This window comes from Acipenser ruthenus, chromosome 2 (genome assembly GCF_902713425.1).
Source record: "Acipenser ruthenus chromosome 2, fAciRut3.2 maternal haplotype, whole genome shotgun sequence".
NCBI classification, from domain to species: domain Eukaryota; kingdom Metazoa; phylum Chordata; class Actinopteri; order Acipenseriformes; family Acipenseridae; genus Acipenser; species Acipenser ruthenus.
In genome coordinates this window covers 111,596,655-111,652,637 of record NC_081190.1, presented here as the reverse complement: position 1 = coordinate 111,652,637, position 55,983 = coordinate 111,596,655, and the positions used below count along the sequence as shown (strand labels likewise).

The following is a 55,983-nucleotide window of genomic DNA, read 5'->3' as shown; positions in this document are numbered from 1 at the left end:
TGGTGTATGATTCCAGTAGAAATGTGCACTGCTTAGCATCCAGTTGACCATTCATCATTGTGCTTTAAGAAAGTTTACAAACGAGAGGAGGCCATTCAGCCCATCAGCCCAATGCTTTATGTCCTACAAATAATGAGCACGGAATCAGCGATGGTCTCCATCACACACACGTGTACAATGTGAAGGTGTAGAAAAATGCGCAATCCCTGAACATGCCAAGTCAGTAGCACTGCCTGCCAAGCAATACATCACTAGCCAACTAATAATATGCATCAAATCGCACGAATGCACAAGCCAGGTTTTTACTATGAATTGGTAACTTTGGACAGGAGATAGCAGGTAAATTACTCCTTTGAAGAGAACGGGCACATCATCTCTTAATTTCTTCCAAATTGACAAAAAATACCCACATTAGCGATACACATAAGTGTACTATAAAACAACATTATGATTTGATTCAAGCAGACATTTATAAGGTATTACAGGAGACACAATAAATCAGTAACATTTCTTGTGGTAAATAACTTGTGTGCATCTTCCATGTCATAACCAAATACCAAATTTTTATGTGAAATCAATTTTATTGCAATTTTATACATAATACTACATGTTTATTAATATACAAACCTTGGAATATCATAAGTAGGGCTTTTTTTATTTGCCTTTATTTATATATACAATTCTCTTTCCACATACCAGTGGAAGAGAATAGTTCAAATAAGCTCAGGGCATTGCAGCAAGATAAAGTAGTCCAGGGAACAGTAAGCGCCCTTCTGCAATGGCTGCTCTGTCCCAAGCACCAGACAGCAAGGCTACAAAAAGCAGGCTATAAAAAAAAATAAAAATAAAAAAAAAAACCACAGTCTGCTCATTTTGTTTTCTTTGCTTTCCCCTTCCCTTTGCCAGAATCACTGGTTTTCGCTTCTTTTGTTGACTTGGAAGATTTAGCTTTCTTTTGCTGTGAACAAACAAGTACATGGGTTTCAAAAGTTTAGTTCAGGAGTCTTCCTTTAGATTCACATAGCATTTCCTAGGTTCCACGGCAGTAATCTGCTTTGTAGTGTAGAAAGACGTTTATAAATCCCTGGCATAAGTTCATGAGGATTCCACAGCAAGATACTAGTCCTAAAATCATCTCTATAACCCCACCCCTAGAAACAAATCAACGCCCCCCCTTACTGTAGTGAGAGGGAAAAGTCCAGCTATTAGTAACAGACACAAGGTAATAAGGATTAAATGAGCTGTAGTATCCTGGTCAAGACGATGGAACTGACGAGTGGTCACAGCCTACTGGTTAAAAAAAAAAAAAAATTCTGTTCCATTTAATCAAGAGCAAACCCCTCACCAGACACCATTCTTTCATTAAAATAAACAGAGCATCCGATAACTACCACTACTGCTAAAAAACAAAACAAAACAAAACACAATGGGTCACCTTAATCATGGCATCCGTTTCAATGGTGTCTTCAGACTCCTTTTCTTCAGGTTGGGTGTCCTCCGTGCCAAATTCATCTCCGAGATCCACGGTCGAGCCTGCTCCACGTTTTCCCTTCTTTACAGCCTGCAGTGAGTACGGGGTTAGGTGTACCTCCTTGTTGTAGGTACGGGTGAAGGCAGACTTAACCTGGAAGAGGAACACGAGACAGACTCAGTGTTACACAACCAAGAACCTCTAAATTCCATGAACCACCTCCAGTCCTTGTTCTGGCTACCTTTGGGTCCAGCTTGGAGAAGGGGTCTGGGCGGCCCCCCCAGGTGCTGATCTCCATGATGTTGTCCACGTCCTCCTTCATGAGGCAATAGTCATCCATGAGCTGCACAGCCTCTGGGACCCCCTCCGCCCCACGCCCTGCCATCGGCCTCACCAGAGAGTCCCTCAGGAATGGAAGGTACTCCATGTTCACTGCCCGCTTACTGGCCTGGGTCCTGCAGAGGAAGCAAGGGGAGTCAGGTTATGTCCCCCAATACAGAACATGCCTGGTTGATATTCCAGGTCTGCAGACACCTGCATTTATATGTCAGCTGGTTTTCAAAACAATGTGGTGGGAACGTGAGGAGTCTTTTGCTGCATTAAACAAGAGAAAGTGTACAGTGTATTGTGATTTTTGGCAGGGACAGAATTAACCCCCTCCCTGCCAAACGTAGCCCTACTTCCTCTCTGCCACATATCAATACTCCTTTCAAGATTCTTCAGTTACGGTAAGCAAAGGCTCCATAGTAGTAGTTGTGTTATAAATACCAATTGCAGACATACATGACATAAGGACAGCACAGCTGGATTTAGTTATGTAAAGAACTGCTCACCTCAGACACATGTGCATTGAAAGTTCTTGAATGATGCGGTCATGTTTGCCCGTTGCTGAAAACTTTCCTAACCAGCTGGGGAAGGTAGGGAACTGTGACATGTACCCTCTCATCAGCTCTCCGGGGAGGACGCTGGCGTAAATAGCCTAAAAACACATTTCATTGACCACCATTAAAAGTAGACCACTGTGGGAAACATTCTCAAAATGCACAGCAGGGCAGTAGAGAAAACTGTATGGTTTCCTATTGGGTGGAGGGGAGCCTGTCCAGATATACTTATTCAGACAAGACAGAACCAGGAACAGATTTCTTTATATTGAAAGCATGACTCATTTCTATTAGTAAACGTCACCGTATTATCATTTCAGTGAAAGTAATACCTGCTTGGTCTGTGTTTCACAAGTGTTTAGTAAGAGCAGATGGGATGAAAACACTCAAACATGTTAGCATGATTCTGAAGGTTAAATCTGGCACAAAAGCCAACCTATGCCAAGGGTAAAAGCATACAGCTTGAAATGCTGCTATTACAATTGTGCAGAAACAGCATTCCACAGTCTTGAGCCTATCACTGCTAAACAAGGCTTAATTTCTTACCTGTGTAGGTAACAGGGTCCACATCTGTCTAGAGCGAATCTGTCTGTCCACCAGATCTCCATCACAAATACTGTCAGCAGTTCTACTCAAGAGCATCAGGTGTTTTTTTACACTGCCACTAAAGGAAAAAAAAAAAGAAAATGAACTGATCAAAACTAGTCAGCTTTCAAATACAAAACTGGTGGCTTTCCTGACACTAGGGCCATCTTCCAATGTCTATTATTCTAAATCGAATAATATCTGTAGGGTATATTTGTACAGAGCTGTTATTTAAATAACCTGCCTCTACAGAAATGCTATCTCCCTTTCCTTGTGAAATGGCCTTCCTGTTTCAGCACCGACGCTCACTCACCCTGCTGCTGCTGGCCTGACATGGACATAGTTCTCCTGAACAAAGAGAGGTGCCAGAGAGTAGTCATGGAAGAAGAGATCGGACTTGTCTATCAGGGACATATGAGCAGCTTCGTCCCCAGCAGCAAACACCTTTCGGCAGACGTCAAAGGGGCCCTGAAAGATGTGTTGGATTAGAGTTTCTTCTTGGGAGGGGGGGATAAGTAAATAAAATGGCATCTACTGAACTACAAATCTAATACACAACTAACTGAGTATGTCATGATTAATTATCAGCTGCAGTAAGAAGCAAATTTCCATCAATAAAGAGATCCATAAGTTGTCATCGATGATGTCAACATCTTACTACTGCTAAACACAATGCCCACTTTAGGCAGCAAATTCAGACATCAGTGTAGTCCTTTCATTAAGCCACGACATGCTGAAAGATCCCTGTCTACCACTTAATGAATTCAACAGTGCTTACCATCTTAATATCCTTCCTGGCATTACTGGAATCACTTTTGGCCTGGTCGTAAGTAAACACTTTATCTCGGGCAGACCACATACTGAGATTGTGAAGCACCTGGAAAACATTTTAAACAATCATTGTTTAAGTAGGTTGTATTTACAGAAACAACTAATAAATAACCCAATGCCCTAGCTACAAGGCATTCACCTCATCTGCATACAGTGCTCTTGTTCAACACCTGGGGACAGCTCATGTTGATGAAGACAGAGAGCCGGGGATTTAACTCTGCTAGCAACAAGATTTTCACCTCCGTGTCACCAGTTTAGTGTCAGATAATGTGGACAGTCAGGTGTAAACTTGTGACAAAAAAGCTGAGGCATGTCTAACTAAACTCATAGTAAAACCAGGAGCAGTTTATCTAACTGCTATGCAACAGTCTTATTTCCATCCCTGCAGAAACAGACCTGCCTGATGTCCTGGTTAGCAGCCAATATGATTTCATTTAGAGCCGGGGGTGGGACCTTTAAACCTTCCTTGAAAGCGATCGACATCATGGCACCCTGGAAAACAACACAGTCAGAGTCACAGCTACATGCACAAAGAGGATCCAGCACTACGCACATGTTAAAATGGGTTTAAATACAATATGCCAATTTTCCCCCTATGCTATAAAAGTAAACCCCCCCCCCATCCCTGCCAATCGATCCCTACCTTAATCTGCTCCACTCGTGGCCTCTGGAAGCGGAGATCAAAGCAGTAGTTGACCAAGGCTCTGATCTTTTGATGATTCCGATCGTTACACATGCAGATAATAGGGATCTTTGTGTTTTTAATAAGACCAATGAGTTCCTGAAAATAGAAAATAAAAACACTTGTCCTGAAGCTAAAACAAATATATAGATTCTTTGTGCTAGGACTTTGTGGAGTAGTGGTTAGGGCTCTGGACTCTTGACCGGAGGGTTGTGGGTTCAATCCCCAGTGGGGGACACTGCTGTTGTACCCTTGAGCAAGGTACTTTACCTATATTGCTCCAGTAAAAAAACCCCAACTGTATAAATGGGTAATTGTATGTAAAAATAATGTGATATCTGTATAATGTGAAATAATGTATAATGTGATATGTTGTAACAATTGTAAGTCGCCCTGGATAAGGGCGTCTGCTAAGAAATAAATAATAATAATAATAATAATAATAATAATAATAATAATAATATATAGGGCGATAGATGTGATTGATGATAAAGTCTCAATAACGTGTGGTCAATAGCAGCTTACAGTGATGTGTAAAGTCAGTAAACCGTTTTCCATTAAATACCATTACAACCGTTCTGTTAAGTCTCATTCTACCTTGACATCGTCTTCCATTAAACCATTTCAGTCAGTGACTTGTATTTTGTATATATTCCAGCTTGCAGCCTGAAATCATTTTTTTTTTTTGTTGTCCAAATCAGTTGGACTCTCAGCACATATGATCTCAGTGTCACACGTGCACGTGCACAGTTCTTTGGTAATCACGCATGCACGTGCACAGTTGTTTGATAATCACACAGTTGTGTTTCTGCATGCCTGTAATGTAACATCCATAAGGCTTATTCGCATTGTGACACTACTCTCATGAAGGGAGGTACCTGGATTCCACCTCGGTCTTCATTGCCTGCCATTCCATCCACTTCATCCATGATCAGCACATGCTTGCTGCTCACCGTCTGAGAGGTGCCTGGAATGGAGAGCACAGGAAGTCTCTGAGTCAGGGGGGTCCCATAGGCAGATAATATTGTGCTTTGAAAATCATGACAAAGGGGCCATTTTAGACTAGTTTAATGTTTTTAGCAGTGTGGAGCAGTAATACAGGAAAGGTCAACATGTCAGGGTTAATGCAGATGTTATGTTAACGTTCCCCTGGGTTATTCATTGGTCACTTGTATTCCCCAGACTGTAAAGCAGCTACCTGAATAGAAGTTCTTGATGCTGGTGTTGTTCAGGGACTCTGCAATCACCACCTTCAGGCTGTTCTTACTGCGGGTGCAGCTGGCGTTTTGCTCCACGTAGCTGAATCCCAGCTCCTAAACCAGGGACAGATGACAATTAACCAAACATCCAAATAAACAGTCAACAGAATATTAGAAACCAGATTCATTCATTACTGATTTAGAAACACCACGCATCTGTTTTTGGTAACATCGTGGACAACAACTGTATAAAATATATAACACATGGATGAAGGCTACATTTGCATCCTGAGCCATACCACAGTAGTGACTTCAAAAAGTGACAATTCCTCTAGAGGGAAATATACCTGAACTTTGACATATTCGACTCTGAGACCATCACTTTCAATTCAAACACAAAACGTCTCGTTTTCACTTGACAACAACCACAGTACAAAAATGACCCTGTCCGACATCAAAAAAACGGAAAAAAACGGGTTTCTAGTCGTTTTTTCTCCGGAAAAAGCAGAGAAAACCATTCAATGGCCGAGTGGGAGCGACAGGAGCCGAGACAAGCCGAAAAAAAAAAAAGGGCGTATCTCATGAATAGTCATACTTGCCCCTGGCATCAGATAATGGCGGCCATAAGGAAACAAGCTGGCTGTTGTTGCATCAGCACTCAGAGAATATCACGGACATTTGCAGAGCTTTTTTGAGATGTTATAGTAATAAAATAATGACTTGGATCGCATTATTGAGGCGTTTGGTGATAAAACGAGTGATCAGGAGATGATTGATCGGTATGTACGACTATTATTATTATTATTTATTTCTTAGCATATGTGAAAGCTATAGCGAACGAAAGGGTGGGGCGGGGCTGGAGATGCCTAGCGAGTGCTTTGTTGACATGCAGGGCCTTATGCTAAGAAATAAATAATAATAATAATAGTCGTACATACCGATCAATCATCTCCTGATCACTCGTTTTATCACCAAACGCCTCAATAATGCAATCCAAGTAATTATTTTATTACTATAACATCTCAAAAAAGCTCTGCAAATGTCCGTGATAGTCTCTGTGCGCTGATACAGTAACAGCCAGCTTGTTTCCTTATGACCGCCCCTATGTAATGCCAGGGGCATGTATGACTGACTATTCATGAGATACGCCTTTTTTTTTTTTTTTTTTTTAAATCGGCTTGTCTCGGCTCCTGTCGCTCCCACTCAGCCACTGAATTGTTTTCCTGGCTTTTTCCGGAGAAAAAACGACTAGAAAACTGTTTCTTGCGTTTTTTAGATGATGTCGGACAGGGTCCGACAATGGACCGGATAGGAATAATTGCAATGTCGGACCAGGTCCGACAATGGACCGCAAAGTTAAACTTGTTTGACTGTGGAAAAAAAATACTTTTAAACAGCGCGTCTAAAATTAACTGCAAGTGTGAAAATAAATTGGATCCGACGCGCACTTAATAAATGCACTGCCAAGGGTTAATGATCAACAAAATGAGAATACGTAAAAAAAAAAAAATAATAATAATAATAATAATCGTATTTCAGAGAAACTGGAGAGGAACGGGAAATTAAAACAAGGTAAAGGCAATCACCCAAAAAAAGCTGAATCGCTAACTGATGACGACATAGAGCGCCTGTACAGCACTGAAATACTATGTTTAAAAAAAAAACCAACCGTACTGCTGAACCTCATCTTTAATATTAGCATCACAAGGGTATTCATGTATTATAAAAAATAATAGGTGGGCCTCTTCAGTGAGTTACAGGAAAACAATTCCATCTCAGGTTTCTGTGACAGTTTATAAACTCCACCCAACAGTCTCGTAGTTTATGACATCACATAAACCCTAGATGGAATCATTTTCCTGTAACTCACTGAAGCCCATCTAATTGTTTATATTTATCAATTAACAAAATGCAAAGTGAGTGAACAGAAGAAAAATCTACATCAAATCAATATTTGGTGTGACCACCCTTTGCCTTCAAAACAGCATCAATTCTTCTAGGTACACTTGCACAGTTTTTGAAGGAACTCGGCAGGTAGGTTGGCCCAAACATCTTGGAGAACTAACCATAGTTCTTCTGTGGATTTAGGCAGCCTCAGTTGCTTCTCTCTCTTCATGTAATCCCAGACAGACTCGATGATGTTGAGACCAGGGCTCTGTGGGGGCCATACCATCACTTCCAGGACTCCTTGTTCTTCTTTACGCTGAAGATAGTTCTTAATGACTTTCGCTGTATGTTCGGGGTCGTTGTCATGCTGCAGAATAAATTTGGGGCCAATCTGATGCCTCCCTGATGGTATTGCATGATGGATAAGTATCTGCCTGTACTTCTCAGCATTGAGGAGACCATTAATTCTGACCAAATCCCCAACCTCATTTGCAGAAATGCAGCCCCAAACTTGCAAGGAACCTCCACCATGCTTCACTGTTGCCTGCAGACACTCATTCATGTACCGCTCTCCAGCCCTTCGGCGAACAAACTGCCTTCTGCTACAGCCAAATATTTCAAATTTTGACTCATCAGTCCAGAGCACCTGCTGCCATTTTTCTGCACCCCAGTTCCTGTGTTTTTGTGCATAGTTGAGTCGCTTGGCCTTGTTTCCACGTCGAAGGTATGGCTTTTTGGCCGCAAGTCTTCCATGAAGGCCACTTCTGACCAGACTTCTCCGGACAGTAGATGGGTGTACCAGGGTCCCACTGTTTTCTGCCAATTCTGAGCTGATGGCACTGCTGGACATCTTCCGATTGCAAAGGGAAGTAAGCATGATGTGTCTTTCATCTGCTGCAGTAAGTTTCCTTGGCCGACCACTGCGTCTACGGTTCCCAACGTTGCCCGTTTCTTTGTGCTTCTTCAAAAGAGCTTGGACAGCACATCTGGAAACCCCTGTCTGCCTTGAAATTTCTGCCTGGGAGAGACCTTGCTGATGCAGTATAACTACCTTGTGTCTTGTTGCTGTGCTCAGTCTTGCCATGGTGTATGACTTTTGACAGTAAACTGTCTTCAGCAACCTCACCTTGTTAGCTGAGTTTGGCTGTTCCTCACCCAGTTTTATTCCTCCTACACAGCTGTTTCTGTTTCAGTTAATGATTGTGTTTCAACCTACATATTGAATTGATGATCATTAGCACCTCTTTGGTATAATTGTTTAATCATACACCTGACTATATGCCTACAAAATCCCTGACTTTGTGCAAGTGTACCTAGAAGAATTGATGCTGTTTTGAAGGCAAAGGGTGGTCACACCAAATATGGATTTGATTTAGATTTTTCTTCTGTTCACTCACTTTGCATTTAGTTAATTGATAAATATAATCTATTAACATGTCTATTTTTGAAAGCATTCTTACTTTACAGCATTTTTTCACACCTGCCTAAAACTTTTACACAGTACTATATATATATATATATATATATATATATATATATATATATATATATATATATATATATATATATATATATATATATATACACACACACATACATACACATACATATATTCACACACACACACTACACCGAATCTAACGTCAACAATGTTAAGATGCGTTATCTTTGTTTTAATCAAAAACATGAGCATCGGTTGGAAAATATTTTAAAGAGTGTTATTACTATTGACTATTTGCACTCACCTCACAGACCAGCGCAGCTGTGGTCGTTTTACCCACGCCAGGAGGACCCGACAGCAAGGCTGCCTTGAAGGTGGAGCCGTCGTCTTTTCCACCAAATTTACTGAATTTTGCTGTTTTAGACAAAAAGAAGAATTGACCAAGGTGTATTAACAATAAAAGCAACAGGCTTATTTTGTAAATGCAAGCTTATTTCAACTTATATCAGGAACTGAATCCACTGTAGCGCTGTGGCAGCCATCTTTGATTCCAAATGAATATTATGGTGGAAACTTGGCCAAGACTTGGTAGGCCAAGACCATCCAAAGTAACTTTATCCAGTACAAATCCAAAGTAACCCTGATCATGTATAGCCTTGTTCTATCCAAGGCTGGGGTCAATTTCAATTCCAATTCCATTTCTTTTTTAAAATCAATTCCCAATTCCAATTCCTTCCAAGGATTTACATTTTAGACATAATTAATAGTTCAACTGCTTTCATTTGAAGCCAATTTAACCGACTAAAAGTGACCATTCTTTTTAACAGAATACTGCCAATTGCAATTTTGATCAAGGATGTGTTGGAATTGATTAAAAAGGGAATGGGAACTGGAATTGGGAATGGATTTTAAAATGGAATTGGAATTGAAAAACAGGAGTTTACCCCAACTTACAGTACCTGCAGGCTTCTTGTCACTGGCAGCGTTGTGGTGCCAGTTGCGGAGCCAGCGTAGGAGCTTATTGGCACAGCTCTGGTCTCCCTGCTGTCCGATGATGTTCTTCAGGGAGGTGGGCTTGTACCTGTCCACCCAGAGCAGGCTCTCCCCTTTGCTTTCACTCGGGGCTGGAGTTTCCACCTTCTCGAGCGAGCTCTGTTGGAAGGACAGGCTTTTCTTCCCTGCCACAGTGCTGGGGGAGCTCCCTCTCTTCGGAGGCGTGGGAGTCTCTCTCTTTGCAGACCCGGCCCGCTTTGCAGGCTTCTCTGGGGTTACCAGCATGGACTTCTTATTCTGTTTTCATAAAGAGTAGAATCTTAATGACATCAAGAAGAGGACTGTGTGCTTTTAGTGTTTGCAACGCTTTTATTTTGACTGCATTATAAAATACCTTTGGCTTTTATACAATAGTACACCCACCCTCCTGTTCCCAACGTGGACAAATCGGCAGCTAGAAAACAGCAGGAGAAACAAACTCACGGTCCCACTGTTGTATTCTGTGCAATTCATTTGGCCAGTTGTTAAAACAATGTGGCACTGAAACGGTTCATTTTTAAAGTCAAAAAAATCAAAAGCAAAGAATACAGCTTTGTAGCAAACATTAGGACAATAACTCAAACTGTACTGTCTCTATACAGATGAAACTTAAAGTCACATGATCTACAGATGAAACTTAAGTCACATGATCTCAATATGGCAGTCTTATTAGATCAGTACTTACTGCCTCTAATTGTTTGAGATATGAGGCTTCAAAAACTATGGCTAACTGGCCTTTAATTATTTAATCAATAATAAATAGCACCAAACATACAACACACAGGGTTTCTGAAACAGTGATTTGTCTTAATGTGTATCTACCCTATAAAAGTGCATTTTTCTGACCCTCAGCTATCTTGCCTAGTGATCACACAGCAGTCATTGGGCAGCAGTGTGTAAGTAAGTCGCCCTGGATAAGGGCGTCTGCTAAGAAATAAAAATAATAATAATAATAATAATAATAATAATAATAATAATAATAATAATAATAATAATAATGATGTATTAAGCTTATGGGTGTGTGTACACATTATATATTACACATACATATACACAATACTGTGGCAGCTGAAATCAGAATCCATCTGGCTGAGAATATCCTTGGCACTTGAAATATTTCACATATTATGAAAGGAATTCAATTTCCTTCTGCTCTTACCTCAGCTTGAGCAGCTATCTCATACTTGGATCTCTTGCCAGGCTGTTTGCGAATCAGATCCAGCAGGCCATCTTCATCAAGAATTTTGGTCCCCAAACTTTCCGCCTAAGATTAACAGCCAGAAGAACAGGATTTGAACCCTGCAGACTGGTGCCATGGCACGGCCAGACACAGGCTCTGAACGCATGAGTAAAGACATTACACTGCTACCTTTTCTGTTTTAGACACACCACTGTCTCTGCCCAGCACCAGATAGCTGGTCTTCTTGCTGATGTTTCCGGTCACCTTCCCACCGTATCGCTCGATCAGGGACTTGGCATCATCTCGTTCCATGGACTCCAGGACCCCCGTCAGCACAAACACCAGACCCTCCAGGCAATTATCTGCACCCTGAAATACAAGGTACAGGCTTACTCTACAGGAATGCAAAACACACGCACTACATTTCCACACTGGCTTAACCATAAAAAAAAAGGAATATATATATATATATATATATATATATATATATATATATATATATATATATATATATATATATATATATATAGGGGTGTGGATTTCGAATAAAAACATATCTGAGCACTCAACCAGTACACACTGCTGCAGCCAGTGTTTAGTTGCCCTCATATCCAGTCTCACAGTAATAGTTCACAAGACAGCAGGTGTTTGTCTGCTGCTGTGATTACAGTGTAAAAAGATGCACCGATGAATACCCAGAGACGCCACATGGAAGCTGGACAACGGGATCGAGTCCTCTAACGTTTTGATTTGGGATACAATGTGTTCAGGTCAGAAATGCCATTCACAATCTTTACAGGACTCGTTTGCATCAGCAGTAAGATTGGTGCTGACTTAGGAGAGGCTACAAGCGACAACGATCTGTGAACGGTTATTTTTATTATGATTTTTTCTTGAATAGTGTTTATTATTAGGATTAGTATAAATCCGTTAACCTTTTAGCATTGGTGTTACCATGGTAACAACTCGGTTGCGGGTTTGCTTGTAAAAAACAGAGTATCGTACACATACGTTTTCAAATCTTGAATACAGTGTTTTCACTTTCTGACAAGCACTCCTAATGTCGGTATTAAACAAAGTAATTTGAGAAAAGACTATATATGTGAATATATTTCACTATTTTGTGAGTTTTGTCGAGTTCGGCAAGATTTTGATGTCTGGCCAAAATTTCTACCAGAGAGAGTTTAGGTTCTCACACTGTCCATGTAGTTCAGGATTACCAGATTTCCACAGTGAAAACGGGGAGGTTTTTCTTCTTTAATTTACTGACGCCGTAGCAACTCAGAAGCCAAAAATAACAGCATATAAAATAACACAGTAATAGTTAAAAAAAAAAAAATTAAACATCGGGTGAATTTATTGCATATGATAACTCATTTTTTTTTATATTGTCATCTTGTCAAAACATGTTAAATGTACAAAAAGCCAGATTTAAAAAATAGATCTATTACCATTTAAACATATGGTATACACAATCAGAATGGTTAAACAAATAATCCATAAGATTGTTTATTTTATTTTTGAATGGGATTTATTTTTTATTAGGGATGCACCGAATCCTAGTTTTTGAGATTCGGCCGAATACCGAATCCATCTCAAAAGATTTGTCCGAATACCAAACCGAATCTACAAGATCTGTGAAGAAAACTGAAGGAAACTGTTGAATGAAAAACAGACTGGCAGCTACTAACAAGGGACACGCACAATCTAGTTTTGAGCCTTTTAGTTCATAGTATTTTTATTACCGAATGGAAATATATCCCTGAATAAGATTTCAGTTTGAAACACACATATTTTACCGCTAACACCCTCCCCCCACAACAGAACTGTAGAGCTGCACCATTGCCATAACCCACTATTTTCTTTAATGACGTTTCAACCTGTGTCACCTGATCTGAGAGGAGGGTTGTCAACAGGCTCCCGAATTTCGGGACACTTTAAGGCAGGTCAGGTTTTGTAACTCGCCTCTCTAAACTGTAATGTATTCAGTAAAGTGAGTGTGAATTGTGCGAACTGTCACTAAATTAACAGAATTGTTTTACTTAATTGTTACCAAAAGCACACACCTGCCTGCGAGGATCGTTTCCATCAATCAGACCTATAGAGCAGCTGATTGGCTTTCTGAGTCTCTGACTGGGCGGGACTGTAGAATGAATACAGATTCATTCAAATATTAAAGAAATAGAAACTTTACCTGCTGCCACAAGGTTAAATGAAAGTGCAAGAGAGTGCAAAATTATCTATAATAATGGTGTTGCGCTATTTTGATAGATATTGTTTACTGTATAAAATAAATCAAGCAATAAGATTAATCGTTGTTACGAGGCTCTCCGGATAGAATCGCCACCACAATTAAACAATTAAATACATTTACCAAACTGCTCAAGCAATTCACACTCACTTTACACGTCGAATACATTGCAGTTTAGAGAGGGGAGTTAAAAAAAACCTGACCTGCCTTAAAGTGTCCCGAGATTCTGGAGACTGTTGACAACCCTATCTGAGAGCTATGAGGAAAAAATTACCATGATGAGTGACCTGAATCTCCCTGCGAAATAAAACCCATGTTGATTTAAATGCACCATGTGTGAAACACCTATCAAATAGGCTATGAAATAGTTTAAAAATTACACAGCAGTTCCCAAACGGTTCAACTTGTATTGGCACATTACAATGACATAACATTTTATTTACTAAAGCATATTGTTCAACAACGTCTTGCACATCTGACAGTTGTAAAGTTACAAACAATATATATTTCTGTGCACCGGTTTGTTTGTTTTTTAATCTCAGTATGATCTCTAGAACACATTGGATAGATAAAGCAACAAAGCACAAAAGTATACAACAGTTTGCCATTACTTTATATTACAGGTTCACTGCATAACTTACATACAACTCCAGTGTGATGTGAATGTGCGGTTGCATACGGGGGTATGTTTGCATTCAGCAGCTGTGTGTGTTTAGTGCATGCGCCACCAGTAATTTAGGGAGTTGAGAGCTGTGACAGAGTCCATCAAACGTGTTCTTGTTATTAAATACAACAGTTACATTCAATAACGGATTTGTGTCTTAAAGAAGAACTGCACACATTGGAGGGATGTATTAAAATGGATGTGCGTCTGGGCGGATATATTTATTTATTTTTTATTTTTATTTATTTATTTCTTAGCAGACGCCCTTATCCAGGGCGACTTACAATTGTTACAAGATATCACATTATACAGATATCACATTATATTTTACATACAATTACCCATTTATACAACTGGGTTTTTGTTGGTGCAATCTAGGTAAAGTACCTTGCTCAAGGGTACAACAGCAGTGTCCCTCACCGGGGATTGAACCCATGACCCTCCGGTCAAAAGTCCAAAGCCCTAACCACTACTCCACACTGCTGATTCGGTTCACTGAATCCTAAGTATTTGGCCAAATCAGAATCCTACTCAAAGTAGGGCCGAATCCGAAACCGAATCCTGGATTCGGTGCATCCCTATTTATTATTGGGCCAGTTAAAATTGTATCCGGGCCAGTAAAAACACTACCTCGGTGGCCCAAGTAAATGTACAGCCCTGGTTGTTGACTGAGATTTCGGTAACTAACAAATCATACACACCTATAGACAGCGACTTAAAAAAAAAGTAACCTGTGCCACTATCGTTGAATCCTGCATTGTATGACCTTATAATTTATAAGGTTACAACCACAACCGAACTGTTTTGAAAATGAAAGCTAATTCCAGCATGGTACCGCTACATTTAAAAGATTCATGCAAGGTGTTATACCAACTGGTTTGTTCATAAAGATGTATGCTCGCACTCTGCCTTTTCACTGCATTTTTAAATGCTGTACAATTTAAGAAATTAACTAAGTAGAATAAGGGATATCAACCAAGGTTTTTTTAAAAATATATATATATATATGCAAGGTTTGTTTTATTAAACAGTGACATTAGTTAGCCATGTGTGTGTGTTTATATACACTGAACTGACATATTTCAATTGAAAGCCGGTTAAACTTTTAAATCACACAATTAGGTTCTGCTGTGTGTATAATCTCCGAAGGGCTTTCAATTAAAAACAAACTGTCACAGTACTGAAACTGCTCTGCTCCGGATTGTAAATGATCTCCTGCTTGTCCTCCTTGACCTAACAGCCGCTTTTGACACCATAGATCATAGCATTCTTCTTGACCGCCTTCAGAAGTATGCTGGGATCTCTGGAACCTGTCCCTCCTGGATGTCCTCTTACCTATCTGGACGCATGCAGTGTTTTCTATGCTGGATGCAGTGATATTGCAAACCCAGTCACTTGTGGTGACCCTCAAGGGCCTGTTCTTGGGCCTCTTCTCTTCAACATCTACATGCTTCCCTTGGGTCACTTCATCTGCCAACATAGCCTCATGCTTCACTCCTATGCTGATGACACCCAGCTTTACTTAAAACTCAACCCTGGAAGTCCCTCTGCCATGGTCCGGTTCTCGGCTTGCATTCAAGACATCGAGGCCTGGATGTCTGACAATTTTCTTCAGCTAAACACTAACAAATCTGAACTCTTAGTAGGATCTAAAACTCAACATAAGCATCTCAGTATAGCTGCCCTGAACTTCGGACACTGTCTGCTGCTGCCTTCCCCCACAGCACAAAACCTTGGTGTACTTCTGGACAGCAACCTCTCCTTTGATGTCCACATCTCCTCTGTGGTCCAATCTTCCTTCTACCATCTTTGAAACATCTCCAAAGTCCGTCCCTACCTTTCTCTCCTGGATGCAGAGATACTCTGTCATGCATTTGTCTCCTCTCGACTCAACTACTGCAACTCTCTCTATGGTGGTCCCCGGCACACGCCATAAACCGACTGCAGCTAGTTCAGAATGCCGCCGTCAGGATCCTTACCAGATGTAAAAAACGTGAACACATCATCCCCCGTCTTGCCCAGCTGCACTCCTGCTCACCTACAATGCCCTTCATCACACAGGTCCTGAGTACCTCCTCAACCTGCTGACCCGCTATGTCCCTGCCTGCAAGCCGAGGTCCTCCGACTCTGGCCTGCTTTTGTTATCCCCGAGCAAAAGTGCACCACACTTGGAGAATGCTCGTTTAGCTCCATGGCTCCGACTCTCTGGAACTCTCTCCCAGCTTTGGTGTGTGATGCTCCCAACGTAGCTGACTTTACATCAACTCTCAAGATCTCTCTTACTTTCCATGCCCTTTAAGCCTATTATTAGCTATTGTGTTGTTGCTAACTTTTTTTTTTATTTTACTCATCCACAATGTTTTAGAATTTTCTTTTCGCATCCTAGCCTTGTATTATGCATTGTTTTTCACTGTATTTAATGTATTATGCATTGTTCCTCACTATCTTGTAAAGTGCTTTGTGATGGTGGTCCACTATGAAAGGTGCTATATAAAATAAAGATTCATTGATAAATTGCCTGACAATCTCTCCCACTAGGTTTCTAGCATTTGAGCAAGTCAAATTCATGACCGCATCCTGTTTTTTATTAAAGTAGATACAATTAGGTCCAAAATAGGTGTAATACTAAGATATTTACAATCTGTACTGTAACTTCGCATACCACCAATCGACGGGATATTCTTGAAATAAGAGGTTTAAGTGATAAAGGCATTTCTTACTTTGGGCATTTCTTTTGATCCAAGTGCTCTTGGGCCATCTCTGTTCAAGTAGTTCCGATAAGCCTGCACGTTGTGCCGCTTCTTTTCTGAGTCTTCAGGACTGTTAGACTGGAAAAAAAAATCAAAATCAGACAAGAGCTTCCCAGGTTAGAGTTGAATGACTCACTCATCCAAAAATCCATGATTTAACTTTTGCTTGTTTAATACGCTCAATTATGTTTTTGCAGTCTTCCATCCTAGTTATCAATAGTACATTTTGTTTAGTTTAGTTTCAGCTATCAAAAGTACGATCTGAACTGCAGAAATTAATTGTACCTCAGATTTCTTGGGCGACATTCTCTCCGTTTTGGGGGTGACCATTTCTTCTTTCTTGGGTGAAACAGTCTTCTCTTTCACAGGCGTCTCCTTTTTCAATGTTTCTTCTTTCCGTTTCATAAGCGCCAACTTGGAGCTGGCTTTACTGGGCGAGGGTTTCTTGGAAGGGGAGTCCCTTGCACTGACACTCGGCTCTTTGGTTTGAGCAACAAAAACATATATATATACATATATATATAATCTATTTATTTACTTTATTATAGTCAATGCGCACACCTTGCATCGGCACAAAGGATACATTTTCATAAAAAAAAAATTCAATATACTCTCAGAATGAAATGCGTACCTTCTTGTTTGATAGTGGCTCCATCTGGTTTGCCTGGACTTGTCTTAACAGGTAGAGATGCAGAGTCCTTTCTTGCCTGTCCAATGATAATTATAAATGAGCCCACCACATACGGCACATGACGGGTTGTAGCAGCTTGTTCTAATAAGACCTGACCTAACTGACGGGTTGCAGCAGCTTGTTCTAACAACACCTGACCTAACTGAGGGGTTGTAGCAGCTTGTTCTAACAACACCTGACCTAACTGAGGGGTTGTAGCAGCTTGTTCTAACAGCACCTGACCTAACTGAGGGGTTGTAGCAGCTTGTTCTAACAGCACCTGACCTAACTGAGGGGTTGTAGCAGCTTGTTCTAACAGCACCTGACCTAACTGAGGGGTTGTAGCAGCTTGTTCTAACAACACCTGACGTACCCGTACCTTTTTGGGTTTTGGGGGCTCATCCAGCATTGCCAGCGTCCTTGCAAAATCCTCATCTTCATGAAGTTGTCTCTCCAGCTAAACAGGTCAAAAACATCAAAATGCTGATTTTTTTTTTTAGGTCAAGTTGATTGTCATTGTGTAACTGTTCTAGGCTGCTGTTAAAGAAATCAACAACATTCTTGACTATGGAAAACAAAAACACTTCAATAACTCATTATTTAAAGCTTTAAGAAACAGGAGACCCACAGGTTTTGACTCTGCAGAAATAATCTAAAAAACAGCAATAAAAAAAAATAAACAGCACTTATACACAGCTATATGGCACAAGACCATCTTCTCACTACGTGCTCACAAGAAGACAGACTTACACTAAAAGAAACAGTAACTGTACAGTGTAAGATTACTATCAAAGATTATGGTAACTGGCTCAGAGGTGCATAATAATAATAATAATAATAATAATAATAAATAATAATAATAATGACAAGTTATATAAAAGAAAGTTGACTGGGAATTATTCTGTGTGAGTGAAAAGCATTGCAAGAAGTGGGGTTTCAAAGAAAAAACCTTGGCTCAAAAAACATCCATAAAAAGTTGAATCAAATGTGGCTATTGTGAAGACATGGCTTTCCTTAGCACAGGCAAGAACATATGAACAAGCATGCGGAGGTGATAAGCTGTGCATGTTGATTTTTGTGATAGACTGTAATACAGGTGTAGAAAACATTTAAATCCTTCAGTTAGCCACATAAAATTTGACCTCGGAAAAGAAGCAAGATCAATGCCAACGGTGATACATGTGACCTCAACGACATCAGAATTAGTAAGAGATACGGCAAGGGATGCGGAGGGGCCCTTTTTTATTTTCGGTCCGGTGCTTACCTCTGCATCCTCATCCATCTGAAGCTGGCGGGCAATAGCCTCATCTTCATTAGTGGAGTCATCCGTGCTCCCTGTGGGCTGCCAGAACACAGCATTATAGCAGGTTAGTTAAGAGCTTCAGCAAACCCAGCTTTGTTGTTAAAACAGGAAATGCCTTACATATGCATTTCCCCTTGTCATGACACCCTTTGTAAATGAGGCTTAGGTCTCAATGGGTCTGATCAACAATGTTTCAAACGTTAACAGAGCCAAAAACCAGACCAGTACAGGGCTCACATGTGCAGGACTCAAATGTACAGGGCACTCCCTTTTCCTTAGAATTTAAGCTCCTAAAATAAAAATAATAATAATTTAAGCTTCTAACCCCTCCCACCAAATGTAAGGTACAGGATGCTTCATATACAGTACATACACAATGTCATTCATATGGCAAACCCCTCCCAAGACTATGGGCATTCAAAGAAGGACTTCATGTTCTCATTATTTAGGCATGGATCGACTTACTGCTTTTCTCTTGGTGGTGGCCACTAGCTTTTTATCTGACCTCTGCACACTGCTGCCTCCAAAGTACTCAAACACTGACATAGGAGTGCATTTTGCTGGAGTCACTGCTTTAGCAGGGGGCTTCACTTCAACTGGTTTAGCAGGGGGTTTCACTTCGACTGCTCTTCCAGTGCTGCCTGGACGACTGGAAGCAGACAGGCCATTCTCTTTGCGTTTCTGAGGCTGTTTTAAAGATTCAAAGTTGTCTTCTTCATCTAAATAGAAGAAAACACAGGCACGTTTGTCTTGCATCTCAGTTGCTTTAAACAAACAACCTTTCTATGTGATGATACAAAGAAGGCCACCAGTTAGTCTCGTTTGATCATCATCTCCTAACAGAGAATGACCTCAACAGCCCACAGTGCATCTCCTAGTGCTGATTGAATGGAAGCAGGAGGCTTCTGCAGTGTTGAAGGTGATCGAGCAACTCTCATTCATCACTTGCCAGTCACAATACTGTACCTAACACACGTCTGTGGGCTCCATCTGTCACAACCCACTGTGTTCTGCAAGTGTTGCCATGTGATCTGTAATGGGGAGCTGCAAAGCCTATCTCCAGATTTTAGATAAAAGTCAAGCTTTCATTTTGTATACACTCGCTGAAAATGTATGTTCTGAAGTCCTAATGTATATTTTTGTCACTGGAAGTGGGTAGGGCTAAAATAACGCTCCATTGCCCCCATATTCTGATATAACCTGTGATAAAGAATGTCCCTTGAAAGTTTCCTAAAATTTGCGTAAGAGATTTACTAGCTATAAAGAAGAATGTAAGGGCGTCCTACGTTTGTGCTGTACGTACAGCAGGAAAAATGAACCTAGGTTTGATTGCACAATCTTCAACCTAGCCCTCAGGAGATAAACAACATAAACAAACTCATACTAGAGCTGTTAAAAGGCGGCGTGCTGCTTGCAGTTAAACTCTGGATCGGCTCTCTCTCATGTAGTTGTATTTATGACATGAACGGCAGTCCTTTAGGTCTACAGCCTTGAACTTTGGGCTGTACATTACTCGTGAATGAGAACAGGAACTTCTTTGTCAACAAGACAGTGTCTATTGTTAACTGATTTTTTTTTTCCACGCTTCTTAAATGCTTCTAAAACAGTAAGCTTCAGATTTTTTTTTTTTTTTTTTGAACATCCCAACAATGAAGTACACGTCTGACCACAAGTGTTACACATTACACAACGATTTTTTCTAATCCGCTAATACCTTGGTGACTATGGTGGGTATTTTTGTAACTTTATTGGATTGCTGCATTTAAATGTCAGTTTCATGTATTAAGAGAGCAGTATCACTTATGTGCTAATTTACAAAGACGTAAATACCAGTAATACCTTAAAGTTTAAAAGATTAGTCTGTGCGTTGCCAGAAGCTCTCGGGCAGCCATTTCTGGGTTTCTTTGGACCAACAGAAGATCAGCTTCTTCAAAAGACTTACGCAATTCAGTTTTCAGAAACTTGCGTGGCTCTCTATAAATATACCCCGAGTGTCTTTCTAGCAACAGGGACGAACATAAATAAAAAGCACTTGTCCGACAGGCAAAGTATAACAGCAAAACTTGTTGTCCCTCACACAAATCTTCTTGTCCTGGGCGTCGAGCAATACGAATTGCAAACCCTTACATACAGCATATTTTTAAATAGGTGTCCCCACTCCAAAATGTCCAAAGCATTTTAAACATCCACGGTTTGGTCTGCAGGTACCAATACTGGGGATTATGTAGGACACAAACAGGCTTCTTACCTGGTCCTTCTATGCAATGAAGAAGAATGTAAAGTCTGTCTTTACAAAATTCTTGAAACGCTCCTGTCCCTCATATGATGAGAATGTTTCACATTTAACTCAAGCTAATCTGCTGAGCATAGTAGGGTAATATTAGAATTTGTCATGTGTTCTAAGGCTGGGGCGATGCCTCATTTTTCACTATGGGTATATCGTTCTTCAAAAAACCAGATGCATCGATCATCGACGTAATAAAAGCTTAAAAAACCCCAGCTGTAATACATGTGGAGCTGTGGATTACTGTGTAACATTGCTAGTAAACCTTTAAAAAACTAGTATCCATATGTGACAGAAATATAAAGAGTTCTAGCTGTAAATCTCCCTCCCAACCTGTAAGGGCATGAAGTAGCGAAAAGGGAAGGCTTTGGACGGGCTGGCCTGACAGTTCATTTCCCGGGTCGGGAAGTCAGTCAGCCTGGAAGAAGGCGAGACTCCGTTGCAGGAACGTATTGACCCGGAAGGTAAACGAGGTAGCAACTGCATGCAATAGAGTCAGCCACAATAGTTTACCAAGGGGTCATGCATGATAGTATAAAGGGGCATCGTACCTGTTGAAATCTCAGCCAAGAATACAAGCTCACAAATCATGGTTTTAAGACCATGGATGAGGCCTGCAGGGTTTTTATTGAGAACTATTCCAACATATTCCTGCTTTCGCAAAACTTGTAGAAATTGTATCTAGTGTACCAGCAGAACGGGGTTTTTGCTGTCAGAACAGAGTGCAGACCAGCAAACGCACTTGTTTATGTAAGGATCCTCTAACATGACCATTTCAATGGAAGCTCCTGAGAATTATTAAGACTTTGATTTGGAAAGAGCACAAGTCATTTTTTGACTTGGGTGCTATAGGAAAATTTGAAGAACTTTTAAAACAGAAAAACTGTAAATAGTTATGATGTTAACAGCTACCCGCAGAGACATTGGTACATGTTCTACAACACTGATTTTTATGTCGTGATTGGGGGATTGTCAACTACGTTGATGCAATACGTAAAAGCGCAGGTGTTATGGCTGAAAACGCAGATTTTGAGATGGTATGCTTTTTACAAATGCACATTTTTAAAGGCTAGCGCGACCCCTGCACCTCATTAAATGGTCACGCAAATTAGTTGTTAGAGTATCCCAAACATTATTTTCTTTACTTTTCTTTCTTTTTGCCTTGACTGTGTTTTTGAACCACCACCAGCAACTTAATGTTGTTAAAAATAATGTGATACCTTGTAACAATTGTAAGTCGCCCTGGATAAGGGTGTCTGCTAAGAAATAAATAATAATAATAACACATCAGTAGTCTCATCTTATATTTAGAATTAAACAGACTTCTTGTGGTTTGTGTTAGCAAACAAGAAAAAAAAGGAAATCATCTTTGATTCATGCACCACTGCTAAACACAAAAACACAAAATCAAACTGAAACTTCCATTAACCCTTTGCAGTCCATTTATTAAGTGCGTGTCAGGCACGTCAGGTCCAATTCATTTTCAATTTTAGACGCGCTGTTTAAAAGTATTTTTTTCCAGTCAAACGGGTTTAAAAGGCCTTGCATATCAACAAAGCACTCACTAGGCATCTCCAGCCCCGCCCCACCCTTTCGTTCGCTATAGCTTTCACCTATGCAAGAAATAAATAATAATAATAATAATAGTCGTACATACCGATCAATCATCTCCTGATAACTCGTTTTATCACCAAACTCCTCAATAATGCGATCCAAGTCATTATTTTATTACTATAACATCTCAAAAAAGCTCTGTAAATGTCCGTGTTCTCTGTGGGCTGACGCACTATCAGCCAGCTGTTTACTTATGACCGCCCCGTTATCTGATGCCAGGGCCATGTATGACTATTCATGAGATACGCCTTTTTTTTTTTTCGACTTGTCTCGGCTCCTGTCGCTCCCACTCGGCCATTGAATGGTTTTCTCGGCTTTTTCCGGAGAAAAAACGACTAGAAACCCGTTTTTTGCGTTTCTATAATGATGTCGGACAGGGTCCGACAATGGACCTGATAGGAATAATTGCAATGTCGGACCAGGTCCGACAATGGACCGCAAAGGGTTAACCCTTAGCGGTCCATTTATTCAGCGCGTCAGGTCCGATTTATTTTCACACACAGAGTTTATTTTAGACACGCTGTTTTTGTTTTGTTTTTTTTGGCTTTTCGGCTTGGCGCCTATCGATCTCACTCAGCCACTGAATGGTTTTCGCTGCTTTTTCGGAGAAAAAACGACTAGAGACCTGTTTTTTGTTTCTTTTTGATGATGTCGGACAGGGTCCGACATTGGACCGGAAAGGTAAAATTGCAATGTTGGACCAGGTCCGACACAAAACTGCAAAGGGTTAACACCTGCTGAAGCCACTTCCTGCTCCCTGCCCCCAGCTCAAGTGTGCAGCTGCAGACATCGAAGAGCAGACAGCCTCCTTGTGCTCTGGCTCGTGCAGCAGAAGGAGGCTCTCGTAGCTGTTTTGCACTTCAACTCAACTGGGAAAGCAAACCAAACAGCTGCAAGCTTTTGCAGACTCCCTGCATAGATGTGCATGCCCCAGGGATTATTTTACCTGTTTCTGAAACATATACTACAGGGTCTTTTTTGGGAGGGTGTGCAGGTTTGGATGAAGACTTGGATTCACTGGGGGATTCCTTAGACGGTTTCCTGTGCTTCTTTACTGGCACATCTTCTTCAGAATCTGCAATGACCAACCGCATACATTAACAACTAAAGATGGGTGTTAGTGGCTTAATTGGAAGACAGTTTTGTGTATTTGAGATGCTCGGATCTCCCTCTTGAATTTGTTTTGATTTGACATAGAACAAAACCTGTGCTTACAATTTGTCTTGATTTCCCCAAGCAAATGGAAACAACAATGCAATAAAATAAATGGAGAAAGATAATCGAATTTAGTTATTAAGTATATATGGGTCATTTCATACCATCTCAACCAGTGCCGTTGCCTGTCCGTCTCAGATTTTCCTAGAAAAATTCACCTGAGGGTTTTCAGACATGCTGAGTTCAGAAATGACAGCCATTATTTTTTTTAAAAATTTCCCCTTCGACCTGTGACCTTGCAATGGTCAACCTAAAGTGAGAAAGGGACCTTGACCAGAAAAATCACCCTGGTGCAATTTAGATGCTACCATCATATGTAGCACCTTGTTCTACTCGTATTGAATAGGGCTTTTCAGAGCAAAAATACTAGAAGCACTCTACTCACTTCTGGCAAATTGCCAGACGAGGGGTAACTGACGAGTTTTATTCAAACTTCAGCCTAACCCTTTACCCTGTAGGGGATGTGGGTCCTAAAATGTAAGTATTGCTGTAAGAACCTTAGGAATCAGTCTTCCAGATTCTGTGAAAAACCAACCACTGGTCATTAAACCCCCTTGAAATCTGAATTTTTGCTATTTGTACCAAGTTTAGGCCATAATAACTTGCATGGGTTGACTCCAAAAAATGTTAATCAGATCTACAAGCATCAAGCAAAATATGTTGGTATGCGGGGATTTGGGATTTTTGAAGTTGCATTTGTCATGCATTCAAGCATTGCTTATGGCCACTTTGGTGAGACTATCCAAATTGGCTATTTCTTCAACTTTGCATTCTCTGATGATTGATCTAGAGGAAAAGTAACAGCATGTGCTTCCACCAGCTTGGAGCTGGACTTGCATGGGACTTGCAACTTCTTTGTTACAATGACACATTTTAAACTACCAAAATCTTACTTAGTTTGGTTTTAAAAACTAAATTCAGGGTTTTTCTTAAAAAAAAAAAAAAAAAAAATCTTCCCTGCTTACAGCTCCATTTAAATACACCTGTCTCTGTCATCGAAGACCTCCTAAACCAAAGACTTTCAGTTGTGCCTGAAACTGACTGATTGGCTAGCATGATAATGCAGCAAATGGCTTTTTCACAAATTCCTGGTCAATCAATCAATTATCCCCCTAGGTAGGCACCACAACTTATAAAAAAAACTTTACTATCACTTTTTGGTTTTTAAAATCCAACTAAGTAAAGTTTTGGTAGTTTCAAATGTGTCATCATAACAACAAAGTCCCAAGTCCCATATGCAAGTTCATAACCCCTCAGCTCCAAGCTAGTGCCACTGGAAGCCCACATTGTTACTTTTTCCTCTAGATCAATCCTCAGAGAATAAACAGATTCTAATTTCAAGGGAGTTTAATGACCAGTGATGGGACTTGAAACCAAAAGTTTTCACAGAATTTGGAAGACTGGTTCCTAAGGTTCTTAAAGCAATACTTACATTTTAGGACCCACATCCCCTACAGGGTAAAGGGTTAGGCTGAAGTTTGAATACAACTTGTCAGAAGTGAGTAGGGTGCTCCTTTTTTATTTTATTTTTGAAAAGCCCTATTCAATTCGAGTAGAACAAAGTGCTACACATGATGGTAGCATCTAAATTGCACCCAGGGTGATTTTTCTGGTCAAGGTCCCTTTCTCACTTTAGGTTGACCTTTGCAAGGTTACAGGTCATTTAAAAAAAAATAATGGCTATCATTTCTGAACTCAACGTGTCTGAAAACCCCCAGGTGAATATTTCTAGGAAAATCTGAGACAGACGGGCAATGAAATGTCCCTTTTCTGGTTGAGTTGGCGTGGAATGATCCATAACGATGAATCTTCGGTGTCTAACACTGGATATAAATCCCTTTAAGACCAATACCAGAACACTGAACTAGATTAGATCAACACAATAATCACTTGTTGGTGCCCTGGAGGTCTAAACTTCAGTCGAACCCATTAAGACGACTTACGTTACAATAAGACCTGCCTAATCCAGCCACTCTGCAAACCGGCATTCAGCATGATTTTGGGTCCCGACCAAATCTCTATTGAAATGAATGGTGTGATACCCTCTACAATCCGGAACCTGTCTATTCTGGAATCCGGAATGATTTTTACATCTCTAACCTAAAATCGATGTAAATCTGACTGTGTAATCCGGCACAGGGTCATGTGATTTTTCTTTTCTAAGTTTAAAACTAGTATAAAAAACAAAAGACAAGCAAGACGTTGCGTCTATGCTGACATGTTTGGCAGGAGCCATTCTGAATTGTTTCAACAGCAAATAGATGTCTGAACAGTCACATAAGGAGCTATCTCTTGAAAGAAAATTGGTGCTTATCAAAAAATCTGAACGTTTACCAAAAGCAACACAAAAAGAGCGACGTGCAAAATTGATAATCAAGGCAAACCATTTCAAACATTATGAAAAGATGCTTATTTAAAGTAAACCTGAATGCAGCAGAAAAATCCTGAATCCCTGAAAAGATTTGTGACTTTGCCTTTTGTTAGGCGCAGTATCAGAATTTTAACAGTAATTCTGTAATCCAGCACACTGTCGAATCCTGCACAATTTTCCAGTCCCAAGTGATGCCGGATTGAATCGGTATTACTGTACTTGAGGAATCAATTAAAACAATGTGGTCTCGTTTTACAGAGCGTGGAACTGGTGTAGCTGTTGCAAACCTGTGTCAATGATAACGCGTTTCTTCTTGTTTCCTCGTTGCTTCGTTTTTTTTGCAGAATCATCATCATCATCACTGTTCAGACTCTTCACCTGAAATCCACAATACAGAATTTAGAATAATTACTGCATCAAATTAAACAGACAGTGGATATATGGCATGAGACACTTTTTAAAGGAGGCCCATACTTTGAAACAAGGGGTTGTTTTTAACCAGTTTTGCATTTTTTTCTTGGGTCTACACTATTTGTCCCTAAATTGATGATAACCTTTATAAAATACAGTAAGCACCTGCAGCCACTTATGTACTGCAGTGTAATCAAAATTGCTTTATTTAATTTAAAAAAAAAAAAAAAAAAAGATTGCTTTTTTTTGGTTTAGTTTTTACATTGAATGAGTTTGTTAAACTAAACCGATCTTTTCAAATGTGTCCTTGGAAAACCATTAAAACAAACCTTGGACAAGTCAGGCTGCTTCTTGCCTCCACATTCACTTTTGGGTTTACCATTCTTTGCCGTCTCGCTTGCAGGGTTTTTTTGCTGCTTAACCACAAAGAATTTCCGAATATCCTTAAAAAAAAAAAAAAAAAAAGTTTTGGATTATAGAGCAGAACTATTATTATATTTTTTTCAGGTTTTAATACAAGCTTGATTAACCAGCCACAGTGTGTTTACACAAGCTCAGGTGTGTCTTATTAAACTCACAGTAAAACCAGGAATTGATCATCCCTGCTAACCATGTATGTGTGTAACCTTGTCGCTTGTATTCTTAAAGCACTTGTAGGCTATAAAATCCATTGGAATCTTTATGCATTTTATATTTAATCATCTAATATAACTATAAATAAATACCACTGTTTATTAACGAACGTTTTGGTATAAACCCCAACCTCACCCATACTTTACTATTATAATGTATCTCGTTGAAACGTAGCTTTGCATTGCATGCATTCCTGCAGAAAATGTTTTCACTAAGCTTGCTGTACACACGTGCACAGTCGGGACAGAACTGCACCGCCCTGCTTCATCCTTCCTCACATTAATCCAAATACCTTTACGTTATTCCATTACCTGTGCAATACCAGTCTTTTGGGGTATATTTTATTTATTCTGGCTGTATTAGACACATCACTCTCCTAAAGTATCAGCTAGAACTTTTAATCATATTGACCACAATTTCTAATTGTACATAACAATTACAACAAAACAACGTATCAGCAATTGGTTATTAAAGGTATACACTGTGAGCTTGAATTATAATTTATATATCAAAAGTACTGTATACAAATGCTTTCCCTCTGCCTATATAGTTCCAGCATCATGGCAGGCCGGGTCATTGCACTTGTATCTACGCAGCTTGTAAACGAAACACTATTTCATCAACTGTTTGTAAAAGTTATGAAAGCTCACAATTAATTGCCTTTTTTTCACTGCACTATCGTGCATTTATTAGGAAAACGGCCTATCACTGCATTAACATTATTTGTGCTGCAAAGTATGGTAGCTAAAAACTTAAGTAATCCTATCACGTCAATCAAATCCATACAATTTTTAGTGCTGTGACGCACATTTGATAATAACACTCGTACTGGTGTTTGCACGTTCCTACTTTGTTGTAACTTACCATAGTTTGTAAAATGAAATGTTGTTTTTTTATTATTATTATTATTTTATTATCTTTCACTGCCAGACTCCATTTACCTACTCTCTCCCACCTCCAGCTTGGCGCCAAGTATTGCAGGGCGCTGCAAAATGACGAAACTGCGTTACTGTTGTGTTGGTGCGCTTGACATGTTATTCAGCTCTTAAAGTGAACGAGCTATTAAATATCGATATGATTGTATAAAAAAAAACTGTGTTACTATTGCTGCTAATGATGTGTTCTGGTAATGGTTGTAGATTTCTTCTGGGTGGTTCGCTGGTAATGAATTGGCAATGCTACTTTTCTGTAAAGGCAGTAGGAGCTTTCAGTTAAATTGATGAACATACAGGTCCCTACTATCTGTGTAAACTGCTTCGCCTGACATCATGTAGTCACACACTTTTACATCCCATAAATCCACAGTATTAAAATGCGAGCTGCTGCTAAATAAAAAAAAAATGTAAATTAGCAATAACTATTAACACCTATCGATACACCACACATTTCCTATTGGATTATCTGAGGATCAATGCAGATATATTGAATGTATTTGTATTTTCATGAATCACAGTAGGTGTGCAATTACTGCCGTTTGATTCAGCTCATCTGCTTTACTGTTTATTGCCCTCATTGGGGCAGCAGTGTGGAGTAGTGGTTAGGGCTCTGGACTCTTGACCAGAGGGTTGTGGGTTCAATCCCCAGTGGGGGACACTGCTGTTGTACCCTTGAGCAAGGTACTTTACCTAGATTGCTCCAGTAAAAACCCAACTGTATAAATGGGTAATTGTATGTAAAAATTATGTGATATCTATATAATGTATAATGTGATATCTTGTAACAATTGTAAGTCGCCCTGGATAAGGGCGTCTGCTAAGAAATAAATAATAATAATCTTCTAAAGACGTTGCTGTTATCTCAATGGGTTTCTCCTGCTGAAATACATATAAATAATTTCTTTATACCACACTAAGAAGGTGTTCTTCCCTTAGGTACGGTATAGTGTCCCATTAATTAGTCTGTGATTCAACCAATATGACTAGAGCTGTTTATAAAACTAAGTAAAAAAAACATAAACTAATATGTTGTGTGGCAATATAATATTTTGTTTCCATAAGGTATCTCTGGTAAATTAGAACTTAATGCCTAATATTCTGAAACATCCACAGCTAGAAGCTAGAGGGCTTGTCGGACATGGCTGGTTGTATTAATTATTGAACATGGCTCTACAATTCCAGTACTAATGTAAAGCACAATGGGCCTCATTTACTAAAGGTCACTAAGCATTATGGTGCACCATAACTGCAATTCGTGTGCACGTTCATGATTTCTGTATTTACTATTGCAATTGTATTCATTATGGCGCACACTGATTTTAATGTGTCACACTGTGGTAATCAGGGTGAATATGTGATTGTATGGTAATGCGTGATAATGTGTTTAAATGAGGCACCCCCGCTCTGAATAATGAGATAAGCTTTATTCTCACCTTGATAATCGTAGTATGCACCCTAAAGTGAGTGATAATTAGTTTGTTTGGAAACCAGGCTTTAACCACTTTCTGGGCTGAAATCTGTCTGGCATCATGGAGGCATTACTTGCATTACAGTTTTCATATAGACAACTGTAAATTACCTCTAAATAACAGGTTATTTTAAGCGTGAATAAACATGAATGAATGTTATAATTTTTTTTATTTTATTTTATAGTTCATTACATTGGTGCAAATAATAGAGTGGTTAAATAAAACACTGGACCAAACAAGGTATTATAATTTTAAACAACCTCCTCCACCAGAATTTCTAACTCCTCTGTGTGCAGTTTTAGTTTGCGTTGCCTGTCCCCTGCGGAGGGCTACGTCTGTTGATCGCTCATTTTCAGTCAATGTAAGCCACCTCCACCTTTCACAATAAGCTACTGACCAAAAGATACACCTGGACTGCTGGGCTTTTGATATCACGGTGGTCAAGGGTAAGTCTCTGACATTATCGTGCACATTAAATTATTGCTCACAATACATGTAGTGTCCATGCTATGGCACGTAAATTAATACGTTCTCTGTTAGTAAATGGGACAGTAAAGTTAGATTTATGGTGCACGTTAGGCACACTACTTAATGTGCACGTAACAGCTACATTTAGTGCCCTTTCGTAAATGAGGTTCAGTGTCCTTTACTGTGTTGCATTCTGTATACAGCGATACTGGCTTCATTTATTTTACTGTGGTGGAAATTATTTAATTTTAAATCATTCTACTGGCTCATGGCATTCATGTGCTTATCCTTATGCTCATGCTATAGTCTATCATTCTTTATGAGCAGAGGATATATCCAAGAGACAAAACAATACACAGCGGCAAAAACATGATAGTGTTATTGTGCAAAATACATGTTTATGACACCTTCAACTACCCATTTTTTAATGAAAAGATTGTTTATTATTATTATTATTATTATTATTATTATTATTATTATTATTATTATTATATATCTAACAGTAACTGTCCATTCACATTTGCCAAAAACATTTTAGAAAGTTCTGTAAATGTTAGGAAACATAAAATGCACACAGTTCATTTACATCTTTATAACACTTTAATAGACATATCCCAGTACATTGTAGATGTGTTTTTCATATTTGTAAATGTAAGATGTGCTAACTGCTTGGGAGTGAGATTATCTCGTTGTTTTTTACCTCAACACAGACACTGAAGAAGGCCCCTCCACAGAGTATTTACACTCAAGTGTATGAATATTTACTTACACGATGTACCTGAAGTAAAGTGTATTGCTGTGCATTGGGCTTCACATTGTTCCATTGTTGTGCCTGTGTTTGAACAGCCCCCAGTAGTGAACTGTCCCAGTAGCCACAAGCACACCTCCCTGATGCAGAGTCCCCCTCCGTGTGACCTATCCTTCGGCTCACAGTTCACGCTAATCATTGACAGAGCCTAATGCAGCGACAAGGCAGTCTAGCAGTTCATTCTACAGATGGAGAGAGACTGCATGACTGAGTCACAGCCTGCTTGTCTTCCTGTTCATTTATTTAATGTTTTACTTGTTTGAAGCGCATTTTGATTCACCATGTACAGCCTTGGTTTGGTAAGCCATCTAGCTTTCGCATTGCTTTGTGTAGGATTGGTTGCTTGTGAGCCTGGGGATGGAAGATCTGTGTGGAGAAGAATGTCAAGCTTGAACTCTCTGAATGAAACCCAGCTCTTTCTATATGACACATTCCCTCAGGATTTCCTCTGGGGGGCTGGGACTGCAGCGTTTCAGACTGAGGGAGCTTGGGATCAGGATGGCAAAGGCCCCTCCATCTGGGACCACTTCACTCATTCTCAACACATCAGGTTTGGCAACGTGACAGCAGACAGCTCCAGTGACAGCTACACACTGTGGCACAATGACCTGGCAGCTCTTCAGCACCTAGGAGTACAGACCTATGGGTTCTCCATTTCCTGGCCACGGCTTTTTCCCAATGGGACAGTGGGGGCTGCCAACAAGAAAGGTCTGGAGTTCTATAACCGTCTTATTGATTCTTTAAAAAAGGTTAATATTGAGCCTATAGTTACCCTCTACCACTGGGACCTGCCCCTAGCGCTTCAACTCAAGAATGGAGGATGGAAGAGTGAGAGCTTGGTGGAGATCTTTAATGACTATGCCGCCTTTTGTTTTCAGACCTTTGGGGACCGTGTCAAGTACTGGGTTACTATCCACAATCCCTATCTGATTGCTTGGCATGGCTACGGGACAGGTATGCATGCTCCTGGAGAAACGGGGAATTCTGAGGCTGTCTTTGCAGTGGTACACAATCTAATCAAGGTAAGCCAGTGTTCTGATCATGGACTTTGTGTGTGCTTAATCCTCCAATAACTCCATTATCCACATTACATCTTTATTGTATTTGTTCTATTGGTCCATCTCCTAGCAAGGGAAGAATCCTTAGTCATAGAGACATTAACTTCAAGTGTCATTTTCAATGTTTCACATTTCCCTTGCTGTTTTATGTGATTGTGTTTATTCTGAGATAGAGAAAAATCCTAATAGCTCTTTACTGGAGCAATAGAATCTAGGCCCACTAATCGAATAATTGCATACAACAGTAAGTAAAATGTAAAAATAACAACTTACATTTTAAGTAGTAGTTTCCCAATTTTACATTTACAAGACATTTGTTTGACTGCATTTTAAAATAAAAGGTGTTTACACTGTTGCTGGTATTAAATGTTAGATTGCATTAAGATATTATGATAATGGAATAAGAGCCTTATCACTTGGGATGATCTGTGCTTGCTGGTGCATTAAGAAATACAAAGCGTGTTTGTTCACATTGGGGTTACTTCACAATTGCTCAGTGAGACAGGAGGACATGTTTATGGTACAGGCTTATCTTTTACTGATATTACCCAATTTTTATTGTTACTTTATTGCTGTATTAGTTAGTAAGTAACAACATGATGAAATCAATCATTGTTAAAGTCGCTTCACCACCAGTACCAATACATTTTCCCATCACTGTAATTCTTTGCCATGAGCTCTTGTTGGGTTTGAATACATAACCATTGTAAATCACTGTTTCTAAAACAAACATCCCCATATATCCTTTCTGACCCATGTTGCAAAATGCTAAGTCATGTTAAATAGTTTTTTTTGTTTGTTTTTTTATAAGAAATATGTGATACGTTCTGTATTTATTTATTCATTTATTGGGAATACCAATAGAATAAGGCCCCACCACATCCCTCACTGGGCCAGTTTTATATAGCAGCTTCAGAAATTGGCACTTTATCAAGAGTATTTAGGGTAACATCGATAACATCTCCATTGCAATACTGAATAGCTATTAGGATTCTGAGATACAGATGGATACTAAATTGAATTCTGCATGTCACATTGAACAACCGATAAAAAAAAAAAAAAGCTAAGAATGACATTAGGTTTTCTATATTGAAAAAGTCACCGAAGACTTGCTCTACAAATGTTCCACCTCTGTTCGACTATGGAGATATTACAGTATTTCTATAAATGCCTTTTATTCTCCTAAAGAAACTAGATGCTTTGTATGACACAGTTTGTGATAAATTCCATTTAAACTCCACGTCATTGCACCTCATATAGAATGAGAAATCAAACCTCTCCTGGACATAAGCACTGGTACAGTAGTAGTTTATATATAAGGCAGCCATGCCTCCTTCTATATGACCTAGAGAACAGTATGGTCTGAGATGGCAGGTGTCCTTCTTATTAAGAATTATTGAAAGTATCAGAATGTGGGGGTAGATGGGGACACCCTGCCTGACAGTTTCTTTGAATGTATGTCACACTAAATTGTTACATAATTCCAGAGAAAGATAGACTGAATTGCAAAGAAATTTAGTTTAGACATACTTTAGCACAACCTACGGAGTATCAAACTATGAAGGTATCCGTCTGTGTGTGCGTACTTCAAAACTACATTTTACATGCACATACAGTGGCTGTAAGACATGGTGATGTCCTTTTTTAATGTATCTTACAGCTCTCCTTTTGAATTTACATCCGGGGAATTAATGTTACAGACATGCTTGTTTTGTTTTCTTGTTTCTCTATTGATGAGCAACTAAATCAAAGTTGCAACAACGTGATCAGAATGCTAATGAATCTTACCAGAACCCCATATTTATTAAAGGTAATGGCCAGAAAGAGTGAGTGTGGGAGGAATTATATAAGCCCTAGGAGCTACAGAAAAGAAAGCGTGTATTTAATGCACAGCCAAAGCCAGCCAATGTTGAGTCACAAACATACCGCCTAGACATTTTTGCTTTATCACAACATAAAGGAATTGCACCTTCCAGCCGATAAGATACAATTTACAGTACAATCCAAGCCTGTTACAGGATTTGCAAACGTAACAAAAACTTCTACAGCTCTTTTCTGTTTTTATATAAATATTTGTATTTAATTTTTAAATAACATACAGTACATGCAATCTTATTATACAAACATTGTCAAATATATCACTTTAACATTCACACATGTATAAATCTAAACCTACTACCCATACCCATACCTCCTGTGATAATTATTCCTGAATAATAAGATAACAAATATTTTTTTCCTTTCTGTTTTTCTAGGCCCACGCAAACGCATGGCACACGTATGACAAACATTTTCGCAAACTCCAGGGTGGGTTCGTGTCAATAGCTTTGGGGTCCCACTGGATTGTGCCTGGGAAAGGGAACATGAATCCTGTCAATGTTGAAAGGTGCCAACAGTCTATGGAGGCTGTGCTGGGCTGGTTCGCGGCACCCATATATGGAAATGGTGACTACCCTGCTGTATTGAAAAACAAAAGCCATGGTCTTATCCCTTTCTTTACGGAAGACGAGAAAAAACACATCAGTGGCACAGCTGACTTCTTCGCCTTTTCATTCGGGCCCAACAACTTCCGCTCAGCTCTAGCAAAGTCAGGCCAGCAAGCTTCACTCAACATGAGGCAGGCTCTGAACTGGATCAAACTGGAATACAACAAGCCCAGGATTCTCATTGTGGAGACTGGCTGGTTCACAGATCACAAGGTTACAACTGAAGACACCACTGCTATTTATCTGATGAAGAAATTTATAAACCAGGTGTTGCAAGGTGGGTAGAAGACTTTGGCAATCGTATTATTAGTCAACAGTAAACTTTAAGAGAACCTCTTTTTATTATTTTTGATAATAAGAACAATGTGTTAGAGGTCTGACGTCACATTATTCTGAAATTGTTTAGGATCACTTTGTATATTATTTTCTGTTTCATCAGATCCTGGTGACCTTTTAAGAGTTAGAAGTTTAAAGCTTCAGAATGACTCTCAGACATCTCTCTACGTTCTGCTGGTACACCATAGTGTAACCTGTCTCCCTGCAACACTCTGCTCTTAGTGGATTTAAGAAGTACATTAGTAAGAAGAAATACCACATAGAACAAATGTGGTATTTATTCTATGTGGTATTTCACAAGGGGCAGAGATTTGCTGGGGGGACTGGTAAAGGTGACACAATGGTGAACCAGCTGAACTTAGAGAGATCTTACATGCACAAGGGGCAGAGATTTGCTGGGGGGACTGGTAAAGGTGACACGATGGTGTACCAGCTGAATTTAAAAAGATCTTACATGCACAAGGGGCAGTGATTTGCTGGGGGGACTGGTAAAGGTGACACGATGGTGTACCAGCTGAACTTAAAAAGATCTTACATGCACAAGGGGCAGAGATTTGCTGGGGGGACTGGTAAAGGTGACATGATGGTGTACCAGCTGAACTTAGAGAGATCTTACATGCACAAGGGGCAGTGATTTGCTGGGGGGGGACTGGTAAAGGTGACACAATGGTGTACCAGCTGAACTTAGAGAGATCTTACATGCACAAGGGGCAGAGATTTGCTGGGGGGACTGGTAAAGGTGACACAATGGTGTACCAGCTGAACTTAGAAAGATCTTACATGCACAAGGGGCAGAGATTTGCTGGGGGGACTGGTAAAGGTGACACGATGGTGTACCAGCTGAACTTAGAGAGATCTTACATGCACAAGGGGCAGTGATTTGCTGGGGGGACTGGTAAAGGTGACACAATGGTGTACCAGCTGAACTTAGACAGATCTTACATGCACAAGGGGCAGTGATTTGCTGGGGGGACTGGTAAAGGTGACACAATGGTGTACCAGCTGAACTTAGAGAGATCTTACATGCACAAGGGGCAGAGATTTGCTGGGGGGACTGGTAAAGGTGACACAATGGTGTACCAGCTGAACTTAGAGAGAAAAATGGAGGCCACAGGGGTGCTTTACTTCTGAGTTTTAAAAACATACCAGGGTGGGATGACTGAAACAGAAAAGGATATTCAGTGAATCTAAACAAGGACAAGAAGTGAATCTCAACCAGAAGAATACATTAGTTAATACATTAGTGTTCCTCGTTTGTAGAACTCTATTCCAGTTGACATTAGGCAGGTTGAAACATTGGATTATTTAAGTCTAAATTGATTCTTTTTTATGTGCTTTAGATAATTTATTGTAGATGGAGTGTATTGTACATATGAGCTCTTTAGTTTTGTTTTTTACTTTTGTACAGCACTCTGGGATGCCATGGGGTGAAGGGCTCTATATAAAAATACATTTGTATTATATTAGTTACAATAACTGTGATTTACTATATCATACACATGCCGAGTTGCTCTAAAGGTGCACATTGTTTGTTAAATAAATATTTTTGTCTCATTTCAGCTATTAAACATGATGGTGTGGATGTCTTTGGCTACACAGCATGGTCGCTGGTTGATGGCTTTGAGTGGCAATATGCCTACAATAGCCGAAGGGGTCTGTTTTACGTGGATAAGAATAGTAAGGAAAAAACAAGAATTCCCAAAACGTCGGCTCTTTTCTACAAACAGATTATCAAACATCGTGGCTTTCCGGGGAGAGAGATCAACCAACCCATTCGGGGACAATTTCCCTGTGACTTTCAGTGGGGGGTCTCAGACTCTACTCTTCAGGTAAGTCAAAACTGCATGTGTATACTGTATACTGTACATTGCAGGTTCTTCAGTGTAGCCTTCAGTGCTTATCGTTTATATGGACCATGCAACAGCTGCCAATGACAGAAAAGCAGCATCAATTATAACAAATAGCAGGACCAGTTTAATACTGTAATTCAGTTTCAGGGATTGTTTTTTGTTTTTATCAATGCACTGCCGGTCTCTCACTTTTAATCTCTAAATATTATTAGTTTGGACACCTACCAGGTGGTTTCATCTTAGAAAATTGTGTAATATATTTATCAAAATTCTGTAACATCATTCGTAAGTGTAGATTTAAAACATAATCATATTATTACATTACCCAGCAACACCTGCTGCAGTTGAAAACAAGGGTGCACAAAAAAAAAATCCAAACATATTTATTGCAGGATGTGTTTTATCTTTTTAGGCTTTTCCACAGTCCTAGAAAAGACTATGGTCAAAACTGATACCCCTGCCCTTTGTCAGCTCCCAGAAGCCATGTTCAACTTCCCCAGTTTAATTATTTTATCCTAAACCACAGGTGCATCTCACACCCTCCTCTCCTCAATTCACTGATCCTAACCTGTACCTCTGGAACATCACTGGAGACGGGGGTCTTCACAAAATCAGTGACGTCAAGCTGAAGACACGATCTGCCCAGTGCACAGCCTTCAGCGCCATCAGGAATCATCTGCATTTGGTTAGAAAACTGAAGGTAGATCACTACAGGTTCGGCCTCAACTGGTCCCTCATTCTACCCAACGGTGACCTGTCAGCTATCAACACAGAGGCCCTGACATACTACCGGTGTGTGATTACAGAGCTGCGGAAGCACAACATCAAGTCCTTGGTGACTTTGTACCATCCAACCCACCACCACCACCTTGGCTTGCCTGTGTCTTTGCATAGCGCTGGGGGGTGGCTCAACAGGTCAACTGCTCATGCTTTCAGGGACTACGCTGACCTGTGTTTTAAAGAGTTAGGGGAATGGGTTGGGCTGTGGATCACTGTGAATGAACCCAACAGGCTAAGTCATGCTTATAATGCAAGCAGCAGTGATACATACACAGCCGGCCACAACTTGATGATGGCGCACGCAATGGCCTGGCAGTTGTACGACAAGCATTACAGGGTCCGGCAACATGGACTGGTATCGCTCTCCTTGCACGCCGACTGGGCCGAACCCGCCAATCCATACCTGCCGTCTCATGCTGCTGCCGTACAGAGGTTCCTGCAGTTTGAGCTGGCTTGGTTCCTGGAACCTATCTTCAGGACCGGCGATTACCCTACAGCAATGCACCATTACCTGCGGGAGAAGAACATAGAAGGGCTGTCGCAGTCCACGCTCCCACATTTTACCGACAAGGAAAAGAAAATCATCAGGGGTGCAGCTGACTTTGTGGCCCTGAACCACTTCACCACGCACCTGGTGATACACCAGCGGCAGAATGGCAGCCGGTACGAACACGACCTCGACGTCAACCTCATGTCAGACATCACCTGGCCCAGCTCCCCCCTGGGCTTCTCTGTGGTACCCTGGGGGATTCGCAGAGTTCTAAACTGGGTCAAGGCCAACTACGGAAATGTATCCCTTTACATTACGGCTAATGGGGTAGATGACAGATCTTATACAGATGAGCTCAGAACATTTTATATCAGGCATTACATTGAAGAGGTCTTAAAAGGTGAGTTTCATTATGTATACTGACTAATCTGATTGTGGGTTAATTTAACAGTTATAAAGTGCTTTACAGTTTTTAAACACAAGCTCCACAAAATGAGAGGAATCCATTACAACAGGGGTCCAAAGTTGGCCCTTTTACTCCTGGTCTTTGTTTCAACCCGGTTCCAAATGATTTAATTGAACCAATTAACCCTCCTTCCAGACCCTGAGTAGTAAATTATATCACTTTACCTGTTAAACCTGGAGTGCGCTGTGATTGGACACCCCTGCAATATGGTAAAATAGCATTTAAAAAAAAAAACACTTTTACAACCTTGAATTATAAAACTTGATTGTGAACTAGGTACAGTTACAAATAAGGGAATGAGTTCTTCACATGCTCATACAGTAAGCTGATGTTTATGAATGACTTGAGTTCCCATCTATTTCATCCACATTAGCCAAACATGAATAACACTAACATGATAACCTTGTGTCTAAGCTGTCATTTTCAAGTGTTAATGCAAGTAAGCATAACAATAAACTGACAAAAAAAATTCACAAAAAGCAGTAATTACATGTTACTACAGCTATGGCCAAATGTTTTGTATCCCCCTATAGAATTAGTCGAATGAAACCTGCTGAATAATGTTACATTAACATATCAAATTACATACTGCTTTGTAGTTTTACATATTCTTAACAAAAAACTGTCAAAGATACTGTACTACTATTATGGCTTCCGGTAGACTTACTGTCCGGTACTGTCAGTAAAAACACTATCTGATGCTTTTAAAATTGACTGATGATGATTTTCTCCCCATTTCTCAACAGCCCATCAACAAGATAATGTCAACATCAAAGGATACTACATCTGGAAGTTACAGGACACGCATGTGCCACAGTTTGGATTGTTCAACTCACACTACTACAAATCCAGTTCCAAGGCCTCAGTGCAGTTTTACAGCCAATTGGTGACTAGTAATGGCTTTCCTTCAGAAAAACAAGTCCGATCATGTGAGGACAAGGACAAGCAGAAAAACTGTTTACTTTGTGCCATGATACTGGAGAGAAAGCCCTTGCTTTTCTTCGGGGTCTGTCTTCTCATCATTGTAGCGCTCTGTATTTCAGTGCCTCTCATTTACCAAAGGAAACGAAGGAAGCCATACTAAAATGAACCCCGCTCTCCTGTATGTGCTGGGCCCGTTTGCAGTTTTATACAAGAGACATCCTAACAGTAAGCACTGTGTTATTTTCCAGTCACTCCTGCCTCGAGAGCGTATTTTAAATTGAAGAAAGTACAAGCCCAAAGATTTGTAAATAAAGAAGTACTCTGAAGTAATCAGAGTGAAATATTAGTTTTGTTGATAGCTGAACTGAACTTGTGCTCAGCATTTCCACAGTCTAACTGTTAGCTTCAATTAACACTGTGGCGAGTTTTGTGAAGACACTCTTCAGTACTGAATTGGTTTTGTGGCACAGAATTTAATAAGCAGGGCATCCTTTTATATACAGCACAGAACTGCTGTGGAAATGTGTGATTTCTATCACCTTTATATCTTTGTGTTTCTACATCCTACATACAGTAATGTGGGACCACCTATGCATTTTTAGTATTATGGATTTTTCTCATAAAAATTGTTTTTCAAAATTAAACTATGAGAAAAAGCTATACTACTGAAATTCATAGGTGCTTCCAAACCTTTGCACACTACTGTATATATATTTTTATCAAGCAATAGTTTTTGGTATCATCCATTGCTTTTAATGACTCACGTTTAATAGTTTTGTCCTGTTTGAAAATAATATATTTATTTAAAAAAAAAAAAAGCAATCCGAATTACATTTTAATCAAATTCTAATTTGCTAATGTTTCTTTAAAAAAAAAAAAAAAAAGTTGATTATAAAATAAATGCTAAATAACCTTTTATTGCCACGGAGGTGTTTGTTATTTTTGTATGCAAGTATGTGTCTGTATGTATTTGGTGCAACTGTTATACACAAGTCTGTTCAACATAAATTGAACCAAAAATAAGGATGAATTTATGTTGACCTGACTAAAATATCATTGAACACCATGCGGCCACGCGGAAAGACACCCGGGAGCAAGCAGTGCCAGTGTTCAGGGTTTGAATGTATGTGCTGAATGTGTGTCCTACTATACAGAAAACACATAAAAAATACCTTGATTTTGCACCAAACGTATTATACACTCCTTGCCTCTTAATGGACGTTTTGGGTTGCATTTGGCTAGAATCCGATAAACACATACACATGAAATAGCTTTGGCATGTCATACATCTGTATTTTCATTTCAGCTAGAAAGTGAATTCTCCTGTAATAGCACACGCTATCTGCTCTTTTTTGTACACGACATTCCTTGTAGAGGTATTACACAAGTTCTCCAACCCTCCCACAGCTCCGTCAATAATTTAGGGCGCGTTCATAAACTCAATCTGATACTCTGAAAGAGCGTCCGAGAAATCTCTTAGGAGTGTTTCAAAGCGTGAATTTTCTCTTTAGTTTGCATGATAGAGCCAACTGCAATTAACTCAGCCTCTCCAGTTAATCTTTAACACCCACCTGCAGACTATCTCAATCGCAATGATCACAATGTAACAGCCGTCTGATCCCTAGAGGTGTGTGAAACAGGTAGAAAGTTAGTTCAGCAATTCTTTAGACTACCGGTAACTTCAGTACTAAGCATTAGGAGCAGCACCGTTAAACGTATTCCCAAACTACTGCCAATTCATGTAAATGCAATGAATACAACTGTCGATAAAACGTCAATGAGTGAAATATTCTTTCTTTATTTCGTATTTGTATCTTAAAAATGCATGGATACATGCGTAAATATATTGCTAAAACCTTTATGAAGTACTTCATTTTACATGAACTGGTGAAATTCCATTTAACACGGTACTTCATTCCACTAATTACTCCTACGTGTGACAATGCTGTATCGCCACACCTCGATGCAGATAGGATGCTTGCGGGTGTCATCCACAGTTGCAACATAACCCTTGGTGCATTCTAAACTAAACACACGTGTTGCCCCAATGTGGAATTCAGAACACGTTTTTTTGTCGTTATGAAATTTGAACCCAAAGCCTATAAAATGAAGCTTTGCTTTTGACAACACAACACTGGAACAAACATGTTTTGCATACACCTGGGTGATATATGATCGCCTATTTTTATGAATGCCACTAAATGTACTGCGCAACTTCAGTGTTCCAATACTGCTGGATTTAGGAGCTTGCTGGAGTTATCAGCACCTTGTTATCTATCCCACAGTTGCCAAAGCGTAAAGGGTTACTTTCATATAAACAGGAATACATTGCGAGGTACAGTATATATTGTAATTGATGGGGTTAATTTATAATAACACTTGGAGAGCAACTGAAGCAAATGAACCCCCGGTGTACTACAATCCATTGGAATGGGTAATTCTGTACACTTTGTAATTCAGATATTTAGGTACCAATTAAGAATTCAACATATGAATTACAACAGGTCTTTACAGTTTGTTCAATGAATCTTCATTTGAATTAATGTATTTCAGCAATAGTTCATTAAATACATATTTTGCAAAGACAACACTGGTAAATTCTTCTTTACAAGTAGAAGGGAACAGATGAGACACATAATTATTCATTCTGCCCCCCTCCCCACTCACGCTTTCCCAATCAGGAAGGGAATGATCATCCGTTTAACCCCTCAAGAGGTCTGTGCTAAAGTTCTGGATCAGCTGATTCCTAAATTCACAAATGCATCTTCAATTCGAATTGGTTATAATAGTAGAGTTTGGGATTAACCGGAGAAGACCCTCAAATACCACTGTTCTAGCTTGTATGTGTTCAGTCCCCATGCTGTACTAAATTCAAATGTGCATTGCCATTGACACACCATGTTTGAAGGTGTCTTTTTGCTGCATCCATTATACAACTGAAAAAATGAGCCCTTCTAGTCAAGCACAGCAGCATTCAATTTCATGCAATGCTTCAGCAGAAAACAAATGCAAGGGGCACCACCTATTGGCAAAACATTTCTGGAAACAGGTTTAGATCAGGCGTAGGTGGTTCCTCCCAGAAGTCTGTGCTGGGAAACTATCATTTCTGGGAAGATTTCTTTATATGCTGGGTTTAAGATACCTAAAGTATATGGTAACAGTATCCTGGGAGACTGTCAGCATGGTTCTAGGAAAGGGAGATCATGTCTAACTAACCTGCTTGATTTTTTTGAGGATGCAACATCCACAATGGATAATTGCAAAGCATATGACATGGTTTATTTAGATTTCCAGAAAACTTTTGACAAAGTCCCGCATAAAAGATTAATTCTCAAACTGAATGCAGTAGGGATTCAAGGAAATTCATGCACATGGATTAGGGAGTGGTTAACATGTAGAAAACAGAAAGTACTGATTAGAAGAGAAACCTCAAAATGGAGCGAGGTAACCAGTGGTGTACCACAGGGATCAGTATTAGGTCCTCTGCTATTCCTAATCTACATTAATGATATAGATTCTGGTATAGTAAAGCAAACTCGTTAAATTTGCAGATGGCACAAAATTAGGAGGAGTGGCAAACACTGTTGCAGCAGCAAAGGTCATTCAAAATGATCGACAGCATTCAGAACTGGGAAGACACATGGTAAATCACATTTAATAGATAAAAGTGTAAGGTACTGCACACAGGCAATAAAAACGTGCATTATAAATATCATATGGGATATACTGAAATTGAAGCAGGAATCTACGAAAAAGACCTAGAAGTTTATGTTGACTCAAATGTCTTCATCTAGACCATGGGTAGGCAACCCTGGTCCTGGTGTGCCACAGATACTTCTGGTTTTTGATTTACCCAAGCCCCTTAATAAATTAATTGATTTAATGATTGGCTTAATTGGTTAGAATTACCATGTGTTCCAGGTATTCACCAATTGACAATTAAGAGATACCTATAAAACCTGCAGGATTGTGGCACTCCAGGACCAGGGTTGCCTACCCCTGATCTAGACAATGTGGGGAAGCTATAAAAAAAAAAAAAAAAAGGCCAACAAGATGCTCGGATATATCGTGAAAAGCGTTGAATTTAAATCAAGGGAAGTAATGTTAAAACTTTACAATGCATTAGTAAGACCTCACCTAGAATATTGTGTTCAGTTCTGGTCACCTCATTACAAAAAGGATATTGCTGCTCTAGAAAGACTGCAAAGAAGAGCAAACAGAATTATCCCGGATTTAAAAGGCAGTTCGTATGCAGACAGGCTAAAAGAATTGAATCTATTCAGTCTTGAACAAAGTAGACTACGTGGTGATCTGACTCAAGCATTCAAAATTCTAAAACGAATTGACAATGTCGACCCAGGGGACTTTTTCAACCTGAAAAAAGAAACAAGGACCAGGGGTCACAAATGGAGATTAGATAAAGGGGCATTCAGAGCAGAAAATAGGAGGCACTTTTTTTTTTTTTTTTTTTTTTTTTTTTTTTTTTTACACAGAGAATTGAGGGTCTGGAATCAACTCCCCAGTAATGTTGTTGAAGCCGACACCCTGGGATCCTTCAAGAAGCTGCTTGATGAGATTCTGGGATCAATAAGCTACTAACAACCAAATGAGCAAGATGGGCCGAATGGCCTCCTCTCGTTTGTAAACTTTCTTATAGGTAGGGCACCAATCAGTCTTTCTAGATTTGAAACAAGACAACCATTATTGCCCCTTGTATGACTACTTTCAGTAGTATTTAATTAACTGAAAAGATATACCTCCTCAGAGATCATAGGATAGATAGAGAGAAACAAACAAAACAAACAAAATAAAAGACTACATTTTCAATTTTTGTGGGGCAAATTTATTTTGTCCTGAATGAAAGCCATTTTTTGTTTGTTTTTAATCGGAGGTCATCTCAAGCACAGTGGTCTTCTCGCTCACGTAAATCCCATCCAAGAACTTCCGGATATCCTTCTTCTTGACAGTCGTTGCCTGTTGGATCAGGGCGGCTGCAAAGAAAATAAAAAAAAATAAATAAACCATAAACTGATCCAAGGTAACCTGCTGTGGTAGGCAGTTGCTTTTTCAATGTCTTAACTTCGTCTTAGGTTTCACCTCAGAATTAATCGACTTTGTATTAAGCTACGTAGTTCCAAGTTAGTGGGTGTTCCACTATCAAATGGTCCCAGATTCACTAAAATATCCTCCTTCAAAACAGAGACCACCAAGTTTTCCTGATCCAATTGAAGTAATGTCACAAGAATGTAATCATGCACCAGAGCAGTAAATACCAAACCAGTGCAATCTGTAACATGGAAAAGCAGCCCACCATACCTACAACCATCATGTGCACATTCTTGTTCTCTCATTATGCTAAAGAATATCCTAACCAAATATCACAAATGAATATATTCCTCCAGACATACTGAAAGTGGGCTACACAAGCATCCAGAGGGACAGCCTCCATATACACCGACATTGCAAACCAGGGGGTGGCCTGCTGTGTTGAAAGAAACTGCCCATATGTGTTTACGCTATAATGCCCAAGTTCATAAACTGCCATCCAGAATGTGCTTGAAAAGCTACAAACAGTTACAAGTGAATGTAACCACCACACTACAGGCAGGCGTCTTTCAAGCCATAACGGGATGTAAAAAATGTACATTTAAGAAAAAAAAAAAAAAGGACAAAAACAACTTATTGGCAGTTCAAACAGTGTTAAGGTTTGATTTTTTACAAATATTTAAAAAAAAGTAGTTCACAATATACAGAACCTAACACCCTCCTCCACTAGATTCACAATGTAGAAAAACTATCAAAAAGTTTATTCAGATCACCTCGGGTAAGACCATCTGAACAGCAAAGTGGCCATAAAGCATGCAGATTACCAGAACATAAGGGGATCCACAGGTTTACCATTACAATTAAAATTAATGACCGGGTAGAAAGTAAAAAGGATCTGAATTAGGCACTTCATTCAAAGCGAAAAATAACTGTGTTAAGAGGTCTGAAGCAAATGAAACCAGGCAAACCAAGTGGCCATCCCTCTCCTTCAGAGCTCACATCTACAGGACTTCTAACACAAACCTGAGTTGGACACCAGCTCGATGTCGTTGCCTTCAAGAACCAGCTCATCTTTCAGTGCCTGGGAGACATTGCAACTCACACCTGCATGACATTTAAAAAGGGTTAGTCAGTTCACACCGAGAACCAAACTAGGAGCAGAAACTTGTTACAGATTAACCTGACAAACTCAAGTGTTAGTCTGAATTCGGATCCTTCCAAAAGGCTAAATTGTAGACTGACCTATGGGTGCTATGTTTTAAAGTGCTGATAATTCTTGCTACACACCTCTTGCAATGCTCCCTTTTATAACCTACGCAGCAGGTACAAGAGATTTTTGTGGAGGCAGAATAAATGTAAAGGTTAGCAGACTGCAAAAAACTCCTTTATTCATCTTTACCAAAGTTCCGATACAAATCCTTGAAATGCAGTCTAAAAACAAAACAAATTGCAGATGACATATTACAGTAAAATACTAGATGAGAATTTATTGGATGAAAAAACTGAACACTAGGTCAGAAACTAAATGAATGTGGAATAAGAACATTGTGTATGTCCAACTGCAAGTCAAGGAGTAAACACTGCACAGAATTTCTTCTTGTATACATAGCTCCTGAAGGCACAGTAAATACCTACCCTCTCTCATGCGTACTCTGCGGATGTACTTTTCTCCCAAGAAATTCCTGATTTCCACCAGAGACCCAGTTTCCTGAACGACCACATTGATGGGGAAATGAGCATACACAGACCTCATCTTGTAACGGAAGCCCTGCAAGACAAATGCAGGTCCTCGATTAGTAACTCACTTAAAATGGGAAAAAGAAATGTCTATTGCATTAATGTCTTTAAATAGAATGTGTGTAGAGTTTCGAGGGGTGAGAGACAAAACAGAGACTGAACACGTAGTCTACTATGTAAAGGACGATGGAAGTCTTTTGAATTAATCCAGTGTAAGCATTTACAGACAGTTTAATATAGAAAAGTTTTGTGACAGCACTCACATAAGTGACTCCCTTGATCATATTCTGAACATGACTGCAGATGGTTCGTACTGTAGCAAGCTCCTTTCTGTTACCCCACCATTTGTCAACACGAAGCTGAAAAGAAAAAAAACATTGTAAAGCACATATGGACAAGTCAAGTACACTGGGCACAAAAACACTGCAGCCTTTACCAACGTGCTAAGATGATCTATGTGCACTGCTCCCTCCCCTTTATAAGGCTGCTAAGATTATCTATGTGCATTGCTCCCCTTTATAAGACTGCTAAGATGATCTATGTGCACTGCTCCCTCCCCTTTATAAGGCTGCTAAGATTATCTATGTGCATTGCTCCCCTTTATAAGGCTGCTAAAATGATCTATGTGCACTGCTCCCCTTTATAAGGCTGCTAAAATAATCTATGTGCATTGCTCCTCTTGATAAGGCTGCTAAAATGATCTATGTGCTCCCCTTTATAAGGCTGCTAAAATGATCTATGTGCTCCCCTTTATAAGGCTGCTAAAATGATCTATGTGCATTGCTCCCCTTGATAAGGCTGCTAAAATGATCTGTGTGCACTGCTCCCCTTCATAAGGCTGCTAAAATGATCTATGTGCATTGCTCCCCTTGATAAGGCTGTTAAAATGATCTATGTGCAATGCTCCCCTTTATAATGCTGCCCTCAACAGCAGAAAAAAAAAAAAAGTTGGGGCTCCCATTTGTGCCATAAGTTATTCAACTAGCACTTGCATGCGCCTCATAAGGCAGAACACAAATAGCAGTGTTGTATTATGGCTCCTGATTACAGTGTTAGAAAATGGGGCACACTGTACAGGTTAAATATATTCAGCAAGGATGTCATCAAATTACTCCTTGATACAATGACACTGCAAAACAAAAAAATAGCTCTGTAATGACCAGAAACGCAAGTCTATGTGCCTTTGTTGACCTTGCAAAACAGCATACAAATGCCATCCTTAATTTCCAGGAGGTCCATTGACAAAGTATTTATTACATTAGACAAAGCTGGCAAGCCCAAACCTTGATACAGAAATGCACATTAACTATTATGAGACCTATCACTACCAAGGTCTTGGGCTTGACACTGGTTGAACTTCAATGCCTTGGAGTAAAACCTGTACCTTTTTCAAGGAATGGCCCAGAACTATATTAATAGCACAGCAGTTTTCTTAATCTGACTTCACAGAGTACTCACAGGCTGCGAGTCACAGCCACCTTGCACGCTGACAGCCAGAACAACCTTTTCTGCCTCACTTAACAGCTAAACATTTAGCATCTTTATACAAAATAGTTAATCACACACAGCAATGTTAGAAATGGTTACCAGTAGAGTATTTCTATTCTAGCCATGTCTTATTCTAGAAACTTATCCAATTCATACCAAGAACCACTATGCAGAAAACTTCAGCAACTGCTGGCAAGCTGGTGAAATACTTACTGGGCTCTTCTGGGGACCCAGCATGGATAGACTACAACATCCCAGACAAGGTTCACAGTAAACAGATTCACGAAGGACAATAGACAAACAGTTCACTCTCTATTCTCCCCTTGGGAAGGCTTAACCAACCCCTCCATTATTATTATTATTTATTTCTTAGCAGACGCCCTTATCCAGGGCGACTTACAATTGTTACAAGATATCACATTATACATTATTTTACATTATACAGATATCACATTATTTTACATACAATTACCCATTTATACAGTTGGGTTTTTACTGGAGCAATCTAGGTAAAGTACCTTGCTCAAGGGTACAACAGCAGTGTCTCCCACTGGGGATTGAACCCACAACCCTCCCAAGAGTCCAGAGCCCTAACCACTACTCCACACTGCTGCCCCATCAGCTGGAGACCATAGTACACCTGTGCTGGTCTCTGCTGGGATTTTGCTCAAGGTAAGTATGTTATCTGTATCATACAGTAAAGTGCCAAGCAGGATATGTGACAACCAGTCCAACAGTCCCGGCTTGCTTACCCTCTTCTTCTTGTTGCCCAGGAGGCTAAGCTCAAGGTTGATGTGGTTGAATTCTCTGCGCAGAGTTCCGCGGGGTCCCTTCACGATCACCGTGCGCCCTTTCAGAGACACCTCGACTGCACACACACAAAACACATAAGACTTCCTGACGTTTTATTCAAACCAAAAACATGATCCAGAGTAAACACATTTTCTAGGGCAAACCGTACTTACCGTTGTCTGGGATGTCGACCGTCTGGTTGCTGAGAATGGTCTTCATTCTGAGAGAAAACAATAACAAAATCGTGTTCAGCCTGACTTCCTATACGGTGCTTTAAAAACAATGACACTCCCAGCACATAACTTACCGCTTGAAAGCTTTAACACAGGCCTACACAACTTTCTACACTACTGGGCTGGATGTCCATCTTGGTATGCAGCGCACCTTCTTACACGTAGCGCTAAGCACTGCCAGTCTGGGGGTTTGAGAGTTAGTGTCCCCATGTCCAACACTTGCTATTAACACGGCGTGCATGACTTCAAGCGCGTCTCATCTCGGGGAGGTTTTACAACTGCTACTTATGTTTTGTTTAAAGAAACGTGTTTTATAATTCAGAGCTGGAATGGCATGCCATTGAAACCACGGGACACAGGCCTGGCTAGGAGAACGTCTGGCAAAAATGTAATTGTTGGGGCCCATCGTTCCTTAAACTCCCAAATACATACCCCGTCGTTATTAGCACAATGTCTACTTTCCAATGGCGTTTATTATATGCACATTATACAGACCATCTTTAAAGATTCATTTGGATTTTCCTATACAGCCAGCACAGTCCATTTCTCTTACCTCGCTGATGATGGAGGAAAAGAAGGAGGGACGACGCCCGCACGCAATTGTACTTTGCCGACGTTCTACGTCATCACGTATTTGATACACAGTTCAGACGCGACCATATAATAGCAGAACGCTCAGGATAAAAAAACAACCCCCAAAAAAAACACTTTTAACTGATTTGTGACAATTCCTGAGTTTAAGTCTCTCACACTGTGTAGTCTACATTAATTATCGCCCCTATTTCTACAATACACCTAGCCATAAATGTATTGTACAGCCATGCTTAATCGAATTCAGATTTCGTAGCTGTGCGATCTGGTTGACTGCCTGATTCTGCTGTAGAAGACTGGCTTACAGTAAGACAGTAATCATTAGAAATGTATTTACTTAAATACTCAGTTTGTCAGCCGACGCCCTGTGACAGGACTGGTAAATAAGGAGTGTAATTAAGGAATATGAGATGTGTAGTGAGTGGGCGAGCGTGATCGGGTTCCTCCTCTTGAGGGCAGCAGTATTAATCCATGTTTTTTTGTCCACTACACGTCTGTCTTAAAGTATTTAAGTATGTTTCAGTAGTTTTATGTTTACAGAGCTCTAAAGTCACTAGATATCGCAAAAGACAATGAAACCTGTCATTAATCGCAATAATAATTTCTGAAAATATTATATAAAGCTCACAAAATATAATTATTTGGATTGTACAATTCACATAGGTTACATTCGGCACAAAATATCATACTTTTGTAAGTGGATTTTATACACCTGATTCACGCCAGACTCAAAACGAGGATTGGAGTGCAGCTGCTAGCTTCCGGTCGCTGGTATCTCCAACTGCAGTGGAGAGAAGTTATGGCGTTGCACTGCTGCGTTCCGTTTTGTGGTTCTGATTTAAGAAATAACCCAGTGCACATTGCCCTTTTTAGATGTTAAAACTCCAAATTCTGTACATGTATTATTTAATTATACAACTTTCATTTCTGTGTGAATGTACATATTCTTCATTTTAGTCACAAATGTGATTACATTTCAGTTATACTGTCCAGGAGCCAATTGAGCATTTCCAATCAGTCCTAATCAATAGATAAGTAAGATGCAGAAGCTTGAGGTTATGCATGGATACTAAAGGGAATGTCTTGTGGGATGCAATGCCCAGTTTGTATTAAAAAAAAAAAAACGTGAATGAAACACCGAGTGTACTAAAAGAGTCTTTATTAAGCACAACTGAACAAAATTACAAAAACGCTTAGTAACGCGAGTTAACAAAAAATATGCTTGAGTTACACAATACTTGGTCAGAAAGTAGATCCTTAACGTTACATTAACTCCAAATAAACTGTACAGAAAGAGAGACGTTTGATTCTTGTTTTTAAAATGTCTTTACTTACCTTCTTATTATTATACTTACACTTGTTCTACACACAAATCATTGAATGTGCGAATGGAACAGCGGATTAGTATACAACTGAACAGAATCTCAATAATGGGATTAATAACTGAACAGAACTAAGCTTGGAGAAACAAACCAAGCCTAGGTTTTCGGATATGGTGTTACCTGAACCCGGTAAGGTGACTCATTCTTTTTCATTGACCGGAACGCCTTAGCCCTAACGCTACATCCATTCTCCTGCCTCTTAACTGTATTTAGAAAACAATTAACACATGCTTATATCAAACCAATAAACATGAAACAATACAGAGGCATGATATCAACATCAATGTTAATTAAAGTAAACGTTCTCTAACCAAAAACTGTGAGATCTGAACATATTTTACGAATCTAGTATAGGTTAGTAGCTTATTCACTTTCCGATCACAAATACGCTTGCTAATTTACCTTCTACTTCATGAATATAACCCTCCATCCAATTGCTGTACCCTTTCTGCTGTATGTTTTTTGGAGTCCTCGCATTATTATCTGCTCAATTATCAATTTCTTCAATTTTTATTTGAGGAACACATATTAAAGATTTCGTCTACATAGTGGCTGCGTTCACGATACGTAGACTTTGCTAAGTCTGCGCAGATTCTGCACAAATTTTGCGGAAAACCTGTCCAAATTCATCGGAAAAGACGTCACCAGGACATGCATCCACGGTATTAAAAGTCTGTGCAGCCGCGCAGCTTCTCAAGAGGTACTGCGCTGGAGCAGCCGCGGCGCAAACAATAGACGAGCGCTGGCTGACAAAGAAACGAGCAGGCAACCAGAGACAATCCTCACTCCATGTGCTACTGACACCTAGTCAGGGGTGTGAATCGCCTTCCAGTCATGTCATTGTCTTATAAATGATTTGACTCTTTTTCCACATAGTTATTATACTTTTCAAATATTCAGATATTTATTCTAAAGGTTTAAATATGTAAAAAAAAAAATGCTAAACGGTTGAAATGAAACTAAAACCGCTGTTATTTTCAGCATGTGTAATTGGGTATTGATGAAAGGCTATCAGGGACAGGGAATAACCTACTTTGAATTAAAAATAAATCAGCTTTAATAACAGGTAGTTGAAGTGAGATATGTGCAAGTATTTGAACTATTTTTGTCCCAGATCAAAATACAGTACTGTCTAACAACCCTTTTGTGAGAGGGCGGGGGGAATCCTGCCAGTTATAATACTCATTAATTTGTCTCACATCACAAAACATACGTTTATATTATCTCTTTATAGCAGGGACTGTTTCTACTATACATTTTCTGATCATGCTGTAAATTACGAAGCTGGTGGAGCACAAAGGGAACTTCGATTGCATCCACTTCTGCGATTAGAATTTCTCTCAACACCACCTCCATTTTGGTTCTGCTCAGAACTGTTGTTCATCTACCAAAGCTGTCCACGTCCCGTCTGCACAGACCGTGACGTTACGCGCAGATTCCCGTCTGCAACCTAGCCGACAAAAAAGTGTTGTGAACGCACCCAGTGATAGTACTGTACAGTAATCAAGACACATCTCTGAATTACTACCATATGAGGTGTGTTTTTGTAAAGCCCACCATACACGGGGCGATTTTGTTGCTGGCAATTTATCTCACCGCCAAAATCGCAAGTGTATGGCGAAAAGTCGTCAGTTGCCGACGACACGCGAGAAGTCGTCTACAAATACTCCTGGCGACAAATCGCCAGGCATTGGCCAATATAGTTTGAAGCTGGTTTTGTTACATGACAAAACGCAGACTCGCACAGCGTAGCTCTCACAGGCAGCTCACACTGGGTAGTGCTGCGTTACTAACTCATAATAGACATCATTATATTCTACAGCCCGATCACATGATAAGGGTGATGACTTTAGGTACTAAAACTATGTTTATTTCATAACAGTAACCAAATCCTAAACCTACGGTTCGTGGGGTATTGGTCGTGGATCACCAATTGAGAGGAACGCTAGTACCTTGCGCCAAGTTATCAGCGAAGCACGAGAACGTTAGGTTACTTATCATAATCCTGGTTCCCTGAAAGAGAAGACGACCACCAACATTAAGTATGGGATATTCCGTGCCCTAGAGGTAGGTAATACTGAGCTCTCTATAGCAGAGCTGCCGAAGGCCCCTTCCTGTGATGACGCACTCGGTTCCGCCTACCGAGGGTACAAAACCGTCACTCACAGGAAGATCTGCCTCTTTTTCCGCCGAACCCGTGAGTTCGACCGGAGCGCAGGGACAGCAGGGACAGCAGGTTGGCTTGGGCCCATACTAATAGCTGGAAAGCTATACGATGCAACCCCGGAGACCGAAGGCCTCCCTGGTGGTTGATATACGCCACTACTGTTATGCTGTCCGTCCGGATCAACACGTGCGCCGCTCAGCACTGGAAGAAAGTGCTGGGTACCAGAAAGTATCTCGAGGAGTACCCCTCCTCCTGGGAGACGGGGTCTACTCGACGATTGGCTTGCTTGCGCAGCAAGACGGCCACTTCTTCCTGAAGTACCAAGCCCTGCAAGGGGTCTGTTACGAAGGTGTTTATAACACCCCGAAAGGGAGGAGGTCCCGAGTGAAACTGAAGCACATAGCCGGTTTGCATGGTAGTGAGCACCCAGGTATCTGTGGTGCAAGCGCGCCAGTACTGCAGCTGTTGGGGCTGCTGGGGCTGGGGCTGAGCAGTTTGGGGTGAGCGCGTAACATGCTGGCCCTGAGGACGACCCCTGAGACCACGGCCTGCGTTTCCTCTACCTGCTGGTTGGGCTCTGTTACCTTGAAGGCGATGCCTTAGGTCAAACACCTAATGAATCCCCCTATTGTTTCTTGCTAATTCTGCATGTGTTATGTGCTTCTTCAGGCAGAATGTATTTATTTTATGAAACAAGTGGTGTGTAGTGTCTACATCTTCCTTGCAGCGAGTGTAAAACAATCAGTCAGATATCCGTGATGCAATTAAGAAATTGAGCTGGTTTAACAATGTTAATTACAGTTTTAAAGGCAGGTAGAAAGTAGCAAGCCTAATTATAAAAAAAAAACTGTCTTGCATTTTGTGTTTACCCACAGCTGAGTTTGAGATAAGAACGTGCTAAATAAAAATAAAATAAATAAAAAAACAAGAAGAAACTTGCTGTGCCCTCTACCAGCATCCCAAAGTGAGCACTGATAAGCAGTGGAATGTCCTGGAGTTTCAGAAATGGAGGGTTCTGAAACTCCAGGCGCAATTAGAGAGCTGGTTATGCTGCCAGCATACCACATAGCAAGACCCTGAGTGGTTTAGAACCCCCTTTACCATACCAGACAGATTGCCCTTTCTCACCCTTTTGAGGGTGATTGACCCAAGATCTTCAAACACTTTGAACTCCCAAAATTACCCTACCCCTAGTTTTAAAAAGCTCTTTACTTAAATGAAAGACAATACTTTGAATTTATATAGAACCTTTCATCCCACAGGATACCAAAGCTCTTCACACGCGACAGTATTCTATGCCAGCACACTGACTCAGCAGTTAAGGTGGAAGGAGTGAGGAATTGCTTAGCCAATTGAACTACAGGAGGAAATGTAGGTAGGCCAGATTGTAAGTGCCTGAATTGGAATTTAGCCATTATAGTTGCATAGTCCAACTGTTTGAACATTATCTATAGCCTACAGTTTAAACTATCAGGAATAGATAAGGAATATTTTACCAATACAATTTCAGGTCTGATAAACCTCTAGGCATGACTATTGCAGCGATCCTGGGGAAGAGGGGAGAGAATCAGGATAGTGTAGAAGGTGTGTGTGTGTGTGCAGGGGTTGCATGGTGGAGTATGCGTGTAGGGGTTGCATGGTGGTGTGTGCGTGCAGGGGTTGCATGGTGGTGTGTGAGTGCAGGGGCTGCATGGTGGTGTGTGCGTGCAGGGGTTGCATGGTGGTGTGTGCGTGCAGGGGTTGTATGGTGGTGTGTGCGTGCATTGGTTGCATGGTTGGTGTGTGCGTGCAGGGGTTGCATGGTGGTGTGTGCGTGCAGGGGTTGCATGGTGGTGTGTGCGTGCAGGGGTTACATGGTGGGTGTGTGCGTGCAGGGGTTGCATGGTGGGTGTGTGCGTGCAGGGGTTGCATGGTGGTGTGTGCGTGCAGGGGTTGCATGGTGGGTGTGTGCGTGCAGGGGTTGCATGGTGGGTGTGTGCGTGCATTGGTTGCATGGTTGGTGTGTGCGTGCAGGGGTTCCATAGTTGGTGTGTGCGTGCAGGGGTTGCATGGTTGGTGTGTGCGTGCAGGGGTTGCATGGTGGTGTGTGCGTGCAGGGGTTGCATGGTTGGTGTGTGCGTGCAGGGGTTGCATGGTGGTGTGTGCGTGCAGGGGTTGCATGGTGGTGTGTGCGTGCAGGGGTTGCATGGTTGGTGTGTGCGTGCAGGTATTGCTTGTTGTGTGTGGATGTGTGTAGAGGGGAATTGGAGTGCAGGTTTGGTGTGAAAGACGGGCAGGGGAAGCGAGTGAAGAGAAAAGACTGGGAAGGATAGGCTAAAAGAAAAACTAGTGCAATCATTTATTTTCATTTTTGACTCCCAGTTCCCTTCCCCTCACTTTATGATTTTATTTTGTGATTATTGAATTATGAAAACTTTTACTAAAAGCGGAAAAACGCCAATCAGCAGAGATTTTTCAGCTCTGATTATAAAAGCAAAGCGGCCCAGAACCATGAGAACGAGTAGTCTATATGCAAAACTGTGATTACATTACAGATAAACTAATGAATCCTGTAACAATGCACAGAATTGGAATTCTACACGACAATGGACTGTTAACAATACACTGCTGGCTCCTGAGTGGCGGATCCCGTAAAGGCGCTCCACGGGGAGTGCAGGATGTGCCCTATAGTCTGGACGTCACGAGTTCGAGTCCAGGCTATTCCTTTGCCAACCGAGGACCGGAGCTTCCAGGGGGCGGCGCTTCCAGGGGGAGTGAGGGCTAGGTCGGCCAGGGTGTCCTCGACTCACCGCACACCAGCGACCCCTGTAGTCTGGCCGGGCGCCTGCGGCCTTCCCTGTAAGCTGCCCGAGAGCTGCGTTGTCCTCCGACGCTGTAGCTCTTGGATGGCTGCATGGTGAGTCCGCAGTGTGAAAAAAAGCGGTCCGCTGACGGCACACGCTTCGGAGGACAGCGTGTGCTCCCGAGTCAGCGTAGGGGTGGTAGCGGTGAGCTGAGCCTAAAAATAATTGGCCATTCCAAATTGGGAGGCAACGACTAAATTAAAAAAAAAAAAAAAAAGGTTACCCAAGCTGTTTTAACCCCTCAGATTCCCAACCTGCTGCCGGATCCTCTATTGCAGG

General features: G+C 40.4%; 3 protein-coding genes across 3 annotated transcripts; 1 reads left to right on the top strand and 2 right to left on the bottom strand.

Moving 5' to 3' along the window:
• Positions 1-561: 561 nt before the first annotated feature.
• Positions 562-28,386, bottom strand: LOC117409619 (replication factor C subunit 1-like). Its single transcript, XM_034015907.3, has 25 exons — positions 28,220-28,386; positions 27,052-27,165; positions 26,599-26,689; positions 23,672-23,800; positions 19,293-19,546; positions 18,789-18,866; positions 17,904-17,981; positions 17,486-17,561; positions 17,140-17,333; positions 16,825-16,932; positions 11,379-11,558; positions 11,169-11,273; positions 9,937-10,267; positions 9,282-9,391; positions 5,649-5,763; positions 5,329-5,417; positions 4,412-4,549; positions 4,165-4,260; positions 3,716-3,814; positions 3,251-3,405; positions 2,899-3,016; positions 2,305-2,450; positions 1,713-1,926; positions 1,436-1,624; positions 562-958 (listed from the first exon to the last, which is right to left on the bottom strand). Exons 1-25 carry the CDS (start codon positions 28,220-28,222, stop codon positions 869-871), a joined length of 3,300 nt encoding a protein of 1,099 aa, XP_033871798.3. The 5' UTR covers positions 28,223-28,386; the 3' UTR covers positions 562-868.
• Positions 28,387-31,289: 2,903 nt separating this feature from the next.
• LOC117408583 (beta-klotho-like) lies at positions 31,290-40,236 on the top strand. The gene is made up of 5 exons (XM_034013703.3): positions 31,290-32,057; positions 34,349-34,856; positions 36,476-36,744; positions 37,292-38,435; positions 39,248-40,236. The coding sequence occupies exons 1-5, from the start codon at positions 31,317-31,319 to the stop codon at positions 39,583-39,585; spliced, it is 3,000 nt and encodes a 999-aa protein (XP_033869594.3). The 5' UTR covers positions 31,290-31,316; the 3' UTR covers positions 39,586-40,236.
• A 4,009-nt stretch (positions 40,237-44,245) lies between these two features.
• Positions 44,246-49,338, bottom strand: LOC117409674 (large ribosomal subunit protein uL6-like). The gene is made up of 7 exons (XM_034015994.2): positions 49,275-49,338; positions 48,662-48,708; positions 48,449-48,564; positions 46,472-46,567; positions 46,107-46,239; positions 45,495-45,575; positions 44,246-44,416 (listed from the first exon to the last, which is right to left on the bottom strand). Exons 2-7 carry the CDS (start codon positions 48,705-48,707, stop codon positions 44,307-44,309), a joined length of 582 nt encoding a protein of 193 aa, XP_033871885.1. The 5' UTR covers position 48,708; positions 49,275-49,338; the 3' UTR covers positions 44,246-44,306.
• Between the last annotated feature and the right edge of the window lie 6,645 nt (positions 49,339-55,983).

Excerpts from the sequence above, each read along its gene's own strand:
- LOC117409619 (XM_034015907.3), bottom strand. Across the intron at positions 5,764-9,281 it reads CAGCTGCGCTGGTCTGTGAG|GAGCTGGGATTCAGCTACGT; the intron begins GTGAGTGCAAAT and ends TCCCTGGTTTAG. Across the intron at positions 1,625-1,712 it reads TCTCCAAGCTGGACCCAAAG|GTTAAGTCTGCCTTCACCCG; the intron begins GTAGCCAGAACA and ends TTCCTCTTCCAG.
- LOC117408583 (XM_034013703.3), top strand. The coding sequence starts at position 31,317 with ATGTACAGCCTTGGTTTGGTAAGCCATCTAGCTTTCGCATTGCTTTGT. Across the intron at positions 34,857-36,475 it reads TATAAACCAGGTGTTGCAAG|CTATTAAACATGATGGTGTG; the intron begins GTGGGTAGAAGA and ends GTCTCATTTCAG. Across the intron at positions 36,745-37,291 it reads TCTCAGACTCTACTCTTCAG|GTGCATCTCACACCCTCCTC; the intron begins GTAAGTCAAAAC and ends CCTAAACCACAG.
- LOC117409674 (XM_034015994.2), bottom strand. The coding sequence starts at position 48,707 with ATGAAGACCATTCTCAGCAACCAGACGGTCGACATCCCAGACAACG. Across the intron at positions 48,565-48,661 it reads GGTCGACATCCCAGACAACG|TCGAGGTGTCTCTGAAAGGG; the intron begins GTAAGTACGGTT and ends GTGTGTGTGCAG. Across the intron at positions 45,576-46,106 it reads CAGAGTACGCATGAGAGAGG|GTGTGAGTTGCAATGTCTCC; the intron begins GTAGGTATTTAC and ends AATGTCATGCAG.